Raw genomic sequence first — 71599 nt, forward strand, 5'->3', positions numbered from 1 at the left:
GCACACACCATTCTTGGAATTTTGTAAGCCAAATGCCAAACCTCTGCTAGTGGTGCGTAGCAAAAGTCCCTAGGAAATACCAATTTATGCTGCTAAAGAATGCGGTAAAATCTGGTCAATTTTAGAATCACACTACTTGGAGAAATAAATCACTCAAGACATAAAAGGAGACACTTTTTCTTTCATTTCCTCTGTGACATATTCCCCAACGCACACCATTAAGTCACTACCTTTTACAGGAAATTCTGTGGTGAAAGCAGAAAGATTCCATCAAAACCAGACGAAACAAAACCGGCTGCATGTCCTGTGGCTGCTCACTGCCAACCCTGATTAAGAGAGGTGAACTGCTCTCTGCATTTCATATTGAATGGAAACTGCTGAGTTCTATTACGTTTATTACTTAGCTCAGGATTATCTGCAATATGTGCTCCAGGAATCACATCTTGGGCCAGCCCAGACCAGGGTTGCTCATGTCTTGAGAAGCATTGCATCTTCCCTGCAAGACCAAACCGAGGAAGCTCTCAGGCCACTCCTGGACAGGATTGACATCACCTCTGTAGCTGTTGCCAAGAGAATTTTCAATGGAGTCATGGAGGAAAAGTTTGCTGATGGAAATACTAACTGGGGACGAATTATGACCATATTTACGTTTGGAGGTCTTCTCACCAAGAAGCTTCAAGAGCATGGGGTTCAGCTGACTGCAGAAGAGAAGGAGGAGATCTCTTATTTCATCACAGAGTACATCATAAACAACAAAGCCGAATGGATTGATGCAAACGGTGGCTGGGTGAGTTTCACATTTTTCACCAAAGTCTAGATTAGAAGATTTCATTTTATTATTGGTATAGACACTGTCAAAACAATTTTATTCAGGGTTTCATTTGCTGGTTTAATATTTGGTGCCTGGAATTCTCATTGAGACTTACAGTGAGAGCTTTTCTTCTGCTTTAAACAGAACAGTAAGAAAAGACAACTTTCTTTTTAAAAGGCATTTGCCAATTTTGAATCACAAGATCATATCATAATTCAGGTTGAAAAGGACCTTAGAAAATCATTTGGTCCAGCCTCCTGCTCCACGCAGGTTAAACTAGGCGTACCCTGAAATTTCCATTATTAAATCTAAAATTAAGTGCCATCCTAAGGTCAGTGCAGCAATTCTGCTTTCATAGAGGAGTTGGTCCAAAAATACTTAAGTTCAAGGTAAGGGAAGAATACACAGGTGTGATTCTCACAAATCAGGTCAGCACTTCTGCTGTGGATTTCAACAAAGCCATTATGTAAGCCTCTAAATCAGTTTTACTTACAGCAAATGTACAGGTAAGTACAACTGCTGTTAAATCTTTTGTTTGGACTGAGATTATCCTAGAACTTCCATCTATGAATGGTCAATGCTGAGAAAAAATCTTGTGAATAAGTGGATTATTTTGCCAAGCTGCTGAAATTCCAATTCTGCCAGGAAGGGAAAGTCCCTTTTGCTTTGCAAAGCTTCATCATGCCAATACTTTTTTTTTTTTTTTTTTTTGCAGTTAGGGGAATCTGAGAATCAATGACACCAGTGTCAGTTATTTCCTTGGTACTTTTTCCCTTTACTTATATGTAAATGTTACTTTATCTTTCCACCCCCTCTCATCCCACTTCTCTCATATTTCCTATTACTTTTTTTCCCCCTGATTTATTTTTTCGTGTCTTGCTTTTTGGTTTTTTTTCTTTCTGCTTGTTTAAATCCTTCTCTGTCTGTAGCAGCAAGAAAAGGTGATAGTGACTCACGGCCCCTTGATGCATTGGATTTATTATAAAGGCTTCTCTTTCCATCTCTTTCAAATAGAGTCAATTTTATTTAAGAGAAGTATCAACTCCTGGCAACATTCTGTCATAACAGGTGGCTCATCACACCAGAATAGGGAAGCTTAAAGGAAGATATTTCTGAGTGTATTACTACACCAGAAACATAGTACTTGTACCTTCCTGGAAGATGTAGGCTCAGATGATAGAGTTCATGTTTGTTTTCTATTTACACAGTGAGAGCATAGTCCTGACTTGGAGACAAAACAAACATTCAGCAAGGTGCAGCTATTTCCAGCTACTGTTTTTAAAGCCCTATTCATCTTTTAGAGGTGGAGCCCTGAGAAGCTGTCCCTCAACACACAGGGCTGCAGCACTGTGTTAATCTGACACTAGCAGATGCGGTGCGGTTTCCCTACATGTTGTTTTTAAACTGTCCCTGACTGTGCCTGTTCTTTTCCACAGGAAAATGGCTTCCTAACAAAGTTTGAAAGAAGACCACTACTGTCTTTCTCCAAAATCACAGCCCTACTCATAGTTGTTGTTTCCTTGTTCAAAAAGTACTACTGAAGTAAAAGGATCTGCCATTCACGTGTAACCTAGATACTGCCACAAGCTTCACTTCTCAGCCTTCCTCCAAGCAATATCAACAAGAGAATAATTTCCTTCCCTGATCTGTTTTTAATTTATTTGTATTTATTTTGACTAAATACAATGTTTAACATGCTATCCTAATTACCAAATCTGAAGATGAGATCCTTCCAAAGGGGAATCTGCACAACATCATGCAGAATTCAAGTCCACCTTTCCAGGCAGGATTGCTTTGAGATCATTTTCCACATGCAGACAGCTCTTGGAATCTCTTTAGCATCTCCATGAAAGGACATTGTTTTAGTGAAATACAATCCAATGGGTTAAGAAACAAGTTTTTTATGTCATTTGTTTTGTAAATGAAATACTACTGTAATGCATTTTATTGCAACCTCTGTACAAGAAAAAGGGGGGGGGGGGGTGGTTTGTGAAGAAAAAAAATGGGAACTCCAATATTGAAGTGGGTAGTAGAAGTTACTGACACAGACTAAGCAAATTCTATGGGAAGGACTGTTTGTGGGAGCTAGCAACTTAAAAACGTGCACTCACTTACTGTTAATGCAATGGTATGTGTTTTTGTGCTGTATTTTTTTAATTGCTCACATCTACAATGAATGTTCTTTCATATTTGTGTGATGTAGTCATCTGGCTGACTTTTTTTAAACTAGACATTTTAAAATAGGCAAGTACAGGATATTTTTTAAATGAGAAATTTGTGTAAATACACTAATATTTTAAGAAAATACATTAAAATATGTATTTTAAAGGTCTCATTTTTTCCATAAAAAACTGGAGCATGGGAAAAGATCTGCCTGAGTAAGATAATCTTAGAAAAGTTATCACAATGCTACTGGAAAATCCAAGTAGTTTATGGGTTTGACCTGATGTCCATGGATGTCAAGACATTCATTTTCTGTAGTACTTTTTAGGTACTATCTGGTAGCTTGTATAAGGAACAGGTGTCTTGTGGCAAAATGGATTAACTGGATCAGCTCCGATGACAGTATTAGTGTTTTGGGACATATCATAAAACTCAGCAAATTCAGAGAGTGACATAAGAGACTTCCAGGTTTTTACAGTCTGGGGCAATTAATGTTTTTACTCAAATTCCATTTGCTTTCAAAGGCTAAACAGTAGTTCTTCAAGAATTCATTCTAGAACGGTTTTCTCAGCTGTAGTGACTTTCCATTAGGGAACTAAGGCCGGGTCTAAACACTCTTCTTCTTTTTTTAGACATGTTGGGAGGTGAACCAAACTGAGCCAGCAGCTGCCTGTGGCACACAACAGCATTGTTCTCTGAGACAAATCCTGTAGAAAATCCAGGCTTTATGACACTGAGAGAACAAATCAGCCCCTTCTGGTAATGGGCTCTCCATCTTTCATCTCAATATAAGACTTTGTTTTTGCAGTAAGAACAATTGTTTACTAGAACAACCTGCCCAGGGATGTGGTAGAGTCCCCCTTCCTTGGCACTTGTCAGGATACAACTGAGAGGACACTAGATAGTTTCATCTAGGCTCCCTTTTCCAGGAAAGGTTGGGCCACGTGAGCTTTCAAGGTCCCTTCCAGCCTGAGTTGTTCTGTGATTCCATGGTCTAACGTGCTGGGTTTAACCAGGGAACACAAAAAGATGTTAATGTTTGTTAGAATATGGATTTCTCCCTCCCCCTCCCCAGCGAAAACAAAAAATATTATCTAGCATGGAGGCAGGATTTGTGAAGTAAACTTTGGCAGCATTCAGAGGGCAAGGGACAGCTAAAGGAAAATGCCCACCTCCAGAACACCTATGGAAGCACCTGTCAGAAATGACATGTTATGACATATGTGTCTTTATTAGCAGTCTAAGTCTTCATGGTAAGAACAGCAATTCATACTCAGTTCCTTTATGAGCACTATTGCAAGCACGTTAGCTAACACCAATCTATTAATACCGCATCCACTTCCTTTTACACTGATCTAGTAACCTATTTTATACCCAGAAGTACAATCTTTTAGTTAACTATAAAGGGTAACTGTGTCTTTTCAAAATGTAGGTGACACAATAATTTGAGAACTTGCCTTCATGGTAAGGGCAGGGCTTAAACAAAAGAAGCCTGGATCATTAATGGTCCAGTGGGCTCCAGGTTAACGTCATCAGGACAAAACCTCCTTTTGCTCTACACTGAAGGGCAAGAAAAGCAGTGATGAGATGTACCACCCCAATTCTAAGCACAGTAAAATGTCTGAAAACAGCAGGGCTTTTAGCTAAGTTTTATAAAATAACACAAATATAACTGTCATGTAGTTATCCATACATGACACTGAGTAGTGCCCAGGTCCTGGGGCACTGCAGTTCAAGCGATCCTTGGATCTGCCAGGCTATTCATGGGAGAACAAAGTGCTGCTTCTAGAGCAAAAGGTGAGGTCAAAGAGCTGTACAATGGCACAGCTCATGACTTCATCGATGCACCCAGTAGCTAAATTGAGATGTCATCAAATGCCACATAGAAGAGATTTATGAAAACACCTGTTCTCCTATAGAAATGTCTCTTTCTGTGCTTAAAATCACAGAATCAGGTTGGTAAAAACTTCTGAGGTCATTGAGTCCAACCTCTGACTGGTCACTGCACTGTCAACTGGAGCACGGCACTAAGTGCCACATCCAGGTCATTTCTTGAACACTTCCAGGGATGGTGACTCCAGCACCGCCCTGGGCAGTTAAAGGTGTGTCGGACCCAGGGGCCTCCCTTGGGACACAGCGATGTGGCCAGCACACCTTCCCTGTGGGCACAGCACCTGGGCTGGACACCGATGCCCACTGGAGCCACAGGCACAGCGCTGTCCTTCACAGCCTTCCCCAGAGCCTGTGGCCACCGCCGAATGCCGCAGGGATATGAAACTACTTAGTAGACGGTGCTAAAACATCCCGCCGAAATGTACTTTCCCTTCCTACAGCAAAATTAGAGAAGGGGAAATTCTTTGCTATCTGCGCCAGGCAAAAAAAAAAAAAAAAAAAAAAAAAAAAAAAAAAAAAAGCAAGCTGGTGTTGGCAGGGGCTCTCCAGCACGGTGGGGCCGCTGCCAGCCGGGCTCGCAGCGGTGACCGGGCGGTCCCCGGCCGCCCCCCCGGCCCTGCCCGGCTCCGCCGCGGGCCCGCCCGCCGCACTCGGCGCATGGAGCCGGCCGGGAGCGGCGGCGCGATGGCGGCGGCGCTGAGGGCGGCCAAGCGGCAGCTCCGGGGGGAGCTGCGGCAGCGGCTGCGGGCGCTCGGCGCGGCAGAGAAGCAGCGCCAGTCCCGCCTGCTCGGGCGCAAGGTGGGTGCGGGCACCCGGGCACGGCCCAGAGCCGGGCCCGGCTCGCCGGGAAGCACGGCCGGGACTTTCCAGGCCCCGCCGGTGACCGAAACCGTGACTCAGGGGCCCTTCCGCCGAGCGGGGGGGGAGCTCCGCCTCGGAGCCTGCCCTCGTGCCTCCTCGGCAGTGCCGGGGAGCGGGGCTGGCGGCGGCGGCGTGACAGGAACTGCCGGCGGCACCGGCTACAGCGGGGAGTGCTGGGGCCGCTTCCCTCTGGAGCGGTGCTCACACAGCACCCGTGCAGTGGTGGTCACACTTCACCCCTGGGTTGCTGGGGACACTTCACCCGTGGGGCGGTGGTCACCCTTCAGCCCTGGGTGGTCACACTTCAGCCCTGGGTGGTCACACTTCAGCCGTGAATTTTGGGGACAATGGGGGCAAACTGCCACACACCCCAAGTAGGGCTGCTCCGGTGTGGTGGCTGGTGTTTGTCTCAGACATTTCACACCAGCCTGGCTCTGGCCATACGTACAAAACTCAGCCGCTGCCTGATCCGGCCTCCTGTTTTACACGCTGTCATCTCCCTTCTGTATCTTCCAGCAGTGTTTCTTCCACAGAATTTTATTTGTAATATAATTTTTACACTCTTAAAGATATCAGGCAGGGTTTGCCTAACTGGTATCCTAGCACAGAGTGATATGGGTATGTACTTTTGAAATGTCCTGTTTGTGTTTGGATTACACAGTTTTTATATAGATGTATTTCATCATTTTAATAAACATAATAAAATTTTATTTTGCAGTCACTGCATGTAATAGAGCACAGTCCTCATTTTTTTTGCAGCACCAGCGGGTACTTCTAGATGATCTACATTTATATGGTTATTTTCCTGCCAGAGGATCTCAAATCATTTTATAGACTTCATTTACTACTAATGTGTAGCCACTTCACGGGTGGGATGTGGCAGCACAGAAACTTTAGGTTGTAGGAAATTTAACTGGAACTCACATAACGTTTTTTTTTTCCATTGGGAGTGCTTTTTAAAAACATCTATCTATATGTAGTGTCCTACTGTCATGATAATGCATTTTAGTAATTATACATTCTAGACTTAAGTTTCTCGATTTTTAGTAAATACATGCATGTATCCTCTTCAAAAATTCAGAATCCTCAGCCAACTTTTAAGCACCTAGCCCATGTTGTACTGAAGTTTTAGGAGCCCTCAGCCTTTGTCTAGCTGCTTGCTGATAAACTCAGCAACAGAGCACTCATTTCTTCTAGAGAGAGCACACTAAAAGATATAGCCATTGTTTTGCTTAAGAGAAGGCATCAGGAAATACGACATAAATGGATGTTATCTTGCCGTTTTAATAATCTGACACAAATTGAAAATCCTGAGACAGAGTGGCTCTGTGCAAGTGGCAGAAAGTAGTCGGCTTCCTCATGGGGGCTGGGTAATACAGCAGGCATGGAGAAATTTTTGAAAAGACTGAGAAAATATTTGGAATTACATAAGGCCAAAAATGTAGCTTTGTAACATACATCAGTGCTTGCAGCTAATAAAAGTGAGCAGGTTATTTTATAACACCTGAGTAACATTTTTAGTAGTAAAATCTCATTTCAAAATAATCTTTAAATTCAAAATGAAATAGCTTCACAGGCCAACCTAGCCACCGGTATTTAATTAGCTTCTGGATGATTATTCTTTTTTAATGCTTATGTTTATGATGAAAGTCATGCTATTTGCATGCTCTGATTCTGCAAAAATTGCCATCAGCTGGTGAACAAAGGGCAGATAATACTTGTTAAGTGTGGAAATTTTTTCAGTCTTCTCAGAAATTGGTCCGAGTCATAGCAGGAGCATCTACACAATTCTGAGAACATCTGAAATTGTGTCTTCCTGCTCACATGTGGGTTTACATCTTCAACCTCTTTTTCTTTCCTCTACAGCCTGATTAATGTGTTACTGGATACGTCAGAGCAGATGAGACCTGTGTGGTGCCCACAGCACACAGGCCCTCTCTGAAAGAGTTCAGTATCTCAGTTTCTCTCTTCACCAAAGCCATGAGAAGTTTTGGCTCTGGAGGCCCTCAGCAACATGAGCCACAGCCATTTTCTGGAGTCTGCAGCTTGAGTAAATAGTATGCCTTTGCAGCAAAAGCTACCATGGAAATTCTGTTCTTTTAAGAGCTTAATCCCTTGGAAAAATCCATGTGTAGGGTTAGACAGATAGAAAAGGAAACAAAATACGGGTTTGAATTGTTAGGATGTTTCTGTGGCCAAGCAACACATCCATCATCATTTAGTCTGGAGTGTTTCTTTTTTTTTTCCCCTTTCAAAAATTATATCCATCTTCTGAATATTTCACCTGGGTTTTTAACTGTTGTGATGGAAAGAAAATAAAAAATGTAGTGGAAACCATATCTTGACTCAAATATGGGCATTTGTATTTCCAAACAAGGCCAGGGCAAAGGCTAAAGCTCAGAAGAGCAAGTTACCCTGCAGTTCTACAAACACTGAGCAGGGGTCTGGTGATCTCTGTTCTGTAGACAGTAGAGAGTTTCTCAGTTATCTGATATTTTTGACAGATTTTTGTAAGTGTGTATAATAAGAGTAAATCACATTTAAATGAGTAGGGACACATTTAGATTTGTTTTGTCCAGATATAACAAAATATATAAGGTGCTAGACTATGAGAAGACAAGCTTCTAAAAGCCTCCTTTCAAATGTTAATGTGGAATTCAGCCTGGAATGGGTAGAGACAAGTGAGGTATGAGTCTGCTAACACTTTTTTACCATAGAAGCATTATTTTCCCTCCTATATTCAACCTTTTATAAGCCCAGCACAGAGTCTCATGAAAAGCAAAAAATGGCAAGGTCATCTTTCCTTCAAGCTCTGAAAAATGCGTGGAAATAAGATCACCTGTTAGAAGCAGGTGATGTTTGAAGTCATATATCTCAACTTGCTGGAGGGAAGACATTCAGGTGAACAAAAGAAAGAAGGACCTGGTCTTAGAAGACTTTGTGCTCTGCAGTCATCTGCTCTGGTGCTAATTTTCCTTTGAGTTATTATCATTGAGGTGCTTCTCGTTCTGCCTAGGCCCGGATGAGAGATGCAGCCTGTAAAGAGGATGGAAGGAGAGGAATGCTAAACCCTCATGGCTTGCATGAGCTGGCAGTTCTGGCCTGCTCTATCTTTCTGCAGTGATGTTGGGCATTTGAGGATGCCTGCACTGTATGGCACAGGTATTTAGGGGATTGGAAGATTGTCTGCAAAGTTGTGTTTTGCCAGCCCAAACCTGTCTAGTGTTTTGTTCACTAGATGCAAAAATTTGCCTATTTTGATTTTGCTGATGGTAGAAATGTTGGAGTAGGAAACAAAGTCAGTTTCTTCTGTTTATGATGCATCAAAGTTTGTATCTCTACCCTTTTCAATGAATATTTTGCTCCAGTTTAGTGTTAAAGTTGATCTTTCCAAAACTTTTCATGAACTGATTTTGTCGATTCCCCGTGTAGGTGATTGACCATCCCAAGTACCAAGAATCCAAAAGAATTGCAATCTTTCTGAGCATGCCAGATGAAGTCCAGACAGAAGAAATCATTAAGGACATTTTTAAGCAAGGCAAAGAGTGTTTCATCCCCCGTTACAAGCCTCAGAGCAATCACATGGACATGCTGAAGTTATCATCAGCTGAAGACATTTCTTCACTTGCTTTGACATCCTGGAATATTCTTCAGCCCAGTGATGATGACAGTGCAAGAGAGGAAGCTCTTGCTGGTGGTGAGTATTTTCTTCCTGCATCATGGGATTGTTGAGCAGGAGTAGCCTGGAAGCCAATAGGAAATACTCTGATAGCAAGAACAAGATGAGACGTTACACTTCGGTTTTATGTATTGTAGAGAGATGCTCCTTCCTCTTGCCTGTTTTTCTCTACCCTGTGCCACCCCGGTGACATGCCAGCAGGGCAGGAACAAGACTGCACTGATCCAGCTGAAAGAAAACTCAACCCTCCAGATAAATCATCTTCCTGGTCTGATTCATGAGCATCCTCAGCGCAGTCTCAACCAGCGTAACGTAGAGACTCGTAAAGGGGAAAGAAGGGCTTGCTAACACTTTTAGCTTAGGCTGCCACTGAAAGTCATGGGGATTCTCAGGTTTAGGATGTACTCTCAGAAGTTTAGTTTGTGTTGCCTGAAAGGTTGGGAGCTTCTCGGGTGATGCCTGTAGACTGAGAACTTTTTGAAATCTTTGATCCTGCGAATTGTGTTGGATAGATGAATCGCAATGCTGATGTGGAGCATGCCCTTGTAGAACAGCTCTCTGGACTGAGACCTTAGACTGAAAATAAAAGGACTTTCTTGTAGGCCTGCATTAATATTACAGTCTTTTCCAGCATTATTCTCTCACATTTTTATTTTGATCTTATAATGCTGTCTCAGACACTGGATTCTTCATAGGGTTGAAAAGATACAAGTTCATTAAGATCAAACTTGTGTATGTGTGTTTTGATCCCCAAATAACCTCTCTCTTAACCTAAAATTCCCCAACTCCTACTTGTAAACAAGCTTACTTTTTGTGTCTTTGCATTCATTATTTGCATTCTTTTTGTAAACACTTTAATATCTTCCTGAAACATCTGCAGAAATGTTTAATCTTATTAATGGAAAACTTGTGTTGAACTTGTGCTTGAAACCTCAGTCTGGGAAGATTTTCTCCAGGTTAAGATTCATCATGCAGACAGCTTCCAAACCTCACACACTTGCCAGCTTTTTAGTGCTTGATAAAGGAACATAACATTTCTGTGACTCTGTTTGATTGAACTTGGGCTCGTATTTGCTTTGGGATGCCAATGTACTTTCCCAGAACGCTTCACTGTGTGTGTGTCTCCTATTTTCAGTCATTTCCTCTTTCCTAATTCAGAATCCTTTCTGTGTCTACATTTTAGCTAGCAAGGGATTTCACTGCTTCATACAATCATCTTCTTTACATTTAATATTTAGCACTGTTTGTCGTTCTTCTAATGTTTGTCAAAAAATCAGGTATATTGGTGGGATTTAGGGACTTTTGAAGGTAACCTGAAAATACATCCAGAGTTCTGTTGACTGAGCTTAGTTCAGGCACTCTGGCCAAGCTTTTGTACTACTGATGAGCTGCTGTTAATTGAATTTAACAAGTCTGTTGCAGAGATCGCAGAGTAAACACACAATTTCAGGTATGATGGGAGCAAGGACTTCCAGGTGTAGAGTGCACTGAGGTGTACATGGGTGCCAGACAGGGAAGATGGGGAAGGCAGGAACACACTTTGGTACCTGGCTAGTTCTGGAGCTGCTGCTTCCTTCTCTGCAGCAGGCTATGGGCAGAAAGCAATGCCAGAAGAGCCCCTGTGCTCTACAGAGAGGTGCCAAGAGACCAGTTGTAAGAACTGATGTGTGTGCATGTCAGACTTGTTCTGCTTGAAACTCAGTATTAGTCTGTTTGTACTGTTTGTACAGTAATTTTGGAGTAATGCCTTCTGGATTGGAAGTCAGACCGTGGTCTTTATCCTAGAACAGTTTTTGTAAATTAGGCAATAAGCTTAGTTTTTTTCCATTGTTGCAGCATTAGAGACACATTCCTAATCTGTCCCCACAGAAACACACACTTCATCTCAATATGTCTTTATATTCCTTTTGCTATATTTTTTGTCACCTGCTATGTTTTTTGAACTTTGGTACATTTGCAGGAATGCAAATTGCCTTGCTGCTACATCCATCGTCCATTGTTCGAATTGCGCATGGATGGCACATTTATCTCAGAGATGTTATCAAATACTTTGATCTGAGGCATTTACATTGTTATAAGGAGATAACATGGTGTTACATTAGTAATGTTCCCATGGCTGGCGTAAATTACTATGTAATTTCCAAGAAACAGCCTGCAGGTACATAAATAAGCCATGTCATGTTTGAGTGTATTCATTTTGCATGACAAAAATCTTAAATTCACACTGTCCTTAAAACTTCAGGCAGGGTTACTGTTAAGAATAGCTCAAGTATAAGACTGGGTATAATTTTTGCATAGAGTTCCCCAGTCTTTGGTAGCACTCATGGGCAGTGTTGAATAGACACAAGCTCCTCCTTTTGGAGATGATCCTTTTTTCTGTTGGACCTCTTTTCATCTTGGCAGTGCTCACACCACACCATGTTGGCATAAACAAAGATCACTGCTTTTGTGGTAGGAGAAAGTCTGTCATCTTCTCTACCATGTGGGGGTGACTCATTGGCATATGAAAAGTCGCTTTCTTTAGGCTAAATGGACACAATAACAGAAAGAACAAAGGTGGTAGAAGTTCAGATATTTTGGAGTAGGGGTGTGTGTGGGTGCATGACTTGGTTCGTTTCCAGCTATACCTATTGAAAAGACTTAGACAACTTCTGGGGCAAGCAAGTGGTACATTTACTCAATAGGTACCAATTCCCATTTGTATCCTTGCCCATCAGAAGTATAAATGTGCTCTGATATTGGGTTTTTGCCTAAGGTAATACTGCTGATGAAAGTCCAGGCAGGTTGCAGTATTTGTTTACGGAAGTGTAGATACCTTGCACAACTTTGGAAGGGGTAAATCAGATAAAACTGTACTCCCTGTTTGCTTTTTATCACTACTCCTACAGAAGTTTAAAGAACACTTCGCCAGCAGCTTCATTTTCAGTGTGGTTTAGAGAGGCGTTGTGATTCACCAAGCTGGACATGGGTTTACTCATTTGTAATGTTATTTATTATTACTTAGGCCTGCTCTGAGAACTATGAGGGAAAAGCTAAGTTATCCCTCTGAAAAAGAGATTATTCTTAATGGGACAGAAAAAAAAAAAAAAAGGAAAAAAGACTGAGTTGAATATTTCCATATGGTAAAATTCTTGGAGGCATCTTTGAAGGGAAGCATGTGGCCAGGGATCTCAGCTGGAAGGCTTGGACCTGGAGCAAATATGCTTAACTGTTTATAACTGAACTGCTGACTCGTAGTTGAAGGTGTGCAATAAATTATAAACAGCTTTTCTAACAATTCACCTGCGTGATGGAGAGGGAGTTTGGCATAAATATTTTTCTTGGCCAAAAAATGAAGTTTTGTTAGAAATTATGGCTCTGAATCTGCCTACTCTAATGGATTGGGACGTGCTTTTCTAAGAAATGCAAGAAATGGGATTATGTGTAGAGACTTAATTCAGCCTCTTAATCTCTGTCAATTCTGCCTCGGTGTCAAGGTATGTTATCACACAGTCCTTGTCCCTCAGATGTGGACTCCCTCAAAGATGAACCCAGACAAAATGCTCTGGGCTCTTTCAAAGAGGCAGAAGATGAACACTGCTCGCTGTTAACGATTGCCTTGCCACTAACGAGTATCAGCTCAGTCGTTTGCTTTCTCCCTGCTCAGGTTAGAGCTGCAGGCTTCTTTGGTGTGCATTGTTCAAACCTTGGGATGGAGACGGAGATCTGCATTTCTGGATGGGCTGTTCATCACTACGCCATTCAGTGACTTAAAGATATTAAGTGGTGTTTGCTGATGGAGAAGCAGCAGAGGCTCGGGATCCTGTTGCAGCCTGAGTTGTGCAGAGGAGCTGCCCCCAGTGAATACAGACTCTTTTGCTTGTTTTTCCAACATGAGGTTTTCTTCTCTGTTCCCTCCAAAACAATAATTTCCCAGATTTGTCTCAGTCTTGGGCTAGACCTCCTTTTCCAAGCTTTAATTTCTCTACCACCATAATGTCCCTTTCCATCTTTCTGCTGTGTGCCCAGCCTCTCTGAAACTCCCTCCTCAAGTGTCCTTCTTTGGCCTTTGTCACCATATTCCCCACTTCCTCCTGCTCTCAGTCCCAGCCTGTGATTTCAGGGGCAGCTGGGCCAGCACAAATAGCTTCTCCCTGCCAAAAGGGAGGAGATCATGTGCTTTGTCTTCTTTCACTTTTCTGTTTCCAGACATACAAGATTCCCCATCCCAATTTACTCATTTCCTTCCCCACTGTGCTGGTTTCTTTCTCTTTTTCCTTGGCTTAGAAAAACTTCAGTTTCATAGTACTTTTTGTACTAAACAGTACAAAAGACATAGTTTTGTGGTATTTTCTTTTGGGCAGTGCCTGATTAAATAAGCTGCTGCCCTTTCTCCTCCTCTTGGTCCCCACCCCTCCTCTCCTGTGGCAGCACAGATGGCCCTGCAGCCATGTTGGGACCTACACTGGGAAACCAGTCTTGGTTAGGAGCAACCCAGCATCAGCAGAAGTCTCTTCTCAGACAGAGCCACCACAGAGATCTGGACTGATGCAACTGAAGGGCTGGTAGGAAGCTGATGATGAGGGGTTGTGAAAATGGCTGTCATGCCAAAAATGTCTCAGTGAAACTTCAGTCATCATTTCCTTCCATGTTTCAGTTCCCAATCTTGCCGCAGTCAGCGGAATAGGAGCAGCCAGTGACATGAAAGTCTTTCAGAGTCCTCGCAGCTGAGACGGATCTGGCAAGAGGAGCTGAGCTTGCAGCTCCATGTGCTCTGTCTATGCACCAATAAGGAGTTTTCCCTCCTCATGTTTTCAGCTTATTCCAGCTTCTCTCTGGTGAGCTGAATCAACTTGCTGCTCTGGGTGAAGAGTATTTTCCTCCTTTCCCCTCCCCTGTATTTTGTTGGGATGTTTTGCACCCAGGTGAGTGGATCCAGTATGCCATGTGGCCAGATCAGTGCCATGAGTGTGGGGAGGAGGGAATGAGTAGTCAGGATGGGGGGAACATCTCCTGTGGCACAGGCTCCTAGGGAGAGTCATGGGGCCACCCTTGCAGATGTGACTCCAGTAGTGGTACAGGGAAGGGGCATCGTGAGAGAGCCCCAGAACTGCCCCTGACACGTCTCTCCTAAGCCTGTGCCAATGGCAGCTTTTCAGACATTTGCAGCATTGCATAAACCCAGCTCTGATGGATTTGAACAGGGCTAAAGCCACATCACCAGTGAGGGTACTACAAGCAACATTTCAAGTTCTTGCTGCAAGGCATGGAGCAGCAAAGCTTCTCCCTTTTTTGGTCCTTTTTTTTTTTTTTTTTTTGGCTAGCTTTGTTCTTGGAAACCTGTGAACCATTTTGCAGGAACAAAACAAACATAAACCCCCCACCCCCACCTCAGTTTGGCATAAGTACCTAAGCTGAAAAAATGTCAGCATTTGACAATATAGCATCTTATATGCAATGGGGAATGCTGAATAATCTTCTACTACTCGACTACAGCATAATACATTTTTTTGCTTCAAGAAATGAATGTATTAAGAACTTGAGTTGTATTTTGTAATTTAGTCTGGAGACTTCTGGCATTTTCAGCACTGAAAACTTCAGTGGCCTACTGATCACAGCATTTGTGTTGTAACTTCAAGATAATGAGTGAAATATTAACTAGATAATCCATGCTTTCAATAACGGTAAAAAATTTATTATGAAGAAAAAGGAAAGATCTGAATTTGAAGCAAAGTGAGGAAATACTAACATAAGTCTAGCAGCAACTTCTTGCACCCTTGTTTTCACATAACCTTTTGAATGTTGGCTTTTAAGGTTAAGGTAGTTTTATCTTTCTGCCCTTTTAATTTCCAGAACACTGTGAGACTTGCTGTAGCATAAATTACAACAACCTGCTGGTAGCAGAACCAGACAGAGACAGCTTTCCTGTGGGCTTCTCTTTGGTTTATAAGGGCTGTTTATGCCAGGGAATGTGATCCTTTTGCAAGGAAAATTCTGGCTACCTCTAGGCTGCAGTTCCAAACCTCAGGTAGTTTGAAATTATTCCTGAGTGACCATTAACCCTATTTGAAACTTTGCCATCAGGATTTGCCCTGCAGAAGCATTTTTGCCTGCAGAAACCCTTTTTCACCTGTCTTTAAATTCCTGCTATTTATTCATGCATTCAAAGATTCTGCATTTGCTGCCGGCACTGATGGCCTTGTGAGGCCATCAGTATTCTTAGTTATTCCAAATTTTAGCACAGTTCTTCAGAAGTGTGACTGAATTGATGGCAGCACAGTCTTAAGAGGAATAGGTTTGACTTAAAAATGCAAAATAAAATGGGATTTTAGAAAAGGATCATGGGTTCCTCCCCCACCCCCCCAAAAAAATGCACTAGAAGTGAGAGGGTTTTGAAAGATGAGGTACATTAGAGTTTAGAAATAAGAAACACTGTGAGGAGGAAAGGCTATGGCTTGAAGCATAGGAAAGGTCTAATATCCTACTTCAGCTGCATTAGATGTTGTACAGCTGTCCATGAAGGCATAATGGGACCATACAAAATGATGCTAATCATTCTGAAAAAAGATGTGTAGTAAATAATGCTCAGAGGTAACTGGGAATATTTAAATGAGCTATATGCAGATAGGAATGTATCTGGAATAAATGAAATATGGGTACATGAAAAGCAGAGATGTTAAATGTTTCTGCTCAGGAAAAAAAACAACCAAAAAAACCCACCCCAAACAAGATTGTAAAGTGATTGAAGGTACTATTAGATTTTCTTTTCCTCTGGGAGACTTGATTAAAACTTGTAGTACAAAATATGTCAAGGGATAGATTATAATTTAAAATCTTTTTACATTGGTCATAAAAAGAAAACCTGAAAGCATGGCACAATACAAAATTGAAAATCAAGGCTTAGCTGCTAATGTAATTTATTTTTTAATGAAATGATTTAAGGATTGGAATGAACTTCTGTTTGGAGACAACGATCCATAGTATTTTTGATATGCAAAAGGAGAACAAAACTCAGTGCAAGTGAGGCATTAACATTCTGCTCATGAATCTTCCTGTGGAGAGAAAATCCTTCCCCTCCCAGTGCAGGATCTGGACATGCAATACAGCATCACATGTTTTACAAGAGTCAGGAAATCTCACAACTTGTAGCTGTGTAGCAATAACTGAAGTATCTTCCTACCTCTGCAGCTGCATTCCCCTGCTTATCCCCTCACAAACAGGTTCTGGTTTCTCTTTCCAGCAGGCATTTGGAGCATTCCTCTAAGCATCTAATTTTATTAGTATTAAGCCCTTGGCTCTGCTGCCTTCCGACAGCTGTGAGTTGTGCTGGTTAGTTAGTTGTAATGTGAAATACTATGTTCCTTATTATATTAATATTATATTATGTTCCTGCAATGTGTGAAATATTATGTTCCTTGTATTCATTCTAAATTTGCTGCTTTCAGTTCAAGGGATACTTCATTTTTCCATGATGAGAAGTGACTAAGGATGTTTGATTTACATTCTTTTTATTATTCATTGTTTACACTTTTACTATATCGATTGTATTCTTTTCTATCAAACTTTGACTGTTTTTTTCTTGTAGAGAAGCTTTTCTAGTCCTGTAGGAGATCAGCCATTGCTCTTTCAACCTTTACAATCTCTCTGATGTTATTTTGGAAAAAAAGATGCCTGGGAGAAAATTTTATGCCCAGGTAAAGAAATACTGTGAAATACATGTAGTGCCACTGGAGATGTTAATTCTTTCTGTACATACCGTAGCACTGCTTTTCAAGTCAGCTCACTGGACAGATCTCTTACTGGTTTCCACACAGGTATCCCACAATGACACATCATTACTAAAGGGCTTGTTCCAGTAGTAAAGATCCATAAAGTAGTTTTGTATTATTCCATCTAGCTTGTTCCTTAGCAGGTGGAGCTAGGAAAATACTTGCTTGGAGAGAAAAACATTTCAGGTGATAGCATGTTCCCTCAGGGTTTTTCTGTATCCCAGCCTTCAGCTGAAAGATGTATGTCTCCATCCTGGTGCTGGGGTTACTCTCCCCTGGAGCTGGTCTCAGCCCTTCCCCCTGAGGTCTGCACCAGCTTCCAGAACTCTCTGAAACAGCTTAATAATCAACACTCAATTTGCTAAGTGAAGGCAAACACTTTTAGCCGAGTTTCTCCCAGTGCTTCTGTTCAGAAACAGGTATGACACAATTACAGAGACTTTTTCTTTTGAAAGGCTTTTGAAAAAATGCTCTGAAATGCAAAAGTTCGTGTGTTTATGTGGTGTTGCTTTGTAATGCCCTTTGGTGTCCTTATGTCCTGAATTTCCCTTGTGCAGACTAAACCATGAGCACCATGTGGTTTAATTTTAATACCACCCATGCCCAGGTGTCCTGCAGTGAACCTGAAAGGCTGAGAGCTCTGGAACACTACAGCTTTTTGCTTTCATGAAGTTCATTAAGGCTTTAAAAGAGTGGTTTTCCTTGTAATCATCTTAAGTGTCACATCCACGTTTGCCTCCTTGCAGAAAACTCATCAAAACAACTGAAAAGATTACTTCTACTGTAATCAAATAAAGTTTGAAGAGAAGTGAAAGCAACATGGGCAAGGGCCTTGAAGTCACTGCAAGTGACTCTCGAGGGTTTTGTTTCAAAGAGGGCTAATTTTGCTCCAGTGAGTGTGAACAGTAACATTGTCCTTTATTTTCATACTGTTTCCTAGAGACAGGAGTCCTTGAAAGGCAGATAAGAGGTGAGATTAATTTCTGGAGTGTGGCAGGAGTCTGTACAACAACTCATGCAGAGGAAGTGCCAATGTGCAAGTATTTCTGCCTGTGGTAATTAATCCAAACAGACATCTTTGTCTCCTTTTATTTTCAATTTTTGGAAAGGAAGACCCAGCACCAAGCTCACCTCCGTGCCTTTCTGCACACGGTTTGGGGAACAGGAGTGGAAGCTTTTCCCTGCTGCCCGCCTGTGTAGGGAATGTTGAAGATGTGGCTTGGTGAGACAGCTGAGCCCTCCTTGCAGCTGGCTGGTGCCAGAGGGGACAGTCCTGCTGCCTTTTTCTTGTGCCCAGCTCTGTGCTCCCCTCATCCCCTCGTCCCAGGTACCATCTCTGGTACTTGCTGCTGAGCAGATCCAGCTCATGAATCTGGCAGAAATTTGGGACTTTTTTTTTTTCCTCCTTTTTCCTAGGATTGGTGTTCTGCCAGCTTAGTGGGCTATTAAATCAGGTCAGCACTTTTCCAGCTATGAAGGATTTGTTTTTCTGGCGCAGTTAATCCCTGCTAGTTTTGCTGAGGTTCAAAATATACGGTCATTCCCCTGGATGGTGGGAAACTCCTTGGACTGGCCCAGAGCCACTGGCTTTCAGGAAGCACGAGACTCATGCTGCTGTTTCATGGTGTAAGGATAGCTCTGGATCTTCATGTTTGGTGTCTTCTTTAACTCAGTCCCTGCTTGGGCTGGCTGTTGTGCATATGAGATGGAAATGAGTTTTTGGGGTGTAGATGAGGGCAAATTCCTGTCCATGAATGACATTAAGCCTTTTGCCGGCAGGTGTCAGCGTTCCATACATTTACCATGGAGCATTGGTGTCATTTCGGCTGTTTTCCTATAATTAAAATCTTATCCAGGCATTGTACTCACGCACAGGAGAACAAATGCTCCAGCCTAATTTCCCATAAAAATCAGGGATTGAAGTGGGGGAGGCATAAGATTCCAGGGAAAACCAGATTTTTTAAACTCTGCAAGCTTAAAAAGATAAAAGAAAATCTTGTGATGGAAGAAGCAGGATTTCTCAGCTGCTGTGGTGTTAACACGTTTGACAGCAGCTGTGAAGGTGCCATCACCTCCCAGCCAGCTGACTCTGCATGTTCAATAAACCCTGCCTGTAAGCAGCCTGATACTCTCATCGAGTGGGGTCACTCCTCACAGGAGCCAGGTTTATGCTCTGACTTGGAAGCTGTTGTCCTACCTGTTTACATTTCACAAGCAATTCTGTGTATTTTATGATAGGCCACCTGCTGAGTGAGTCAAAGGGTATTGGAAATATTGATAGTGATGCATACAGTATTGTAAAAACCCCAGATGATTCACCTCTGTCTTATTTTGACTTAAAAATACCCAGACAGAAGTATGCAAAAGAGGACCAAGAGTGAAGAAATGAAGCAGTGCACATGCACGTGTATCCAGTGGGAGTATTTAAATGAGTGCTCAGGCAAACACTATGGAACTGTAGCTGATAAGACCATAAATTCCCATAAAAACACGTGAAGATACACAAAAATCCTTGTATTTTAGGCTGCAGCAGTATCCCCACATAAGCAGTTCAAGTATCAATGCCTTGTGAGTTTCTCTAAAGGAGCAGATTTGCAGTCAGCATTTGCTGATTTAACAAGATATGTTGATGTGCTGTAAAGTGGCTCTAATGCCATTTCTTCTCTGTTTGGAATTGCTCCTTGGTACATCTGGTTTCAGAGCATTTTGGTGGTTTAAAATCACAGGAGAATCCAGGTGCAAGCCTTGGAACCAAACATTTTTGATTGCCCATGTTTTCCCAATCAGACTGTGCTCATATATGAATATCAGAAACAGACTAAGTCATTTTTCACAGACTAATAACTGAGAAGTCCTAAGCTACTTTTTCCTTTGCTCTGAATTTGCAAAACCAGACATTTTGTGGGTGGCATTGAGTGATCATGTTTTATTTACAGGGCTTACGCAGGCTTGATGAATAATAGTGAAATAGAAAAATACTTTTCAAATTTTCTTTTAGGTAGAACTCTGAAAATGAGACTCCAGTCCTCATCTTACTGTAAGTTAAACCTCAGGGGAAATGAGTGTGATGGTTATAGCCTCAGACAGCCTTTCCACATTGTGAAACCAGCTAGAAACACAAGTCTTAGCCTTGTACAGTAGCTTCTCTGGTGACACATGAAAGGATATTTATCTGTGGAGCAGGATAGGCTTGTTTGAGCAGGGCTGACAAACTACAGCTGATGCTGTGCAGTGCACTCAGCTTTTCAGATGCATTGGCACTAAACCTGCAAGATTTTGGTTTAAACCAATTCAAAATCAGAGGTATTTACTTGAACACAGCTCAGTAGCACAGGAGCTGATCAAGCAGCTTTATCATGTGTTTTTGAGGTTTAATAACGGGCGAGTAACTGGCACTCAGTTGTTTTAAACCTTTATGACTGATGGCTATCATGTAGCTTCTCGGGGAGGCGGATAAATATTTTATTATGCTGTAGTTCAGCAGGGCAAGTGTGAGCTGTGAAGACCAATGTTTCATGCTGACACAAAGCACTGACATGGATGAGCAGACAGATAAACGCTGAGTTGCTCAGTGCTTATTTGTAGATTCTGCTGATGGTTCTATTTTCTGCAAAATATTTTATTGAAGTAATAACAGAAGCTGTCTCTGTCATGCCAGCGGCTGGGATGCCAGGATTGCAGGGGAGATAGTCTGCTTGGCATCTCTATGGCTGTAAAAGGTGGGTTATGGGTGTACAAAATGTTCTTTAGAAGACAAAAGGAGACAAAACCTTCCCAGTGCCTGCAATTCCATACACAAGAATGAAAATAAAGCAATTACCCCTGGTGTTAAGAGCATTTCTCCCAGGAGGAGGCGAGGCCTTGAGGACCCCATGGTGTGTCCCGTAGCAGGAGGCCGTGGAAGGAGCCTGTGAGATTTAGGTGTGATACTTTGACTTTTGATTCCTTTGCTGGATAAAAATTAGTATCTCTGGCTCCTTCTGAAGCAACACCCTGAGATGAGCTCAGCTGGTCCAAGCATGGTGCCTATGATGCCAAGGTTGTGGGTTCAATCCCTTTGTGGGCTGCTCACTTAAGAGCTGGACTCAATAATTTTTGTGGGTCCCTTCCAACTCAGAGTATTCTGTGACAACAGATGTGTGTGAATAGGTAGAAAACAGTATGTCCTGCTGAGGTGATGTGGTAGTGCACATTTAAAGGTCTTCTCATAGGGGAGACACCTGGAGGAAGAGCTACTGACTGCAGTTTAAAATGAGCTGGTTTTTTACTCTAATATGAAACACAACTTTTCGTCCTGCTAGGTATCTGTTTGGGATCTTAAGGAGGCTACAGAGTGAGCACTCGAGGAGAGCTTTTTATGAACAACCAACACCACATATCTGCAAGAGAAAAGAATTCATGCTTCTCAAACTCGTGTCAGTAATATGGGGTATTTTTCCGTAGTTCCAAAGGTGGGTGCAGAGAGGAGTCAATGGGGCAATGTCAATTTAGAGCAACTGAGGAGCTGATCTGTCTTGTTGTAACTTGGGTTTCCAAGGAGATGCGAATTCACACTGAGCTTCTGACACTGTGTCATGTAAGCAAATAAGAATTATCAGTCTAAAGTTTCCTTTCTTTTTAAGGGATTGCATTTGCATTTTAGCAGACTGGCTGGGGTCAAGGCAAGCAATGTTGCTGTTTATGTCTACAATCCTCTTTGTTACTGGATGTGCACCTCATTGGGTTTGGATGGGTGCCTTTTTTTCAAATGTTTATGAGTTGCAGCAAAGGGTAGTGTTTTTGTCTCCTTGGGCATATGACAGTATCTGTCTCCTCCAGGGCTCTGTGGGGAAAAGAACTTGTTTCGTCTGGGAGCAGTCCCAGCCCTTTGGGAACCATGCACCTTGGTTGGGTCTGGATCAGGTCTGTAAGTGAACAGATCTGGCATTTGCCTTTTTGATCTTATACCAAGAGACATGTAAGAGCAGAGATGCTGTGCTTGAAACCCAGGGCAGGTTTTTTCCAAAGGGCAGAAACCTTTTTATCTGGAAGGAAACAGTAAGCATTTGTAACCTCAGGAGTGATGTAGGGGCACCCAGAGTGTTCTAGGAGAAGCCATAAAGGGGAAGGGATTTGTTTTGCTGCAGCATAAGTGAATTACTTTTGTGGAGTTGTTTTCCCCGAGATCTGGTGATTAACTCAGACCACAGTGTTAGGTGCTGTGTAAATACAGAGCTAGATGGTGATCTGTGCCCTATGGAGTATGTGTTGAAAGTGAACACCTACCCAAAAGGCCTAACTATGCTAATGCTGACAGTAATTAAAGTTGCAGTAATGACTCTGTCATTAATTAGAAGTTTCTGAGTCATTCCAATTCATTGGCTCATAACCCTGCACGTCACCAAGACTGATATTTAGATATTAGGATCAAGTGATTGAGTTACTTTTTTTCCTCTGTGCCAGGGTAGCAGATACAGAGGCAGCAGATGGTTACTGCACCCCTTTCATTCTGAAAAGTAAGGTTTTCCTGCAACAGGGTTTGCCTTTTAATCCATTGTGGTCTTTGCTAGGTCAGAAAAGGACCAAAGTTAAGTTTTCATTCCTTGTTATCACCGGCTTTCAATTACTTGTCAGCTCAGCAGAGATTTTGCACAGATCTGACGTTGTTGGTATGCACAGCAACGTGAACACTCCTTTCCTCTAAACAGAAAGCTGTTCTTGGCCTGGTTCTTCTGCTCCTTCACCTTATGTAATCATTTACATCTGAGCAAAGCACGAGCGAGGTGTGTGTGGAACAAAACCAACCACTGGAAAGCTCATTCTTGCCTGTGGTATCAGAATATGAGGATCCAGCCATCCTTGTGGTGATGGAGTAAACAATGCACAAACTTCTGTGCTTCAGGGGAAGCTTGAACTGCACAGCTGCTGCTGTGAGGAGCAGCAGCACTGACACAGAGCTGATCACTGTTGACCTCTTGTAGGCTCAGACGACGTTTGTGCTGTGAGCATGGTTTGTGTGAGCACGTTGCCATTCTTTACAGCCACACAGGAGTTGCAGCAGCTCGGCCTCTGCCCCATCCTCTGTCAGTGCTTTTGAGGAGAGGATCAAAAGAGTCCTAGCTCCCACTTTGATGGGTCTCAAGCACTTTGCGGTGCCCACAAAGTAAGTGGCAGCAAGGGATGAGAAGTCGGGATGACAGAGTATTTCAGTTTCCGCTTCCATTAGGACTGTCAGGCTGTGCAGGGGGAGATGAGTGACCCCACACAGCGGGTGACAATGGGCTGGTGGAGCTCATTTGAACCTGGGAGGAGAGAGGCCATGCTGGCTGCTCCTTCTGAGGGCAGAACAAGTCCCTGGCACTCTTTACATGACCTGTATCTGTGCAGTTTGATGGACCCTTCTATAATTAACTATTGTCAAGAACACTTCTGAAAATGCCGGCTGGCATTTCAAATAGGAACATCAGATTAAGGAGAGGAGAGGTAATGAGGTGCAAGGAGAAAATCCTTCCCTGGGGAACAAATCAAACCTGATATCATCATGAAGGGTAAAGAGAAATGCACTGCCAAACTGAGGTTCACTGTGGCTGCCTAGAGGAAATGAAACTGTGTATTCTTATTTAAAACACTGAGAGGGGATGCTAATGTTTTGGTCTGCTGGCTTAAGTCAGGGCATGTGCAGCTTGCACATCTGCCTCTTGCATGTAGTTTTGCCACACGTTTCCTGAGTCCTTAGGCCAGTCATTTCACTTCTCTGTGACATAAGGAATGTCTGCATCGATGTAAGGGAGTCAGCGCAAACAGAGTGTGCCTGTACACCCACAGGACAAGTTCAGAAGCTGTGACTGCATCTACGCTGCCAGACAACACAGGGCTAAGTGACACAGATGAGTCCCGTCCACACTGCACAGAGCTTGACCTCTCTGCTTTTGTCTGGAGGAGCCAGACCTGTGCTCTTCTGTCTTTACTGCACATGGCAGTCTTGTCCCCCGGAGCAGTCATGGGTGTCACCTGGGCTGGCAGTGCCAGACACTGTGCTGACAATTAAGGTATTGACCACCTGTGATCCTGTAAATCAGTTTGTTTTCTGGCTGTGCTGCATTTAGCAGTATAAATGAAGCCTGTGTGGCTGTGTCAGCATGGCTGTATGCCCACACTGATAGATAAGTCAGGGTGTATTATTTCACGCGTGGTGCTACACAGTTGAAGGAGCTGTAGCCACAAGAGCTTATGCCATAGATACGTTATTAGGTGACTGTCATCATAATTAAAAACCTTACTGGTATACCCAGTAGCCTAAAGTGTGCAAGAACCACAGATATTCTCCACATAAAAGCTGGAGCAAAATGTTGTTGCTTGAGACAGTGTTTTCAGCCTTTAGCAATTTGCAGACCACATGCAAGTTTTCCAGGAGAAGCATGCCTTGCCTGTAACAAAACTTTCGACTGTGGATGTGCTTTCCTGGGCTCCTTCGTGTGGTCACAGGACCCTTGGGGATCCAAGAACCACCAGTTAATGTCTGCAGACACATTACAAGGAGAGGGGCAGAAGTAGATGTTGAATGTGAGGCTTCTTAACATCTTTTGTGAGACGCTAAAACCCGACTCATGTTTGATACCCAAGTACCTGCTCCGTCTTCTCAGGGGCAAGGATGCAATTTCACACAGTGGTCTGTAAGAGCAAGGGCAGTAGGATGTGAGGACAGAGCAAGCCACAGTCCTGAGGGGCAGACAATAGTCCTGCAGTGCTGGAAGAGCTGGGGAGCATGAGGACCATGCCATGAGGAACAAGAAATTCTTCTCCTCAGCTGCCATCCTGTTGATGTACCCTCATTGCTGATAGCAATCTTATGTGTCTGCAATCTTGGTCTCATCTGTGTGTCACCTCTCTTCCTGTGACAGCTCTTCCCCCACACTGCCACAGATACCACAAGAGGTTTTGTTGCTCCCGAGGTTACATGTCAGGGAAACATTTACTCCATGCAGCTTTCTGCCATCCATTCTAGATCCTGATATAGGATTTGGGCCTAATGCTGCTTGAGCTGCCCTTGGGCTCCTTGCAGGGTTAGTTGTGTCATTTTTCTACCAAAAGTCTTGAATGACATTTTACTTAAATCTTGTGCAGTGTGAGTTGCATGGATATCAGATACTGCTGTGAGTCAGGGCAAGGCAGTCAGTATTACAGTGCTCCACAGAAGAAAAGTATAAAGGGTAACTGTTACAGTATTTACAGCATAATAATATTGAGATTTGCATAAGCTTGTTTGAGTTCTTCAGCATAAAACCCCCATGATTATAGAGGAGCCAACTTGTTAAAAGAGTCCCTGTTTCTCCAGAGAACCCAGAAGAAAACACAGTGCTTTAATATATCTAAATTCACTTGAGGTGCCTGGTGCTATCAGTTAAGTTCCACAGAAAATGTATTTCTTCTCTTCACTGTTTTTGCCATTTCCCTCTTTCCCTAGTGTTTCCCCTGACTGGTCTTCTTCCTGTCTCTAACACAAATGTAAGGAGAAATGGCACCGTTTTGCTCTGCAGATTTGCCCCCTGTGTGCATTCTTCCTGCCAGCAGCAGACTGCAAATGTTTCCTGCTTTTCGTCTTGAGAGGCACCTGGAGTGAAAACAGCTGAAACAGACTGTGAGGCAGAGTGGGTTTAGTTCTGTGCATCCTTACTGATTGGTACTTATTGGTTTCTGGGCCACCTGAATACCTACACAAGGCTGATGTGAAGCAGGTTGTGGAGAGGATAAGCAGGAGTAACTTGGGGAGGATTTGACCTGCAGAATCTATTCCTGACCTTGCTAATGGGGGCTGGTTTCTAGGTCCTAGTCCATAAGCCTGACAATTGACAAGAGAAAGATGTGACGTGGTATGTCCAGCATGATGTACATGATGGTACCGTGAAAATGGCATCTGTTTTCAGGGAGACCATACTTCTGCCTTCAGGCCTCTTTTTCCCTTTGTTTGCCATTTGCTATTTCACTCATTTCACTGTCCTGTGAGTCAAAAGTTGACTGCAGTGTTGTAAAACGCCCTGACTCTTTTTTGTTTCAACCAGTATTATTCTGTGGTCTGTCCTTTGGCTAATTCTCTCCCCTTACTCCCCTGACCTCCTGATAAAAGCTGTGCTTCTTGACTGTACGATGCTGGATTTGCAAGATTGATGTTCTCTAAGCATTTCACACTGTGTTGCCTTGCATATTTTATATCAGTGTTCTAATTAAGATATCAGATCATGATGGATGAGTGTTCATGTCAGTGACTCTTCTCTAAACATTGAAGAGTAGAAGGAAATCTCCAGGAGCCTGGGAAGTGTGTGCAAATGAGTTGGTCTTATGTGAGCTGTAACATGCCCTTCCAGGCAGAGTTTGGAGTTGACATGTGGTCTCAGATGGGATTCCCTCTAAACTGAAAACCTCTGCTTTGCTCTGGCTTTTCCAGTACATACTCCCACACATCTCCTTCAATGGTGGGCATCATCCCTCAGATAGATGTATTAAAAGCAGCTCAGCCCAAAATGGCAGGAAAGAGTAGGTGTGAACATGGAAAAGGCAGAAAAATACCTGAGCAGGTCCAAGGTGGTGAAGGAGCAGAGGCTGGTCACAGAAAAGCTGCTCAAAGCTAAGCACTGTTCTTGTAAGAAGGCAGAAGCAGTGGACTGAGACTGTGTATTTGCTTTCTTTCCAGACTCGTGTCAGCTGTCTCTTAGTCTGTGCTGCCTTTCCACTCCCTGCCCTTCTCTCCTTAAGTGTCTGTCTGCTACAGCAGCAAGAAATAAAGACTTTATTTGCATTTTGAAAGGAATAAGTGGGATGTTCCTGGGTTCAGCAGTCAGCACCAGGCCAGCCCAGCTCTTTTGTTAAGAGGTTGTCCGTGCAAGACTTCTCACACAGAACATACCAGCCTTGCCTACATGACAGGGATGTGCATCAGCCTCCGTGCCTGGTGGTCACTCCTCATGGCAGACGGTTTCAGTGATGTGAATCAGCTCCTGAAACAAGTGTGCAGCCAAGTGTGAACTGGAGCTGGCTCCCTGGCATGGTGCCGATCCCCATCCCCTCACAGAGCGTGAGCAAAGCAAGAAATCTTGCCTTTTTCTCTGGAGCTGGTTGGTGGGGTCTTCTGTTAGAGTTTCACCAGCCAGTCCAGGTGATTAGCAGCTTATGCAGCTTCTTTCAATTTTTAAACTGATTTTGAGTTCCAATCAAGTGCAATCTCACAAAAATTCTGGAAGGAGGGATATTTAGGGCAGGGATGCAGAATGCCTGTGTGTGCTGCTTGAACAACAGTGAGAATTGCTGGAGGCCAAGGAAGAAAATCCTTTGGGAGAAAAGGAACCTGACATCACGAAGGGACAAGCCTTCAAATCTTCATCTTGATATAACAGGGCAAATAACCCACTTTCAGAATATATTGTATTCAAGGCTTTTTGGTTTTGGAAAGTCAAGAGAAGGTTCATGGCATCTTACAGCGGTGTCAAGATGTCTCCCCTCTCTCTTACACAACTTCTTTCCATTCTTTTTTCCTTTTCTATTTTTGTGTCTGATGTTGAAGTTCATTTAATTTTCTGATTTCCTCCTGCATTTCATTTCCCTGAGTTCAGTCTCTGCCTGGATTTAGAGTCATAATCATTAGTATTTGGAAGTGTGGGGTTAAAATGATAAAATAAATTTGTTAAAATGTAGGGGTTTTTTTTCCATCCAGCTTTTCAAGATCTAATTATTTTTCAGCTGATCTAGTATGCAATTGATAAGATGAAAATGTAAATTTACACGTTTAGTATTCAAAGTATTTTTCATCTGATCAAAGAAAGGGAAGCATTTTACAAAACACAAAGCTTGCATTCTTGCAAATGTCTGAAGTTATGTGGTTGTAGTCAAGCCATCAGGAAATCCACAGGGCATCCACTAATGCTTATTTCATTTTTCTACAGGAGGTCTTGACCTTATCTTCATGCCAGGCCTTGGATTTGACAAAAAAGGCAACAGATTGGGAAGAGGGAAAGGATATTATGATACCTATCTTGAAAGATGTATGAAACATCCCCGTGGAAAGCCTTACACGATTGCTTTGGCTTTTAGAGAACAGATTTGTGAATCAGTGCCTGTGACAGAAAATGATGTTCCAATAGATGAAGTCCTTTATGAAGACTGCTGAAAGTGTTTTGTACCAACCCACCTTCAGAGCAACCAATCAAAGGTGTCAGATCCATCAATCATGTTTTTTTCTAATTGTCATATATGATTTTGGGACCAATAAAATACAATATTTGTGTTTGGGGAAAAAGAACTCAAAACCCACTGTAACTGTGGTAATAGTGGTGAGGATTGCATTGATTTGCTTCTAATTAGCAAATGTCTGGTGTGAATTCTTACTCTAGAATCAATACAAGCAAGAATGAGTGACTGGTTATTACAGTAAGGACCATTTCTTCTCATAACATTTTTGAGGTACAAGCTTCTTGATAGTAACAGTTTTATTATTCTGGTTTAAAAGTGAACTGTGTAGTAATGACAGTTCTTGATTCATTCTGGAATTAGATACTTGCAATGGCAAAAGTTCTTGGTACTTAAATATTGTGTGCATCCATGAGCAAAACAAGAAATTGATGGAGACATCTTAGAGTAACCTGGGGAAAAATGGTGATGGGAAAAAAGCCTTAATTAATTTTAATGACTGCTTACTTGGCTCTTTTCAGTTGTCTTAAAATAAAGGGAGTACCTGTTAATAAAAAAAGGTTGATGTCCCTAACTCCGGTATGTTCTTTCCTTTATCTGAATACGGGATTGTAATGTAGTCTCCATCTGGAGAGAGCTCTTTTTTGGTAAAATAGTATTCAAAATTACTTCAAGTTCTCTAATTTTGTACATAAGCCATTCATAATGTCCCAAAATACTGTGTGAAATATGGGTGCTGTGTTAAGTGATAAAGAGATGCTGAGAATTGCAGAGAGCAGATTTTATGGATTGAATAATTTTTTGGATGGAAGATTGATTGTTCTTTGGTTCTCCAGACAATCCAGAAGAAGATGGTGAGTTTCATCTGCACACTGTCCTCATAGTAATAAGACACAGTATTTCCAATCAGGATCAATCAAACTGTCAGAATTTTGTGTTCCTTCTTCAGTGCAACTTCACCTTTTCTATGCATATTTAACTCTTCCCTCAATCAATAAATCAGTGCGTTTATTTTCACCAAGATACTCTGTGTCATCATTAAAAAATCCATACATTCTCAAGGACCAGCTGCAGAGTGGAATGACCTTAAGGCTTCCTCAACAACAACTGGTTTTGTGAACAAAACCATGTCTGTAGTACATGGGAACCTTTTCATCTCTGAGTGCTTGTACTCGGTGCTATTTCCATTCTGCTAATACAGGAACTAATTAAACCCTCTGGCTCTGGGGTGGACATAAGCTTAGCAACTGAGGCCTCTGTGACCTGTGCTCCCTGGTGCTTCTCTGGCCTGTGTTAACCAAGGTCCATCTGGCCAGGCTGAAGATCCCTTTGGTGCTGGCCTGCTGGGTGTCCCACCCATGTGTGCAGGAAAGCTGCAGCCCTGGCGAGGCAGCTGGTAGCACTTTGCAATATGGGCTTCTTAGTAAAACAGAGGTGATCAGACTTGGCCTTCCATCCCTTCCTTACCACACTGATGCACCCCACCAAACGAAAGGTGTGTCCATGGGTGCACAAAGCGTTGTGCAAGCAGAAATTGAGGCGCTGGTGCAGCCACTGGAGTGTCCTTCCAGGTCCTCTCAGCTGTGAGCACTGCCAGCTGTACTGCCTCACACGAGGGAGACAGAGTCCTACCATTCCAGACTTTTGGGGGATAAAAGTGATGAGAAAATCAGACCTTTTTTTTACCATCTCTGCCATGTCAATATTTTAATCCCTTCTTCATTTCTGGATTTCTGTTGGCACATGGAGAGCAACAAAACAAAACGATGGGGCAGGTTTTGCCTGTGGCAGGCCTGTTTCTGGGTTTGTCTGCAAAGCTGCTTGAGTTCACCTACCACATTAGGCTCAGCACTGGGCCATATGGCACGGCCTGCCACCAACATCAACAAAGCCATGCTGAAGCCAGTGCTTGTCACAGCAGAAACCTGGAACCTGCACCTGATACATCTTTTAAATGCTTATATTAGGTCCAACACGTTGCAGCCCTTTGGATTAGCTTTTGATCTTGCTGTCTGAACTTGGATTTATTCACTAGAATAAGGGCTGCTTGGCTTGTAGGTATTTCACTACGGATGATACCAGGTGAACAACTGTGTACAGAAAGGCCAGCATGGGGAAGAGGCTTCAGAGCCAGCCCTAACAGCTATACAGAAACGAAGGGCTGAGAGACAAGGACTCGGGTTTGTTGTGTGAGAATTCAAAATAGGAGGGGGGGAAATGAAAGACAAGATTTTGGATGCAAAATACAGGCCCTAATCCAGCACAGCCACAGACAGGCACCAAGCTTTGTCCTTGTGGGCTCACTGGAGTTGCTGGAACTAATTGGTGTAGAAAAAGCAAGCTGAGCTTTGAAGGTTTTCAAGACTTGAGGCAATGAATGTCCCCAAACCTCTTATGTCTCAGATCACTTTTCAATACTTCGTGCAGCCATTCTCTCCCACTTTCCCTCCAAACTGCCCTTTTGGCTACAGCTGCAGTGTGAAAGGATGAGAAGACTATTTAATGTACTATATCATTGGGAACAAGAGGAGCTGGTGCTTTGTTCCTTGCCAGCCTCTCCTGAGTCAGGAGTTGATCATTACAGGCTCATCAGCCAGGCTGGGGGAGCTGCAGGACCCTGGCTGATGCAGATAGCTCTTAACATTTAGCTGGTGGGGATAGTAAAACGATATTTATGTATATTGTCTTGAGAATCACGGAGCTAAATAAATGTGACAGTTTTCATTTGACATCCCCAGCCTTGCTGCTGTCGCTCAGGGCTTTTCTTTTTGCTACAGAACATGAAATCACTGTCAGTTTGATGGTATATAGCAGTGTTGCTGAAGCACAAAGGTTAGGGGTGTGGGGGGCGCGTCAGGATTATTTACGTTTGCTATGCATGAAGTGGCACTCGGGGAGCGAGGCAGGCTGCCAAGACAGGGAGCAATCGGGGCTGTCTGGTTGCTCTCTTGTATCTCTCCATGGTGGATTGTCAGGGTAGGATTTATAAAAATTGCTTCAAAACAGTATCATCTTTCCTCAAATGGACGTGCCCCCGTCTGGCGCAGCGATTGCCATTATTGCTGTTCTCATGCCAAAGCGTCTCTCAATCTCCACTTTGTTTATAAACAAATCTGCCTGCCCTGCATAAGAAATAGATGGACTAAGGAAAAATACCATTACCAAAGGAATAAGTTAATTATATTTCAGGATCTCAGCGGGGAATGCTATCTCAAGCTATTCAGTAAGATCTGACCAGTGGAGTTATAATTAAAAAATGTCCCCAGGGAGGAACTTGTAAATTATTTACTGTAAAGGGCTTTTCCAGGCTCTTTTAGTTTAATTACACACTCTGGAAGAGAAAGACCTCAGAACCAAATTAACTAAGATGTTGAAATGGCTTTGTTAAAATCATGTTTACAGCTAAGCAAGTGGGTGACTGTGAGCAAGGTTCAAATATAGGACAAATCTTTGAAAACTGACATTACTCATGGTTTAAAAATCTTACGGAAAGCACCAAAAAGTCTGTGCATAGAAAATGCAATCACTGGTTTTGTCCAGTATGCCCATTGGCCTCAGAAGGCTTAGTCCAGATCTGACAGTGCCTCATGGCCATTTCCTTTGTGGGAAGGGAAGTGACTTCTGTGGGATTTTCCATAGGGTACAGAGGAAACTGGTTGGACTTGATGATCTTACAGGTCTTTTCCAACCTGAACGATTCTATGAGTCCATGATTCTAAGCCCTAACAGAGGGAGATGAAAGATTAGAGGTGATGGAGAGGCAGAATAAGAGCATTCTGGGACGGTGTGAATTTTCCATCACTCTCTCACCATCTAGGACATTTTAACTCAAAACAGCCTGGTTAACCCTTAGTGGAAGGTGGGCTGAGTGTGTCCCTTGGTGCTGAGAGACAGGCAGATGGTGTCACCTTTTCAAACGTATGGGTGAAGGCAGCTGGCATGATCTCTGGTCAGATGTGGAGAATGGAAGTGAAGAAAGGTCCCCCTTCATCTCAACCACTGACTCATTGCTTGGCCAAGAAGGAGGCATTATCTAATATCTGTTTGCTAAGGCATAAGGCAGCCAGGAAAATACTCTATCTGCCTGCCTGTTGATGCCAAATTCTATGTATGTAATGGCCTTTCAGCTGCAGTTGCCCTTGAATTTGTTTCTTTCTTAAAAGCCCCACGTCTGCTGTGGCACCTTCACCAAAGAGCCAAGGGCTGCAGAGAGCAGCCAGGCAGGCACAGCTGCTGGGGCCCATATACATATATGGGCACTTCTCTTTACCCTGGGTCTCCTTTTTCTGTCAAATTTATTGCACTTACATGTCTTGCTTAGATGGAAATTGCCCCAGAGGTACAAATCTCTCTACTCCCTGCTTGTGTACAGTCTTCAGCAGATGCCACATGATTGTAGCCTGAGGGTGCCTTATCACATCCTAAGCAATAAGTTCTCCACCTTCAGGCAAACTATCTGCAAATCTGGAGATGAAAGCAGCTTTAGTCGTTCATCAGGCAGATGAGATCTCTGCTTTTATTTTGTTATACTGTAAATCTGTTACTTAGTTTTCTAGTCTCTCTGAAAACTACTGAATCATAAAAATGCTTGTAGCAAATGCCAGCTTGTCTGTCACCAGTATAATGTGTTTTAAATGGCTTATCAGCTCCAAGATACAATACTTCGGGGATGATTTGGATATATAGTTTGGGAACAAAATACGTTGTCAGCTTTCAAATTGTCTTGATCAGGAGATTTTATGTTGTATTTTACTATAGTGCATCCAGTAGTACTTTGGGAGGAAAGAGAAGATATCCCTAAATTTCTGCAAATGTAGCCTTTTGATGGGGAAAACCACAGAAGATGAGTGGAGTAGGACAGAATGTAAAACAAAGGATTCTTCTTGAAAGGGCAGGGCTATAAGGTTTGGATATTCTCAGCAGAACTGCTGCCATTTAATTATTAGGAGTGGTGAGTCCATATTAACCTTCATGGAAAAGTACTGTAGGCTGTAATAAAGCTGAATACCTTTCTATAGCCTTTTGTTATCACCTTGTCAGATTTAATAAAATATTACCAACAAAAAAAAGTTCTATTAGGATGGCTAAAAAATTACTGGAAAGGATCATTTCCCATTCAATAGTTTAGAATCACCACGTCCCCCCACAGAATATGGGTGTCCAAGTGGTAGAGCAGGTCACTGATCATTTCCCCTTGAATTATGGGGACTTCATTGTGCTCCTTATCCTTGTTCTCCAGATCAGGGGCCTGGGTACCTGCTGAACAACTGGTCTCACTTATTGAGGCAAAGAAGCCATTAAGTACCTCAGCCTTTTCCTCATCCTCTGTCACTAAGTTTCTCCTCACATCTGATAAAGAATGGACACTCTCCTCAGCCCTCCTTTCATTGCTAATGTATTTAGAGAAACATTTTATAGCGCCTTCCACAGCAATAACCAGGTTAAGCTCTAGTTGGGCTTTGGCCCCTCTGAATTTTCTCCCTGTAGAACCTCACAACATCCTGTAGTTCAGCCAGGCCAGTCTTCCCCACTGGCTCATCTTTTGGCACGTGGAGGTGGCCTGTTCTGCACATTTAGGGTTTTTTTCTTGAAGAATATCCAGCCTTCCTGGACTCCTCTGCCCTTCAGGAACTGCCTCCCAAGGGACTCTGTCAACCAGGCTCCTAAAAGCAGGCCCAGGTCCAAGGCAGCCATTCTGCTGACCCCACCATCCTTCTCCAAGAATTAGGAAACTATTGATAATTTTCTGATTGCTGTGCCCAAGGAAGCCTTGAACCATTTCTGTAATTCCATCACCATTTCTGTAATTCCTGGTGTGGGAAAAGCCCGTGGTACCCTGGGAATAACACTTTTGGAACGTACCAGCCCTTTAATACAGTCAAAAGTGAAAAACGTGGCAAGAAAAAACAGATAAATTTAACATGAAGCCAGAGCTGAGGCTGGAATTTGGGGAGGTTTAGATACAATCAAGTCATGCTGAAAAAAAGGAAAAAGAGATTAACCTCTGAGAGCTGGATTGCATGACTTGGTGGGAGATGAAAGGCCTTAGCTCAGACTTCAGCAGTTTTGCAGCCACCCTCCTGGGGACGCCTTGCAGGAGTCAGCGGCCAGATGCAAACTGCCCCTGTACAGCCCTGATAAATGCTCTGCAAAGGCTAAAAAAAAGCAACTTCCACTTTACAAAGGCTGAAAAAGCAACTTTGCAGCTCGTTAGCTGGGAGACACTTGCTTCCCAGAGACTTCTCCTGCCTGGACTGGTAGGACTCTGATAGATTCCTGTGCTCTAACGCTGCCGGCCACCCTGCCGTGTCCCTAACACGGGACGCTCATGTATGAACACTGTTGTTGTAATAAATTAAGAGCACTGGGAAAGGCCCTGGAAGTTGGCCATAAATCTGGTGGCAAGTGCTGGCGAGCAGCAGGGGCTCGTCTGTACATCATTAATAAAGATGTTGAAGAGGCACAGGCGCTGTGTTGCTGGGGATGTTGTTGCTCAGGGCTCCACCGCAGCACAGCTGAGGTTTGGTACGCACAGGGCAATCAGTCAAAGACTCTTTGCTGGCTTAAAAACGACCCAGGTTAGTGTTGGTAGAAGCTGTTCTTGGTGATGAGGTTCTTGTTTTATTTAAAGAAAGAAAAGAAGTGTATTCCCATTTTTCAACACAACACAAATTCCTGGCGAAATTCCCCAGTTTATTGAGCAGGGCTGTGAACACTTAGTTTTGCGTAATTTGCACCAAAATTAAAGTGAGGTTTAAAGCTCTGTGTGACGCTGGTCTTGGCTTTGTAAGCACAATCTCCAGCACAACAGGCCTCTGGCTGGGATTAGTCCCAGCACAATGCAGATTATCCAAGAGCAAGAATAAAGAGGTAAGAGGAGGGGATTACAGTGCAATAGGCTTAAATCTGGGTTTGCATAGGGGCTGTGGAGAAGCAGCAGGACCAGCCAGGCTGTTTTCACTTGAATACTTCAAATCCAGCCTGGATGTATAATTTTCTGGCTTTGGCTCTGTTTTCCCTGACAAGTATATGAAGTTTCGGAATAAGAGTCCTCCTTCAACATTTATAGGACACTCTATGGTGCGTGGACAGAAGCCATGAGGGGCACAGCAGCTGTCTTGCTTGTTGTGGCACCCAGAAATGAAATGTTTTTCTCTGAGGACAGCAGGGGGAGGGCTGCAGCTGTCTGGGCATCATGGAGGAGCAGGAAAGGGGAGCAGAAGGGGTGAATGGCCAAGGAGGAGGGAGGGGACCAGCTCTTCACTGGGGGATGTCACAGACTCACCTCCTGTCGTTCAGGAAATGTTTTATACAGAGCCATGGGAACACAAGCATTTGTGGATTTTTTTTTTTGAAGACAGAATGTAAATTGGATTTAAAGCAAGCATTTGTCTAAAATTAGAAGCCATGGGCCTGATATGCTGTAGAGTGCAACGGGAGAAGGGGCTAATTGCAAGCAAGCTTCTACCCCACTTGATTATTGTTGTGACACACGGATCATTAACATGATGGTCTAAACATGAAACAAGTTGTTTAAATATTAAACTGTCAAGTACTTTTTCTGATCTCTAAGTCACTACCTAAAGTGGGTGGGACGTGTGTGTGTAAAAAAAGAGGTTTGGGCTCTGCCCTCGTGTGATGCTGTGTTGCTCCCGGTCAGCATGGTGGCTGCTGCCAGGAGGCTGTAAAATGGCATTTTCAATCTTCTGCTTTGTTTGTGGTGTGTTTAATAGCTGATCCCACACGTTCTTTTGCAAGTTCTCGTGTGGGCAAGGAGGCTGCTGCCTCCTATGAGCCTCCCTCACCCTCTGGTTTCCAGCACAACCAGCCCTGCCTGGAGATTTAAGGCATTTGAATCAAGGGAGATGGGGAAGGAAAGAGGCCATTTGCCAGAGGAGCCTCTCCATGGGTTTGGGAAGATGCCCAAGTGCCAGGTTATGCACTTTCAAACTGCTGTCTTCAGGCAGAGGAGGAGGAAGAGGAGGTGGCCACCATGGACAGCCTCCTGATGCAGGAGGAGAGTTGGAAAGGTGAGCAAGTTCTACACTATTTTCCCATTTTCTTAGCCCATGGAACAGCACAAACATCCCTTTGGTGCTTAAAACACAGTAAAACACTCCCCAGAGAGTAAGAATTTGCCTGCAGCTGAGCACCCTGCTTCTTTCCAAGGTATCCACAGTGCTGTTGCTCCATGAAGTGACCTCTGTTTGTTGTCACCTGAAAGATGGGTCAAGAGCAGTGTAAGCACATGAAAATCCCATCATTTACCCTTCTGCCATGCTGAATTTTATTTCTCAAATAGCTGCTGTGCCATGCAAAAGGTGGTGTAAATAGAAGACCCAGTACAGGAGCTGTTTTGCAAGGAAATAATGCTGTTGGGAGACAAATACAAGCATAGTAATGATATGCAGCCAGAAAAAAAAAAAAAACCCAAAACTGCTATTCAAAAGCTTCTAACTCATTCCAAGTCTGGTTTTGGGATGATCTCTGTGAGACTCCTCACTCCATTATTCTACATATTACTGTGACAGCAGCTAGTGTTCGAGGCAAAACTGAAAAAAGGCAATGAGCCCAGAGAACTTATTTAGGAAACTATTTCTTCAAGGAGGAGACTCTTAACAGTTTTGGCTTCATGGCTTCCTTCCTGTGTAACACTTTGGAGCACAGGAAGGCAGCTCTTGACTTCAGGGGTTATAGCTCTGTCTGCTGAAGAGCTTGAGAAGGATCAATGTAAAATGAATCCTAGCACAGCCTATCCCCAAGAGCATAGCAAAATTAATCCACCACTAGTTTCTCTCTGTCTGGAGCTGGAAAATACAAACAGAAAGTGAAATTTGTGCTGATAATTACTTTGGCAGCTGTCACATGTGCATGGTGTAAAGGATCAGCACAGGCACAGCTTCCAACATGAGGATAGCCTGTGGTAATGGCTATGATTAAGAGGAAGCTAATTAGAATATTTTACACATTCAGTCCCCACAGTTCGCTGCTCTTTAAGTAAATTTGCATTTGGGAAGAGAGCCTTATTTTTTATGTACATGGATAGTGTTCCCTGCAGACTTCCACTGATTTACACCGTAGTCATTTGTACCAGAGCATTTTCTTTGGTAGCTCACCAAAAATTACAGCTTTCTTCAAGGCAGCAACAAAACTCAGAGAAAGGTTTGTCCTCCTTACAAACAAGCAGCTACAAATACACGAAGAAATACTTAGAAAGAACAGATATTTTTAAGGTTACCTAAGGAATTGAGTCCAGTGCTTCTTTTTCAGTGTTGCCTCAAACACTACTGTCAGAATAATATGTGAGGAATAATGGAGTGAGGATAACTAGATCTGTTTCTCACACACATGTCCCAAAACCAGATCCAGAATGAGTTAGAAGCTTTTGAATAGTACTTTGATTTCTAAGTCATGTAAATATTTGCAGTTTTATCCAGGATGGAGTTGCACGTGCGAACAGACTGGTTTCAAGCAGCATGAGCATACTCAAATGCTTTTGTGTTGGAGGTATTAATCCACATATGGGTATTCAATTACTATCAGAACAAACTGTGCAACTGCACTAGAATCAGATAAAAATATGCAAAGCAGGTAGCTTGAGGCTCATTTGTACTAAAATTCCTCTAGGTGTTTGAAGAGACTTTGTAATGTCAGCATACTCCCACCTGAGCATATTCTTTATTGTGAGCATTGCAAAGTGGCCTTCCTGGATGCAAAAGTGGGACCTGAATACATTTACTTCAAGGATGAAAGCTTTTTTTTTTCCCTCTCAATTAAAAAAATGACCAAAGAGTCAAACTAACCTAGTTTCTTTCTCTCTCTCTCTCTCTCTTTCTCTCTTACTTTCTCTTTTTCTCTCTTTCTCTCTTTCTCTCTCTCTTTCTCTTTCTCTGTTTCTCTCTTGAAATTACAGAATTATAGAGTGAAAATTGGAAAAAATATGTAAAAATCTGGATTATCCCACCCTTATTTCTCCTGCTCATCTTTTATCCTTTCTTGTCCTTGTCACTGCTCCTCTCTCTCCCCCTCATAGTTATCATCCTTGCTATCCTTATCAGCATTATTAGTTTTGTTGGCATCCAATTCAGAAGCCCTCCATCCCATCACAGGTTTATATTTTCAGATGCAGGAGAAGGGCTTTGGATAGTATCCCACCTTTTGGGGGCCCTTGGAGATGCATGGGGGAGAAAAGGTAGGTATGAACAGCAAGTCTATAAATCTCCACATCTATAAATCTTAAAATGGATTACTGATGGCAGTGACTCTTTAATGGAAAGAGTGACAGTCCATGTAGAGGAAAGGCAGTGTAATTCATGGAGGCTATTAAATTTGAGAGGCCTTTTCATTCTCATTTGTCTTTCAGTGTTATGTGTTGATCGCAGGGAGATTATTCTCTGGGGAGAGATGTGCCCTACTCACCAGGACTGAGAAGTGCCTGTGTTTGTCTGTCTGGCATTTGCTGTGGTGGGTAATATATTTGCTCCTCCTGCACCAGGGAAGAAAACCCACAGTGCTGGTTGGGGATGGAGAAGAGAAAACCCAACTGGCTGCCCTGCTTGGGATATTTGAGAGCCTCCTGGTTGCAGACATTGTGTTTTTAGGGTTAGAAGTATCCAGAAACCCAACACAGGGCAGTACAGGGCTCATGGTCAAGTTCTCCCCATCTGTTGATCAGCTGGGGTGTGGCTGTGCCCAAGCAACCCCTTCACAGCATGGCAAGACTGCCACAGGACAGGGGTCACCTTCACTGGAGGGGATGTGATGTGATGGGGTTGTTTCCTGGGAACGAGAATGTCTTGCCTGAGAGGTCAAGCCATGATGGAAAAAGCAAAAGCACCCAGCAAAAGCAGCTTGTGGTTTATAAATACTGATGCATCTGAATAAGAGCTCATAACAGTGAGCAGGCACCAGGGGAATTTACATCTAAAAGCACTCACTTTGCCAAGGTAGCATTCCTTCATTTTGGTCAGGGACTGAAAAATTACCGTGCAGCCCGTGGGAAACTAAAGCCCAGCTGAGTTTCATCGAGAAATGAGTCACTTCTTTGACTTGGGAGAGGTCGGGAGCAGGATGGTTTCACTCCAGGGCGCAGATGGATTTACTGTAACACAGTCATTTCCTGCAGGTGATGGACTGTTACTGCTACCTGCGACAGCCTGGGATGTGTTCCCTTTGCGTCCTTGCTGTCGGTACAATTGTTCATTCCGGGACCGCGGCACTCGCGGCGCATCCAGTCCCTCCCTGTGCGAGCGGATGCGATCCCCATCAGAATCAATTGACTGAAGTCAGGCCCTGCATCTTCAGTTGCTAAGGAAAGAAAAATCAGTGTTGCTCATGAGAGGAGCGCTGGTGCAGAAAGTCACTTAGCACCAGCAGCTGCTTTATGGCAGCAGAGATTCAGAGATGCCGGCGGAGGCTGCAGCAGGATCCTGTGTTACGCTGGAGTCCTGGGGACAGGCATGGGAAGAAACCTTGAGCAGAGGGTTGCTCCTTGTCTGTGTGTGGAAAATTCCCATTCCTTTCTGAAGGAAAGCACGTGTGTGTAGTTTATTTATGTACTTATTTACACAGCTAAAAAGATCAAGGGCATTGCTGTCAAACTACAGAGATCTGGTTCCATACTCTCCCGCTGCAGCCAGGGAGCTGACAGGGGCTTCAGTGCTCTAAAATACTTATTGGCTAATTAACCATTTTCTATGAATTATTAGCTTATTACTATTAGCTAATTAGCCATTGCAGCAGTCCTGTCTCACCCATGCACATGCAGAGATGACAATCCTCTCACTCCCAGGTCCGTGCCCAGTCCAGGTCAGGTGTGGCCTCCTAAAGTTGCTGCCCTTTCCTACAGGGAGTGGGTGGGTTGGTCTCAGCCCAAGCGCTGGTGTGTGGTGCCTTTGTCACAAGACCCCGCTGGCGTTTTGGCAGCCTTGCTGTTGTGCTGGGGATGAGTCAGAGGAACTGCGCTCTCTGGTCGGGGCTAGGAGAGGCTCAGGTTCAGTGCTGAGTCACTGGCAGAGCAGTGCGGGCAGCCTGGGGCTGTGTTTTGTATCCTCCTGCTTTATAAAGGACTTTTGCTTATTTTCACCCATCTAAAAGGTCACGCATCCCTAGGTATCCCTCTGTGGATGTTCCTCCAGCACACCTAGCTAAGGATGGGTTTGCTTGTTCTTGTGGGATTCACCACAGTGCATAACTCTCATTCGCATTGTCTGCCTCCAACCCCGCTCTGACACCAAGACAGATTTCACTTCTTCCAAATATTGTTTTTGTTATGTATTATTTATACCATGGAAAAATATTGAGGAGACAAAGTGGGAAAAATCAGCTCATTCTTTCTAAAATCTGCAAGCAGATGAAAGACAAAGAATATAGAATTGAAAAAAACCCAAACCCTCAGCTAATTTTGGAGCATGTTTCATCTTCACAAGAGCCACTCATTTTCTAGCTAATTCTTTGCAAACCTTTCTTCCTTTCGTTGCAAGTTTGGTATAATTTTACATTACACCAAGTTCAATGGAAGAAAAAAATAAAAGAGTGATGGTTTGAATTATTCCCCATCCTCCCATCCCACAAGAAAAACCCAGGTTTGAACTTCACTTTTTAATATGCAAGGACCCAGCCAAGGACACCCTTGCTAATCTTTCAAAAGGCAGCATTGTGCTCCTTCAAAGTCTTAAAAGCTGCTTGGATTTTGACTGAACAAGTAACTCTGTATTAAACTTCTAATGGCTAATGAGACAGAACTTGGTTTTGAGGACTAAAATACAGAAAATATAAATCAGTAGCCTAGAATGAGTACTCATCCTCTTTTACTTTCATTAAATCCATTTTAAACTAACTTTACCATATATCTTTCATGAGATTTTCATTACTTTCCCATCCGTTGAGGACAAGATGGAACAATCAGTTTTATTGTTCATTTGTCTAATCTTTTCTTCACTGTGGGTTATTCAGGCATTTGAGTGTGATATTTCACTGCCAGCCCAAGCTGGTGTTTTAGTCTGTGCTGTCCCTTCTCCTCCTCCTGTTCTCTGCCTTTCTTCCAGTTGGAAGGACAAAATGTGCAACTTCAAAAAAAAAAAATTACAAATCTCTTGCAGTGGTGTTCTAAGCTGGAACAAATCACAGAAATGCTAAAATTGGCTTTTGTCAGCTCTGTTTTCCTCTAGACATTTGCATTCCCTAGTCCATACAGATTTCTCCTAGCATGGGGTGATCTCCTAGGTCACCTATCCAGCAGAACTGCTGCTCTGGATGTCCCTTGGGTTCCCATTTTTGCACAGTCTGTAAGAAAGCTGAAGCTGTGTCTGTCCAGTGGTGTTTCACTAGCTAAATCCTTCTTACTGTGGGCAAAAAATGTGGCAGGAGTTTCCTGGGCTTTATCTCACATGAATGAAGTAGCAAGGTCTGATTTGGTAATGTCAATGAAGTTTCTGACTTTGGCCTAACTCTGAATCTTTAATTTTGTTAATGCATACCTATGAAATCCCTCACAACAGCAGCTCCTGTTATCTAGAAAACATTTGAAGAACAAGAGCAGGGTTTTATCTAAGCCAAGTGTACAGTTATTTGTGGGGACTGCACTGTAACTCTGCTGGAAATAATGGCAATTCTGCAGTTATTCGTGTCAGCAGAGTTACGATATTCCCTGATTGCTCTCCAATTAACTTGTGCCACTGCAGCAGCCCAGGAATGGAGCAGGCAAGACACATTGTTAAGGTAAACCAGGCATTTTGAAGGGGTTCCCTTATGGCCACCAGCCCCCAAACAGTCATTCTCTTTAAGCAAGGGCTGGCTAAGCATTAGCAGTGAGGATCCATGGCTATTTTTTTGGAGCAAAGCTCTGCTCTCAGCTCATGTTATTGATGGGGTCGTGTGTGAGGGAGGCTTACACGAGGGGAAGAGTAATGGCATAAAGAGAGAATGGCAAATTGGCTGGCTGAGAAATGACCTGTGTTCAGCCCTGCTGCGAGGAGTGGAGTGCTGGCAGCCCTTCCAGGGCAAAGGCACAGCAACGCAGCCGTTCAGTGAAAATACGGGAAAAGTCATTTTCAGTGAAAATAGAAATACTGATAGGAGTTAAAAAGGACAGGTCAAGGGATGTAGGCTGTTCCCTCTGAGGTGGGGTTGGATGGAGGGTAGTGATTTGTTATTTGCATCTTTAAGGGGTTTTATTAATTACTGGGGAACAGATGCCTGTGATTGAAGCATTAAGGGGAAAAACCAACCAGGCACATGGGCCTTGGGAGCCACTCTTCATCTGGGGGAATTTACAAGTGATTGATCCCTTCACAGGGCACAGGTTTGGTTAAGGCAGAGCATGGCAGGAAGGCCAGATTTGCTGTGGATGTTATTACCAGCAATAATTCCCTCACCTCCACTCCTGTCACCTCCCTCGGCAACAACCAGCTGCTGGAGCAGAGCGGAGGAGATGCCGAGCAGTGACATGTGGCAGGGACAGCAGGCTGAGTCTCAGGCCTGGGGGACAGAAATAAGGACAGACAGCTCTCAGCAGGAGTCTTGGTGGCTTTCTAAAGCCATTTCTGGGCTCTGGGGTAGACAGAAATAGGGTCAGACGCTGCAAGGAAAGCAGATGATGCTGTTTCTTAGAAAACAGATGTGCATTCCCAATGTGTGCTCTTGTCTGTCTCAACAGCTGGATCTCATCCTCATTCCTATTGCTCACTATTGCTGCTCTGAGCTATTGCACACTTAATATGGGGATTTTGATTCATTTTATGGCAAGCCTCACCCATCTGCATACGTTGGTGTTGGGCTGGCTTCTGTACAGAGCTCTGGTGCTAAATGGGGGTGGAGAAACCCAGGATGAAAGGCTCAGTCCCCTCAGGGACACCTCAGGGATAACGGGGTGGGGGCTCTTCAGTCCAATGAACAAGGAATAATTCATTGCATCTGCAAGCCTGGCAGCTTATTTCTTATAATTCCTTGAGAGGTGGTAATTAAATGTCATTGCATTAGAACCAATATGTCCCAAGTAGAGAACAAACTCATACTCATAATTATGTAGCCATCACATTAAACAAACAAGCTGCTCATTAAAAATAGATGCAAAAGATTCAATTAGATCTAATGCTGTATTAAGGATTTGATGACATGCTGGCTTTATCTCCATTGGTTCTAGGCAATAATGAAGCAGCTTTTCAGAGTGACCCAAGAGGAATATGTTTCTTTTTTAAATACCCATTTTCTTTCTTAATCTTAAAACTACTATTAAGCACCTTTTCCTCTAAGAGGGAAGAAGAAAAAAAAAAAGGGAAAAGGAGCTTTATTGTTTTCTAGCATTCCATCTGGGTTTAGGGGCATAAAAGAATGAGGGAGCCCAATCTTTATTCTGTGTGCAACCTCTAATACGATTCAGAATAATGTAATAGGAAATCAAATCTCTGTAAGGGAGATTATTAAGTGTGCAGAAAAGGATGATTATTGAGTATACAAAGTCTCCTCTAAGCATTATCTGCCTCTTCTATATGTGCACCGCTCCTGTATGTCTTAGCACCAGAAGAGCTGTGTGATGGTCACTTTGATCCATTCCTCCCGATGAATCCATTGCCTTTGGTCCATCCTCCCCAGGCAGTGGCTGCAGCTTCCACTGAGCCACTGATCTTCCTCTCTCAAGCTGGTTTTATTTAAACCCCTGTCTGTGGCCCTGTCCCTTGTGTTTTGGAAGCACGTTACATTTTGCCAAGTGATCCAGATTGTGCTGTTCCGTCGCTGCTTTCTTTTCTCTGAAAAGTCTGCCCAGGGGACAGAGCTGTAAATTGTATCCGAGCTCCATCTTAATCCATCACTTGCACCAAGCAGCAGAATCCCTGCAAAGACTGAAAGAAAATCAACTTTGCTTTTTGCTTGAATCTCTCACCTAGCTTGCAATGCAGACACTGTCAACTTTTACTTATGTGTGGGCAGATTATCCAGTTGCAGATGAACCCTGTTACACCAAAAATAAAACACTTTTATTCCCCTCGTTGACCTTTTCTACGTCGTTGCTCCAGTTTTTGCTAAGATTAATACAGAAAATAAAACATTCCTTTCCACTATCTGATTTACATCAGTTTTGTTCAACTGTGCTTCACTTTATTTGGGTTAGTTCAGCCCCCTCCCCGAGTCCGGATGATCACAAGTTGACTGACTGTAGTGAGGAAAAACATATTAAAATTTATAGTTATCAAATAGCCTGATGCAGTGTCTGCTGTAGATGGCAAAATAGATTGGATTGATTGGGCATTTGTCTCTGAAACAGAGGGTGGTTTTGATGTATGTGCATAATTTGTAAGAGAATTTGCTTCTCCACAGCAGTGCTGTGGTTGATGCAGCATAATTAAGAATTTCATCACCAATGTGAAAAGTGCCCCTTGGTTTTGAATGTGGTTTGATTTCACAGTGAAATCACCTTCTGGGTATGCTGTATTTGGAGCCCCAAGAACCCCAGTACCTCTAGGATAATTGCTATGATGGGAATTTAAGAGATATGTGCTTGTGAGGGACATTGTTATAACAACCAATTTCTTGACTCCACCTTGTAAGTCAGTATATTCCAGCAAAGGGCACAAGCCTGAAAAGTTGTAGGTTGACATGTCCATGTTAATCTACCTGAGATGAGAATAAGGGAATTTATTAGTTAGGTTTTCAGTTCAACTTCATCTCTTGCTACTGTGTCCAGTCTAAAGATAGTTGTGAAATCTCGCTTGCATTCCAAGGTGAGGCATAATGTGGGAATTAACTCTGCAGGGCTGCCAGTGCAGAACAGGAGAAGGTGGGGAGGTGGGATGGCTTTGCCAGCCTGGTGCTTGCTATGTTTTCACATTCTCAGGGAGACACAGGCTCCTTCAGAGTGTAACATTTGCTGATTTGGTCTGTAAAACATATAAACTTGTGTTTTCGGGTAGAAAACTGCAAACTGGAAAAAACCAGACTGTCGGTCTCTGCTGAAACATGAAGAACATGGGTTTTTCCACTTTTGCTCACATATTTTTCCCAAGTCAGCTTCTTTTCCTTTTAAAATCTTTTCCTCTCCTTTTTTTCTTTTTTCTTTTTTTGCCTTTTTCTTTCCAAATGAGTATCATACCTTGAGTGCCATTTCACTGTCCTCTCCAAGAAGGAGTTGCCATGAAAGGAGTAGAAGTCTATGGGAGCATTTCTCCTGAAAAGGGAAAAATTGCGACCATCCTTAGCTGGGCCACTGTTGGCATTTCCCTTCACACCACTCTCCTAAAGCTCTTGACCAGAGGAAAAGGATGAGCAAAAGGTGAGGTTTTCTTTACACTTAGAGAGCCTTTCATCCCCCAACGACTGAATTCATTCCATCCATAAAACAAGAGCCTCGAAGGATCCCACCCTCTTGTGCACGGGGTGGGTTGATTTGTATTCCGCTGCTGGTTCTGTAAGATAACAAATACAGGAATAGAACATCAATCCTGATTTCTTTTCTTTCTTTATCTCCCCTCCTGCTCTCTGTTGTGCCACGACTGCTAATAATATGCTGGTTTAGTGGTGGCTGTAATAAGATATGGATGCTGGATATTGTTTTGTTATACCTGTTGCACATATACATGTGGATGTATACAATGTGGATGGCAGACTTCCCTCCTCCTCTCCTGCTTCTCTCTGAATTGAATTCATTTACCTCAAAATTACAGAGCTGTAGTCACAAATCCATCAGGTCAGAGAGATACTTAGAGGAAAGATGTAGTCCACTCACTCCTCCTAATGTGCCCTTACATTGTTATCAATCCCTCAACACTCTCTTCTCCTTTTTTGTGAAAAAGAGGGACAAATACTCCATTTTTTCACTTAAATTTCAGATCATTTGCTAAAGTCGTTTTGTGTAACCAACTTTAATAATTGATAAAGGTGAGACTTTCTGTACTTGTAATAAATTTCTATATTCATAAGAAGCCAGGGATTCAAACCACACACATCTAAATTATTTATCAGTCAGAAGGACGGCTGGATCCACAGTACAGGACATTTCTAAGGACCTCAGCTGACCAGAGGGGTCACCTGCTTCGGGTAGGACCTCGCTCTTTCTGCTCCCTAGAGATTTCCTAACAAAGGAAAGTGCTGGGCGTTATTCAAGCATGGATAAGGCTTTGAAATTTATACATTTACTGGGAAAAATGCCTGGAGACATGATGTAAAAGTTGGGAACTGGATGTCTGTCCCTCATCCATCAAATGCAAAGAGTGAAGGTGATCATCACAGCCCCTCAGGGCAGGTGGTGAAGGGCAGCACCTTCTGCTGCTGCTCACACTTTGCCCAAACCCCCAGACTTTGCTGGCTCTGAGCCACCTGAGCTCAGATGATGTCACCTATCTGTGCTCCTGGCATGGTGTGGCTGGGTGGGGGTCGAAAGACCACCCAGGTGTGCTGGATTTGGGCTTCAAAATGTGGGTTTGGAGAGGCAGTGGGTGCAGATTCACCCCTACAGGAACCAAACTGGTGTCTCCAGTGGGCCAGTCTCCACCCCCAGTCTCACACAGACAGATCCCTGATAACACTTCACTACCCCACATGTTTTTCACCCATCTTGTGCACTGCCCCAGAGCTCATTTGCCTTCACAGCAGTGACATAACCTGGAGCCTTTGCCCATGCAGAACCTGTTTTTTTCATTCTATTGATGAAATTTCAAAAAAAAACAAACAAAAAAAAAAAGAAAAAAAAAAAAGAACCCAAAAGATTTTCCACCTGTGCCCAGGAAAGCAGAACTGCAAAAAAAAATAGAAAGATAAAAAGGAGACAGAAGAAGAAAAAATTCCACTTACCAAAGCTGTTAGAGGAACCTCATCACACATTCATAACTCTGCCTTCCACCACCTTCAGGAAAAACATCTCTGCAGTAGACAGCAGCACAGGTGATCTAGTGCAGAGAATGAGGGGCAGGAAATTTCCCTAAGATTTTTCTTTTTATAAGTAACTGAGATTTTCCAGTTTATTTTTACAATGAAGGAAGTGAGTAGAAAAAGAAATCCCAGCTCCTTCCATCATGAAATACATATTGTGGCAGAATGTTGCATGCCTTGTGTCAAAGGATCCATAGTATTGATTTCTTGAAATGAAAAATAAGTTTAAGGTGGAGTGCTTGGGAAAAAAAAAATCAATAAAATTTCAAGTGACTGAATAGAACCATCAATTGTAATGACAGCAATCAAAAAGCCTTATCCAGTTCCATAACATTTTGGTGTCTGGACCTTTACTTTCATTAAATTTGTCATTGACAGAATGCTGACCTTACCTTACCAACCTGTCTGAAATTAGATTAAAATCAGTGTGGCTGAAAATGCCTGATTTCATTCCATACAATGTGTGCAAGCAGGAACTGGAAAACATGGAGCAGAAGTGTAAATGCCTGCAATGCAAATTGGGATGCAACAACCCAGTCAACTCGGAAAAATATTTGAAAATATCTCCTGAGATTTAAGAAAGAGCCTCAGCCTCCAGCAGCTCTCACTGAAACCCTCTCCCTGGCTGTTGTTAGCAGGAGGGCCTGTGTCTCTTCCAAAACCCCTCATTTTTTTGGTGACTTTTCCCTTTTATTCCCACGACACTCAGTGAATAATCAGCCCATGTGGGACCAAGGGCTGCAACTCTCTGGGGAGGTTTCTCCCTGTTGTCCGACTCAGGATGTGGAACTTGCAGCTGAGCCGTGCCCATCACCATCATCACCATCACCACCATCATCACCACCATCATCACCATCACCATCATCATGGGGCTCCCAGGCAGCTGTCCAGGACTCAACGCTGTGCCATCCCTGGGCTCTCTGCTCTAAGGGCTGTCATGTTTGTGCCCCAGTTAACATGTGTAGGAATTCATTATTCATTATTATTAATCACCTTATCTCACTATAAATCATGTGAACAGCAGCACCATCCTTTTCCACAGGGGATATTCCCCACACAATGCATCTCTGTAACCCTTGTCTGACTGAGGCAGTGGCTTTTCTGGTGCCTGGAGAAGAGACAAGGCCAGACAGGGACCAGTGGATCTTCTCCCTGCTTGTGGCTTCAGAGCCTTGCTCCCTCCATCGTGCTTCCCCATACTTGGCTGCTTTCCCTGCTTCTCCCCCTTTGTTCAGTGAAACCCTCGAGGCTGCAGCTCAGCAGCTCCCAGGGGACACGTGTGGCAGGTCCCCAACACCACAACAGTGACCACAGCTCACTCTTCACCATGCTTGGCTGCCATATGCTCATCCCCTGTCCTCTTCTCGCTGCCCCACCAGAGAGAAGGGCAGGGACAGAGGCAGCCTGTGCTGCTTTATTCTCATAATCTTCACCCTTTCTATTTTCTCTCTTCTTTCTTCAGATTTCCTACTCTCTTTTTTCTCCCTGTGATTTTGGAGCTTTTGCTGTTAAAGCTTCCCAAAGCATTCCTGGAGCCACCTAATCCTCTACAGCCTCAGAGTATCAGGCTCGCAGATGCTGCTGACCCTCGTGCTGGCAATGACTCTCCCAGTGGACGTAAGATGCTCAGACCTCCCAGGATGGCTTCCTCTCCAACTTAGGGCTAGAAAAAGCATCCTCAGGATGAGACAAGAGAACCTGTCCTTGCATTTCTTGGCCTAGAGCTGTTCTTTGTGTCTCTCTGAAGTCCAGGGTGTGCATCTTGCAGCTGCTGGGCAACAGAAGGTGCTTCTGTACAAACCCTTCAGGATAAAGCATCTTGGCCACCCTGAGCCACTGCCTGGTACCACAGGATCCATGTCTATGGCTTAGGACCATGTCAGGGATAGAAAATGGAAAAAAGGGGGGAAAACCTACATTTTTCAAGCCTTTTTTTTTTTTATTTGTGGCACCAGGCTGGATTCTGGTTTGACTGCACAAATGGTTTCAATGCAAAGTACTTGCTTTCTCATTGTATTATTTCAAGGGCATTCTAAAAAGGCACAACCACAAGGAGCTGCCTCTCAATGTGTGTGGCAGTGCCTCTGATATGGAACACATCAGATGCTCTTCTCTTGGTTGTCATCAAAGGACTATCATGTCCCCTGGCACCTAGAGGTTAAATTTTCCTGTCCGATGGAGAATTTTGGCCTCCTTTTTGTCCAAATGATGACACTGAATTTGTATCATCTTCCTGGAAGTATTTCTTTGTACTTAAAGAAAAATAAAATCAAGACTACAGAAGAAGCTGGTTGGCAAGTGATTCTATCTTTCCTAAAGCCTTTTGAACTTTTCAAACCTCAAAGTGTTTGAATTACTTTGCAGTTTGGGTGTAATCTCAGGCTGATTATTTTTGAGACTTGTTGTCTTGTGCCAGGTCATTGAGTTTTGCACTTGATCTTCAAGAGCGCCTTGGCTTCACCTATTCCCTTGGGAATATACAGGCTTGCACTCACCTGCAGGGAGAGCAACCTGCACTAAAGTACTGGAGTTGATTTACAGGAAAAGGGCCCATTTTTTCCTTTATCACTTCTAGTGTTGCAGAGAGATGAATTCTCCATGGCATAATAGCAGAACAAAAATAGATTGCTTCTGTAATAATCTATACAACAGCCTGGAATATATCAACCTTTTTCCTCAACAGTTCTTTGACAAATGAAACTTTATCTAACCATGCTCACCATGTCATTCTCCTTCTCTTTTTTGCTTCATTTCTCCGGACTCCTGCAAGTGCCAAAACGGTGATTGTGCAGTGACATGACTGCTGTGATGCTGCTGCCAGAGATAGGCAGAGGGACTCAGTGACATTGTGAGCACTGAATTCCATGCTGCATGGACAGAGGTTTCCATTTATGATAGTGCCAATGAAGACTGGCAATGCTTGGGCTCTGGGTCAGGTACTGGCCAGGTTTCCCTTTATTTTGGGCTGTGTTTGTTGTCTCGGATAGCCCTCAGCAATTTTTGCAGCAAGTTTCCCGTTCTGTTCAGTCTTGATGCAGGAAAAGTATCAGGGAAATGTCCTTGTCTCTAGAAAAGCTTCTAATTAAAACAACTGCTTGGCTCTGCGCTATTGAAAGCAAACAACTCTGAGGGGAGCATTTGTTTTATCTGTACGTGGAGAAAAGGCAATAAATGCTCACAGTCTGGCTAAAAATAGATGTCAAAGTGAATTCCCTATTTTCAGGTTTAAAAAACCTAAAGACCTTTTTATAAAATTATGCTATTTGTCAAACACATTCAGGCTCTGGGGAAAAGCCATTCCTTTTAATTTGGGTGAAATATTCCATTCAAATTGAGGACTTTACGGTTTCATCCTCCCCCAGCACCTCAGCCCAGTGTTTTTGCAGAACAGGATATTAAAATGAGATTAGCAGGAAGCCAGTTCCTCCATATATTAGGATTTTGTATCAAATATGTGTGCTTTGGCCACTTTTCCTTTAATTTGACTTATTCCAATGCCCATTACTTTCTCAAGTCTGTATGGATGTTTTCAGGGCTGCGTGCTGAAGGCTGCAAACCCAGCCAGCCCTAGCAGAAAGTGCGTCTGCTCCTGTCCCACCTCCTTTCTGCTACTGCCCAGAGACTTTTGCTATCATATTCAAAGGAATCACCCATAATTGCACCATTATGTAAGTGTATTTGGAGAGCCTGGGTTTAGGGACTGTGACAGGCACTGCACTCCCAGCACTCCTGGTGCTGCCTGGGGCCAGCACAGACCCAAGCAATGCAGACAAAATGTTCTAGCAAGAAAATGGGTATTTTCTGGTGGGTGAGGCTGACAGTTGGGTGGTACCTCGAATCTCAGCAGATTTCAAGATATTTCCCATGGAAAGAACAGGCAAAACTTCTTCAGAGCCATTTCAGGCAAACTTTCTTCTTGGGGTAACAGCTAAGAGGTACTGCAGGGCTGCGTGCCCTCAGCAGTGTTAGGGAATTCCCTGCACCCCTTCTTTGTCACCCCTGGGAGTGCTGAAAACACGTCCTCAGGTATTTCATGAACAAACCAAAACAGCCCATCTGCATTCCCAGAGAGCACTGACAGCCCAGTGCCGTGCCAAGGTCCCCAGGACCATCCTCATGGTGGCATAATGGGGTTTGTCCCAGCTGGGGACAGGTGTGCAAAGGTGCTTTGCTGCTTACATCCAAGACTGACAAGCTCAAGGTAAAGCAAATGGTGGTGTTTGGCATCATTGTAGTGATGCCATGAAGATTTTTGCCTTTTCTTTTATACCCCTGTTATACCTTTTTACAACTTCTGTATTCTTAGTGCTTTTTTTGCCTCCATTCTTGGACTTGTTTGTTCAGCTAGGAAGCTAAACATTTTAGAAGCTTCGTAGCTGGGGATCAGTGTGCCCCAGACCCCAAGGTCCTCTCCAGAACACATTCTGTAAACCAAGATAGAACCATCCAGGGGAAGGTTCCTTGGGGAGGGGGGCTCACTTGAGCCTCTCACTGGGGAATCTTTGATAGATCTGCTAATTAGTAACACCTATAATGTTACACCAGATCTTTTGGGGTGTGCACTGCAGTGTGCATCTCGATGCATATGACCTGGACATGTGCACCTGAGGATCCTTAAAATAAATACCAAGGTAAAATCCCTTTTTCCCTTCTAACCGTGTATGCCTCTTGATTTTAAGACCAGGAAAAGGCATCAGTAGGGTACCCCTGCTCCAAGTGGTCCTGCCCATCACCCCGTGCCTCGAGCAGTGGCCTCGCTGGGCGCTTTGGGTGAGGTCTGCCAGATTTCGGGCGAGGGCTGCAGATGGCAGGTGCAGTTTGTGAGCTCACTTTGCTACCCCAGGGCCTGCTGGGCAGGATTGATTGCAGGGCTCAGGAAGCAGCATTAGCAGATGTTATTGATGTGGGACTGGCATTATCCACAGCACATGCTGTCGATGGAGAGAAATACCACAGATGGCAGAATTTTTTAAAACCCCTCTGCCAAAATCTTTTAAAACAAAACTTGCCGTTTCTGTTTGTATTGATCCTCCTTTCCTGCTATTGATTTTTGCTCTTTGCCATCACTGTTGTGAGGAACGGGGATGAACGGTGAGCGGCTGCTGTCGCGCCAGCATGTGGATAAAGAAAATCATTTTCAGCAGCCCTGTGTTTGGTGGGGGTTTCTTGTTTTGTTTGGGGTTTGGTTTTTGTTTTTGCTCTTCTCTTACTGCTCTATTTAACATCAAAATAACAGGGCTGTTAGACTGGCTAGCAAGTCCCCAGATGCCCATAAGGAGAACTTGGTGCTGTATTTATGTGATGGCTGTACCATAAAAATGGATCAGGAAATGCTTCAAGCCGAGAGCTTGGCTTGAGCAGAGTGACCTGACATGAGCTGGAGCTGAGGAAGGATTTCAGAAGCTGCTAAAATAATTACAGCTGTACCTGTACCAGAAGTACACAGTTTGCACGAGAGCTTCCATATTTCAGTCCTCAGCTACCTGGACACTGACTTCTGGAATGGGGATCAAAAGGCCAAATCTCTCCCCCTTTTTTTCCTTAATGAGCAAACCTTCAGGATTGAAAAAGAGGACAATCCAGGAAATGCAGATGCTGGGAGCCCCAGCATTTAATGCAGACCATAAAGATGATGTCTGTTTTCAGCACTATAACATTTGCAAGAACAGACTTTTTCTTGCATTGTATTCAGACAAAGGTTTGTGTCAAGCAGTAGATAATGGAAATCGTCCAGGTTCCGATTACTTTGGTGGCAGCCTGCCCTGAATACAGTATTCAGTTCTGGGCCACCTCATTACTAGGAAAGAAACAAAATTGCAGACAATTCAAAGAGCAGCTAAAATGATTTTGGGGTTGGAAAGACTGATTTATGAGAAAAGATGATGAACTAAATATATATACCTTCACTGAGTGATGACTAGCATTATGGTTACTGTGTTCAGGCAGACAGAAAAGAATGATTTTGTGTGTACAAAAATGTGATGCTAAGGACAGCATGATAAAAATGACAGAAGGGAAATTCTGAGCTAAGAAACAGTACAAAATCTCTGTGAAATAATCTCCTAAAAGGCATGGGAAAAGCTCCCATCTCCTTATTGACATTTAAAAAAGACAGGGAAAAATAGAGATGATACAGTTATTCATCCAATTTATCCAATAGCTCTTTTACAAATCTCTAACCCCAAAATAAATAAAAAATAAAAAAGGTATTACTTTCTCCTATTCTCAGTATTCCTTAAAAATACAAGCTGATACTTTCTTGTTGAAAGTATGGTGGAGAAGAAATTTGTTCACACTGTGTAACTCCCTGTGGGAGATCTGGATTTTTTAACCTTGGCAGTTCTCAGCACCCAACAAATACTCCCTCACACAGGGGACAACATTTCTAACCTAATTAGTCTGTGGGGTTTGGGGGTTTCCTTTGTTTACTGCACTCTGCAGGACCCAGCCTGTCTGTTCCTGGGATCACAGCCGTGCCAGGAGCGGAGTTGGTGCCGGAGCTGCCACCCACCAGCCTCTTCCCAGTAGGTCTCACAGGACCCTCCCAAGGGAAGAGCCGCAATGAAAAACAAGTTCTGCCTCCAACCTGCTCTTCTGACATTGTCAAGCACCTTCTGTGTTTGCCAGCAGTGCAGGATTGCTCGCCTGGCCCCGGAGTACTGGGGACATTCCGGCAGAATGGAGACTGATAACTGCGTGATGTTGACAACAGGGACAGAATCCTTTTATCTGCTGTCTACAGAGAGTGTTCGAAGCTGAGGAGAAAACACATGGAGGGTGGGGTGAAGTATTTTAATCAGGCCCGTTTTCCATGCAGAAGTGCTATAGTTTGAGAAAAACTACTTTGGTCTGGCCCATCTGAATTCATTATTATCACTCAGCCTGGAGGAGCTGCACAAAAGACTGCTGTTGATGCCGTTTCCAGCTGAGAGTTTCATGAAGAAAATCTGCACTTTTAAAATCAGCTAATCATCAGAATAGCTAAGGAAGTAGTTCTTTCCTTTGGATCACAACGGTGCCAGCACTTTGCACAGCAAAGGCTGTAAAAGAAGGAGCATGCAACATTAAGTGACATAAGTGAATGTGTCATTAAAGAACCAAAGGGCTAATTTTTTTCTAAATATGTCATTTAAAAAAAAAAAGACGCCTCATTTAAACTCATCCAAAAGCTGTTAAACCAATTTAACACTTTGCTGTTTACTCCTGAAAGATATTGAGAGCTTATCTTATCTCCTCCTTCCACTGTTCAAGGCTAATCAGAATATATTAATGCATGCACAGTGTGAACATCTCTTTTCCATTGCAATAAACCAGTAAAATGAATGTAGAGATTTCTGTGAACTCTGTTTACCAAAGACCTATTCCTTTTCTTGTCCAAAGTGAATATAGTGGCTAAGAGTCTGGAAGGGAGGAAGGGACAGAGAAGCACTGGATGACACAGGCTCACGTTCATGGAAATGAACCACATAAAATCTTAATGGGAAAACAATGGTAGCTGAAAACAAGCTTTAAAATGACTCAGGCTAGGGAAAAATTCCCCGTCCCAGCCCCCCCAAAATTAGCAGCTCAATAATAAAACCATCAGTTATCTGCTAGCAGTGCAGGTTGCCTCCTCCTGCAGAGCTCTGGATCAAGGGCAGTGGTGAAAAGCTTTGATGTGTGGCACACATCAGGACTTGGCTTCATTTTGTTTGCTCTCCCTGCTTAGAGGGGGACAAGTAAACCCAGCACATTTCCATCCCTGGCTTTCCCTATGCAAGAGGCTAGGAGAGAGAAAATTTCAGGAAGAACAGGAGAGACTCTTGAAAATTCTGGGAGATAAAAACAAATGAGGAGCAGGAAAAAGAGTGGACAGCATCGTGGAAAGCATCTGGAGGTTTGCTTGAGGCATGTGGTTGGAAAATTGCTTTCTTTTTCTCAGCAGCAAACAGATATAAAAAGAAGAAAGAAAAAAGAAAAAGCACAGGCATGGTTTACCAAGGGTCAACAGATTTATGGTTAGCTTTAAATCAGTGCAGCTTCACTGGGAGGTTTAGGTTTGGGTGTATTCAGGATGGGGAATAAGCATATGAATTATTCTGGTAGAGTGGTAGTAAATAGTCTGGCGGTCTCAGACCAATTTCTGTGGTGCCATATCTCATAAAGCCTGATAAATCCAGCATGTGCAGCTGCTGAGGACTTTTGGCAGGAGAAAAAAGCCTCTATAGCAGTAAGTATCTATATACCAGAGAATCACTGACCATGTACCAGCCCTGGCAAGTTGCTTCTGGGATGCTGAGATTTTGTTACAGCCTCAATCTCCTGTGTTTAGGACGAGAAATGAGAATAGTACTGGGGAGTGCAGAGCAACTATGGATGAGCTTGCTGGACTGTGTCTGACTGAATTCCCCAGGCTGATAGCAAAGTGCTTCATGTCTGGATCTCTCGTTTATGAGTTCATCACATTTATAGCCAGTCCAGCAGGTCCAGAGATTTTCAGGGTTTTTTGTTCACTGGCCTCTCAAAGTCCCCTTTCCTATCCAGTTGCAGGGATTTGAATACCCTGGAAGAAAAAGGGAGGAAAATGATCTCCTATGTACTAGTTTTGGGAAATTTTAGATATTCCGTGCATCTTTCTTTCCAGCCAAAAAATCCTCTCCATCACTCCCTTAACTTAAACATCTTAACTAACTCCGTCTTTTTATTCCTTACTACTTGTACATGAGATTCAGCTTTACATGCAAAACACCCCACAACGTTTTACTCTGAAGCACAAATAGGATCCTTTTCATTACAAAGTTGGTATTTATTGTTGACAAAATAGTATTGGAAAGAAAACCTGTTACCACGTTAGGTAGCAACTAAAGCTATCTATTCAGCTGAAAAGGTGACTCTTGTGCCCACTACTAGAAATTAAAAACAGAATTAGAAAAACATTGCTGTGGGTAATTTCAGCCCAGAAATACTGAGCAGTTTTTGTGAATGTTCATGTTTTCACTAATGCTTTCTGGCAGAACTGCATCCTTCTTCACCAGGAAGAGGGGGATTTAACATGTTTAGGAGGCTTGGACAGCTGTCTGAAAGCAATCAGTATGCACTGTGATAGTCTGGGTCTCACTGTATTTTGTTTAAAAAGCAGAGATAACTATCACCTGAGGAAATAAAAAGAATTGAGACAAAACTCTGCCTATGGAAGGCCAGCTGTCAGTTATCCAAAACATATTAAATCATGGCAAACGAGTCTCCAAATTCACCTCCAATCAATTTCCTCCTTATTTCCTTTTCCTCCTGCCACACACAGTTTTACTCCATCGGGGCACCCACAGAGAGCAGAAGGTCTCTGTTCCCTGAGCACCACCACCATGAGGTTGGATAGACCAGCCCCAAAGTCAAACAAGAGGCCAGCAGGAGCACACCTTGTGTGGGAAGTACCACTGGTGAAAGCTGGGTGTCTCGGGCAGCACTGAACTCTGCATCACTCTGCAGCAGAGCAAACCCACGGTGCATTCAGAATCCAGCCCTGCAGAGCTCCCTCTCAGTTATCCTGAACCATCCTGGCCCCTGAGGAGCTGTGATCCCTGCACCAGTGTGTTGCCATTTGCCTTTGAATCGACAAGGTGGGAACCCGTGGAAAGCTGCCTTCCAAACCCAAACCTACCTTTCCTCAGATGGGTAAAACAGCAGGATTATCCTGTCTGCAGCACAACATACAGCTGAGGCTTTATTTGCTGAGTGCATTTGAGATGTGCTGTCCTCTTGAGAGCTGTGTATATGTGTGTGGTGGTGGCTTTTGCCAGGGCACTTTGGTTTCAGCAGCAGAGGTTGTCAGTTCAGCACTTGCTGGATATTGCTCTTTGCTTGGGAGAACTCCTCTGTTTCCTCGTGTCCCTTGCAGCTATAGCTGTGCCTCTCCACAGTGCTCTTAGCACCAGTTAAGCTGTGCCAGCACATCCTATTTTTACACACTGGGAAATGGCAACCCTGTAATGAAATATGGGCTGGAAGGAGAGCAGTGCCGTGGGTGGTGTGCAGTGCTCTCCGTGCAGGTGGGTACATAAACCAGCACTGCGTGTAACATCCCTGGGCCCTGCTAGATTTTGGCAGCCTATTTCCTTCTGGTTACGATTCAAGCATTAGAGCAGTCTACAGAGGCTTGTACAGATTTGATTTGGGCTGCTTGTCTGAAATATCTGCCTCTGCATCCTGAGTTTTGCAGAGCAGTCAGCATCAGATGGGGTTTTTTGGGCATCTGCACTGGGAAAGAGCTCTCTAAGGCTGATGCCACTGACTCCACATGATACAGATATGCTTATTTCCCTGACACTGGGTCCTAGCAGTTGTCTGGTGTGCAGAAAGTTGTTCTTTAAAGCTGCAGACCTGAAGAAGGCAACAACCAAAGGACAAGGGGACTTGCAGCCCCAGCCAGAGAAAATTACCATCCTGCATGGAGAATTGTGCTGGAAGGGAAATATGAGATGTCTGATTGCCTGCTGATGGACATCATCTGCAGCTCCCTCCCATTACTGTACATCAGCCATTAGAGGCAATGAGAAACCATCGCAAATTGGTGGGCAACCAGAATTCTGACTGAGGATATTCTGACACTTGTGAGGGCTTTGCTGCCTTTCACCAGGCAGGCAAAGGACACCTGAGGGAGTATTAGGGTCAGCCAGACTATTTAGATGCTTCCATAATGTCATTGCTACATGAAAGGTGGCAAAGTTGAGATACAGAAATCCCCCCGGCTTTTGGTGGTGGGTTTTGGTTTTTCCCTCTTGCCATGTCCTTTTTTCCCCTCAGCAGAGGGGAAAAAACACACACTGTAGAACATCATTCTCCAAGAAAATCCAAATCGCCTGAAGCCACAGGTTAGCTGCTTGTGAAGGTCTGAAAACCTGAGACAAGTCCTCCAGGGAAGCAAGAAATGCCCATCCCATGGGTTTGTCTGAAAGCTGGGCTCCGCCAGCTGCAACTGGGGCAATGCTGGGAGCCAGGGGTACGTGTTATGTGGGCAGCAAGAGAGAAAGAGAGGGGAGGAGAAGGGTGGCAATATTTCTGGCCTGAGACAGTGAGACATTTGCAGCTTCAATGGCCGGGTAAATCAGCCCCAGGGGGTGTCCAACACGAATAACAAAGGCAATTTTTCTTAAGTTTATCCACTTAACACTTGTGCTTTCCCCTCTGACGATGGGAACAGGCAGCAGGGAAAGCACCTGCAGTTTTCTACTGGAAATGTTTGCAAAACCCTCTCTGACCTGGGCAGAGCAGCTGAGGTGAGAGCGTACAGTGTGGTTCAGGTTTCTGCTTTTACAACCCAGATTTGCCCACTCTGAAGGCTGGACCTTGTGCTGGGTTGGGGCTGTTGTGCGCCTTCACCTTCCCTCATCAGTGCTCAACAGCCTGTGAAGAGGAAAAGGCTTTGTTTTAGTGGGAGCAGGTGTTTGATTACCTCGCCTCTCTCTTTTTATATTAAACTTATCCCCAGTTCACCTCTCTAGGAGGGATAAACTCATGTTTGTGAAAGTGGCAAGGGAAATCATTTGAAAGGTGCCATCAGAGGTCGGCTGCCTGCACTGATGGCTTGATGAAACAAAAGAGCAAATGAGCAAAAGAAAAGCATTCAGAGTATTTTCTGCCTGCAGAGCATGGCTCAGAGCAGTGCTGCAGGGCTGTCTGCCTCTGCCCCAGAGGGCTGCCTGAGCCTGCACACATGTAGATTTACAAAGAAAAGGGGACAAAGTCATCCCTCTTCCCCATCCACCCCCAGTGCTGCCTCCCTGCTCGGAGGCTGGGCTGGTGGCAGGTGCTCTCCTACCCTTGGACAAAGGAGCTGTGGCATCCCCTGGCAGGACAGCATCCACAACAGCAAAGGCATCCCTGGAGGGGACATAAGCACTGTCACTGCCCAGGCCAGGCTGCAACCAGGCAGCGGTGCCATGTCCAGGCACAGCAGCTGTGTCCTTGGCACCTGAGCTGTCCTTGGCCTGAGCACCGGGCTCATGGTGCCAACAGCAAAAGGGATGGTGGGCTGGAAACAGCAACTCGCTCAGGATGGACACATGGGCTGGCATTTTTGGAAGTAGAGACAGAAGCAGGAGGACCCTGCCTGGCTTCAGTGCACCTCATGTGAACCTCCATCCACTGGACTCGGGCCCCATCAAGTGAAGGAGCAGAGAAGTGATAACTGCGTTACATCTTTGTGTCCAGATGAAGCTGGGAGCAGCCATGGCTGGGTGAGTAGAAGCCCACTGCTCTGCTGTAACCATCTGTCAGGCTCCCTGCCACAGTGTCTGTGTGTTTGCTCAGGCGTGGGTAGGGAATTACCCACCTCATATCACGGCAGATTGCCTTTCGCCTTCTCACTACTCCATTCCCCTCGTGAGTATTTTGGATCTTTGCCTCCAGTGGCTCAAATGCAGGTGTTGGATTATAGCCATGGAGAGCCGGGGACAGAGAATAAAGAAATTCTTGGATGTCTTTGGATGAAGATGAGGTTGGAAGGAATCTGAGCCAGCTATTCCAGAGTTTGCAGATACCAGGACAGCACTGGGATCAAAAAAGCCATTATTCCCCGTGGCATGATGCTGGAGGATGTTATCTAGAGACTGGTCCAGAGTACAGACTCATGGCCAAACTGGAAATGTTTGCCTGTTGGAAACATCTGCTATTCTCCTCTGCGTCTCGTACAATTTGCCAAAATATATTTCTTGTACTTTTGCAGCTCAGAACAGCTTGTTATGAGGTTGAATTCATGATGTGTAATCCTGTGACACATTGCTGCCTGATGAGGTAGGACATGCAGATGAAGAAGGAGTGTAAATGCACCAGAAAGAGTGCAGTGCCCAGCTTGGATGCTGTACAAAGTATTTTCAAAAGCATTATCTGGCTTTGCTGTTATTAGTCCTAAGAGCCAGAGAGAAAGTTACTGCAGTCAAAGATGAAAGATCTTTCAACAAATGTGCCTCACAATTGAATGTCCTGCTGAAATTTCCAAGGTTCCTCCGATCTCTTGATGCGAAGAAGAGTGTACTACACTGGTATCTAAGCTCCTGGCTCCATGTGTGGACATCTAAATACCCTCAGGCTGTCCACGCACTTAGATGCCCTTCAAACCACACTGCTCCCTTCACAATTCTCCCCTCACAGAGTTGTGTGTTTTCCCTGTCCTGGCTAAATGCTACAGCTCCATCCAACTCTTCACTTTAAGCATATCCTCAAGTGTTTTGGTGGATCAGAGCAGCCTTCAGTTCCAGGAAGGGTGGGGATGCTCTCACTTCACCCCAGCTCTCTGGAGATCTCCATGTTGCCCATCCAGGAGGCAGAGAGTGATTCGACTCATCCTGATTCTGGATCTGAAATTGAGGGGTTCAGTCTGTTTTGCTCTGACAGTGCCATGGTGTCTCCTCCATCAGGAAAGGGAACACAGGAGAACAACTTAGCAGGACACAGTGTTTAGACACAGAAAGTCTCCCCCATCCAAATGAATCTGGGACTAGGTGCAGATCTTCAGGTCTTTCAGCCAAAGTGGTGTGAATGCTCCAAAAACTCGTTTCTTACTGATTTTTGTGATCGATTGTACTTAAAGGTCAAATACATTATCATTACAGTCATGCTTTATATGAAATATGAGTATATAAATACTTTATAAAGGGCTAATGAACAATTAATAATTATTTCAAGAAATGGATAATCAAATGTTATGGATTGCTATACAGTCTGGCAGGTCAATATGTTACTTATGACCATAGCTGATTGCTGCCAATAGCACCTTGAGTGATGTGATTTTGCCCAGCTTTAACACAAGATATTTGTGTTAAAGCTGTGTGTGCAGCAGCCATTAACCCCCTCTCTGCCGTTCCAGAAATGGAACCCCCTAGAGCATGTCCAGGATTAATGGGTTATGATACGAACATAAGGCTGTGGGTTGTCGAGTAACACATTTGTAGCTCCAGAACTTGATTATAGATGAGCAGAATGGAGTAGAGACAGATGAATGCAGACTGCAAACAACAAAAAACATCTGCTGACTGCACAGGGAAAGCTCCGAGTGCCAGAATTTTACATCCAGAAATCCACAAGCAATGGGGTTTTTTAATGTGTGCTAGGGGGCTTTGGGAGGATCCTAGAAATTCTTTTAAGGTTTAGTGGCATGTTTAGATGTCTATCCCACTGTTTTTAAATTACAGCTCACGGAGCAGGTCATCTAACTACCCCAGATGGGTCTGTGCAAGAGAAATTGCTCCTTCATGATCTCAGCCTCACTACTATACAATCAATTCTGCTTTTAAGTAGTAAAGAAGCTCACTGGAATTGCCAGTTCTGGTTACAGTGTGAAACATCTAACCTTGGTTTACAGCAACCAAAGTTGCGTCTCTCTCAGAATGAGATTTACTTGGGCTGAGCTGGTGTTGGGTGAGGGGGAAAAACAACTGTGCTGAAACCTTCCCGGAGGCACAGAGACAAAAACACAGCTGATGTGGGAGCAGCAGGGGCTCACTCCACAACTTTCCTCCTGAAATGCAGCCCCTCATGCTGAGTGCTGCAAAGAACATTAACACAGGTGCTGCTTGTTTGTCCTTGGAGCTGCGAGGAACCGCTGGAGTGGCGGCCGAGGCATTTCACACCTCAGTGAGCACATCCTCCCCTGGTATTTCCGATCGCCGCACATTGTGTTCACTGACAGGTTTGTGGCGACGTGCTCACTCCAGTTCAGAATTACACTCTGGCTAACAGAAAAACAGACCTCATTTTCCTCGCTTTTACATTGGTTTTGCAATCAGTGTAGTTTCAACGACCCCCTGCTTTTGTACCAGAAATAGCACCGAGGAAATCAGATTTAAGGGGAGAGAGGCGTCCGGTGCAGCTGTAGGAGGAAGACAAAGACAGACAGAGACATTTCCCACTCCTTCTGATTCTGGCATGGGCCAAAGGCCAAATGTGCCACCAGTACAAAGTGAAACGACCATCAGGCTGCTTTAAATGGCCTTGGTTTGTAAAAGCTGCTAGAGACTTATGGTACCCATGGTTTTCTCATCACCATGTGCATCCTCCTCCAAAACAGGAGTAGAGCTGCTGTCTGAGTGATGTACAAGCTGGCCATACAAGCTCTGCAGCTGGCTTAAAGTTTCTTCCATTTCACTGGTTTAAAGCTCATCCATATCAGTCCAGCCTCAGAGAGACACTAATACGAGCCACACTCTGAAAGAATGTCAAAGGAAAGATTCACTGTTTTCAGATCTCTGAGTCAATTTTTTCTGTCTGCTCCCATTTATTCTTCCACCTGCTGAGTGTTTGATTCTTGATCAGTCTGGTAGACCACGCAAATATTAACATTATTCTCCCAAAGTGCTGACAAATATATATGTCTTTTGTCAATAGGTGCAGGAAGCAGGAGATGCTGACTGTCCCAGGGAGCCGGCATGAACCTCCTCGTGTCTGTGACCTTCAGAGGCAGCAGGAGCAGCTTCCCCTCCCTTTGTGTTTATTTGCTGGAAGGACAGCCCACAGGGAAAGGACAGGGCAGGGGGGAGCTGGAGGTGGGAATTGGCTGCATTCCCGACAGCATTTCAAGGGATCTTGAGCATTCAGGAGAAAATGCTTTGCAGCAAATGAATACTCCTCAGGTGTTTGTGGAGAGAAAACCTCATTCCAACCCACACTTGTCCCCAACAGCAGTGGCCAGGTCATTACTGGGGGGTTTTTCTTCATCTTTTTAAACAGTGATCTCATCCTTGACCATTTCGCTGCGGCTTTTTGGGGTTAGTCCTCTTCTTTCACATGAGTATAGGTAGGAGCAGCATAGGAAATGGAAACCTTTTCTCTTCTGCTGGTGCTACAAAAGTTTCCACATCTCTGCTGTGCCAGCGTGTCCATGGGAAGCTTTTGCCTTCTTTATCCCTGCAGCTGTGTCTCCAGTCGAGGGCACGCGGTTCCTGTGGGCTCCCACCCTCATTCCATTCCCAGGACATCCTTCCGGCTGGCTGAAGCTTATCTAATAAAGGAAGGTGGTAAACAAACCCTGTTAGCTTGTCAGTGCCTCCTGGATGGGTTGTGCAGCCTAGAAAGAGCAAGGTGTCTGCCGCGCTTGTTCTGGACAATGAAAGGAATAAATCAATTCATATCTGAAAGCGGGAACTTCTGGGTTGATGGATGGCACTCGGTGAATATTAAACTCCCTTTCTTGTGGATGGATTTTCTGCAGCCAGACAGATTTTGTCCTTTCACACTTCATGTGAGGGAGCTGCAGCAAGCTAAGGCAGTTGCTGAGGACTGGAAGAGAGAGCATCTGCCTGAGGCAAGTTTCTGTAGCACTTGCAGAAGCGGAAATCTCTGCTTTAAGAGAAGCTTCAATACAACTTAAGACTGAAATCAGTAACTCTTAAAGATCTGAAAACAGCTGCCCTTCAGCAGGGATCTCATTAGGGGGTTTATTTAGCTATCCCTTGAAATTCATGATAAAGGAAATAAACTTAGTCTGTTGGATCCACCTAACAGCTCACATGATGCAGGTTCTCGCTTTGTGTTTCCCAGGAGATCAGGTTCCAGTCCTCCTCCTCTTTTCCCATGACAGGTGATAATATCAGCTTTTATCTGTTAATTAAATAGCATGGGAATTCCTGTACAGTTTTTAAATAGAGGAGAAGCACACGATTTGTTTCACCCCCTCAGCTCACACTGTTCCCTCTCAGTCATGAAGAGGACAGGTTTTCCTCCTGTACCTGCCTGGTCCGAAGGGCTGCAGGACCATGTGTGAAGCAAGGGGATGTCCCAAAGACACTGAGGCATTAGCTACTATTTCCTAAAAACCATCATGGAAGCCAAAAACGCTAAACCACCATGACCAAGGCAAGAAAGTAAAGGTAAATGATGGAAAGGAGGTTGGACCTCCTCAGAGCTTCCTTAGTCCAGCAGCTGTTCGCAGCAGAGGCAACTCCAGAAAAACTTCTCCAACAAAAATTTCTCAAGCTATTTCCTAAAAAATCTCCCCGGGCAATCAGTGCCAGTACTCCAGAACCCAAACATCCAGAAAGCTTTTCAGAAAGCATCTCACCTCAGGGCTCATTGCATGGTCTGTCCTCCAGAAGCGTCAGGCATTAGCTGATTAGAGCTGAGGTCTCAGCCTTTCAAGTATAAAATTGGAAAAAAAAAGCATGAAATATCAGCATATTATACCCTCCATGCAGCAGGCATGGAAAGCCTCTGGGAAGGATGGAGCGTTTATATTTTTCACCAAAAGAACTTAAAGGAGATGAAGACAAGCATTAACTTCTAAAATAAGCACTGTTATTTCAAATAACTTTCATTATCTGTCGCTGCTGACCTGAGTTGTGTCAGTCAAGGGGATTTGTGGGCTTCTAATCTGAGCTGTTCTGCTTGTTATTATCCAGCCATTACCAAAAGGACTCTTCTGTCACTTGTGAAATGGGAAAGCCTCATTCCTGTTGTTATTTCCTTTCCAAGCCTCCAAGAGCCTTTGGGACTCCAAAAGGTCTGACCCAAAGACAGGTGGAGTCCAAGGGAAGTTTTCCTGCAAAGAGAAAAACCCTGTGGAGAAGACACCACAGCTTCACTTCCTTAAGAGCAGCTGGCTTTTGTGGCCAGCGGTGACACAACTGGAGAGCACCAGGACAGGACTGGACTTTCTATACTCAGAAAATGTGCTTTTCAATTTACTTTCACTTCCGTATATTTTCAGTGTAGGAGAAGAATCAGAAAGGAAAAGATGCAGTCCCAAGCCCTTGGTTCTTTCATTTGGCTGCTTGTGTCACTCTGGGAAGAAAGGGACTTTTTTTGCCTGTGGGGAGCAGTGAGGACACTTTCACAAGACGGTGCTAATTATGCCCCAGAATTTGGGTTTAAGTTTTGTTACTTAGTATGGTCAAATGCCCTTTGTTGTAGTCACATCAGGACCTCAGCTTGCCTCACCAGAGAGACAGGGACAATGATTTTTGCGTTCATTACCTCCTTCCCAGGCAGTTCCCAGCACACCACTGACTGCAGCTCTTGTCAGACTTTGGAATTCATAATGCATTGAATTGTAATGCATTTTCCAGAAGCTCATTTTTTTAGCACTTACTCAACTGAGAGATTCTTATTCTACAATACATTGGTAGGAACATAAGACAAAAGAAATAGAGTTTCAAGAGCACACAATCAACTGCCTTGCTTTTGTTTCAGCCCTAAAAATGTGCAATAACATAACTGGTGCAACAGCTTGCATATTTTAAAGTATTTGCCATGCAACAGATCTTCCCTGAGTATTTGCTGAGTTGTTTCTAAGTGGCCTTGTTGTTGTTCTGAGTATCAAAGGTTGTTTTGCTACCATGTAGAATTTGGGCAGTCATCAATATTTAATCTGCATCTTGATACTACACATCTGTTTTCACTGACACCTGATTCTTTCTGTGGAATAGATTTGTCTTGTTTAAACTTTCTGTAAACTAAATATGGAGTTTCATAACTTATCAGGTGGTAGTTGTAAGGATCTTAAGCAGAAAAGTCTATGACTTTAGTACCCAACAGGAAGCTTCTACCAAACACCAGAGCAGAACAATTTAAAATTTTTTTTCCAAAACAAAAAATTTGGATTATTCCACTTTGCCCTCAGCCTATCTGGGTTACTTTATTTCTCTCTAGGATATCATCACTGACTGGTGTTTTTCATGTGATTTTGAAAGATCTCTTCATGTTCTCATAAGTGCTGGCTTTATACTGCCAGTTGAGCATTACAACAATCTAATCCTAACCCACAGAGCCTCCACTGATTCCTGGAAAGGACTGAATATTTGGAGGTGATGGTGTTTGGATTCTTAGATCCTTACTGTCTGTTTAAAGAAGTCCTTTAGTTCCACTGACTTACTCCATCATCATGGTGCTGGAAGCCCTCAAAAAATATTAATGCTCTTTTTGAGGTTGTGAGCTCAGGAATTTAGGGCTAGAAGGATTTTGCAGGTGACAAAGACAAGTCCCTTTACTGCAATGGTCTCATATAACCCTTTCCACGAGCTCTGTCAGGGCACTGCTATTTCCTCAGCTGTAAAATGCAAATTATTACGTAAGGATTGCTCACACAATTGACCTGATTGAGCACACACAATCTGGACCTGAGCTGCAGAGTTCACCCCAGATGTACAGACACATCACCAGAAACCAAACTTCCTTCTACATATTTGGATATGGAGAACTGGCTTAGGCAAATACCTGGAACAAGATGAAAGCAGTTCCAAGAAGAAAATTTTCTAATTTATCATTCTCTTGTTAAAGGAAAACAGGAACCACTTCATTGTAAAAGACTGTATTGTTCCACTTTCCCTCCACTGCCTTCCTTCTCAGCCTTAGTGCAGAGGAGTATCTGAGAAGCATATGCTTTTTTATTAGCAGAAGAGACAGCCTAAATTGGGATATGATTCATGCTTCCAATTTATGCTTTCTCTTCCTGCATTGTCAATGCCTAATGAGAGGTAATTGCAAAAGCTTGCAGAGGGAGGCACTTTTGGAAGGAGAGAGAAGAATTAGAGAAGGTGTGAGAAAGTTTGGATTTACTGTTAAGAGGTTTTTTGTTCCACTGCTGGTCTGTTCATGACTTTCCAAAGTTGCTTCAAGTCAGAACTTGATATAATCTCCAAAAGTTAGACATTGCTGGAGTCTGTCAATACCTGTGACACCCTGCCCATTGCTCAGGACCAGTCAGGAATGGCAGCTCTCCTGTGCACTGAGCTCCACTGAGTCCTCACACCAGCCTGATTTTCAAATGAGCTCTCTGGTTTGAGGCAGAAGCAGAACATTTTGGTGCTCCCTAAGATGGTCTCAGCCAAATTACCTGGGTGCAGTTCACCATAGGCACAAAATTACATCTACAGATGAAAGCCCTGCACCTCTTGTTTTCAGAGAAGAGTACTGGGTACCTGAAAAATCTTGGAAGCCAGCAGCTATTTCCCAGCATTAGGCTCTGAATTTCATTGTGTTACACTTTTCCTGGTTTAATCACATTTATTGTCACAAGGCTTTTGTTGAGAATGGAGGCTGGGTTCAGTACATATCTATGAGGCAGACTGAAATCACTTGCCCAGAGTCATTAGAGGAGAGTGCTGACTGAGATAATTTTTCATCCTTTATTACTCATTTTACCCAGGGATCTCCCTAAGCAGGAGCTGGGGACCCCATGCAAGAGTAGCCCCAGTGCAGAACTTTTCCAAGCAACACAGTTTAAGACTTCAGGCAGCTCACGGGAGCACTGGTCCGTGGAATCTCAGAATTCATCATCTCCCTATGCCAGTATCACTCCTCTCTCCTTGGCTGAGAAAGGAGGCAGTAAGTGCCAGGGATAGGCTCAGATTCCCCAAATCCCTCACTGCAGTGCAATGTTGCATTCAGTTATGTAAAAGAACTGAGCTAAAGGATACTGCCACGTGTCCTGGTTGTTTCTGGCAATTTAAATGGTGACACATCATCACTGCAGAAGCAAAAATTTACACAGAAAGGCATAGTCAGCTTGCAGCTTTGGACAGTTCATATGTCCATGTTGTGGTACCTCATCCTGGGAAAAGCTGCAGCTCCACTTTGTGTTATAGCTGCATGAAGGGTTGATGTCTCCTTTGACATGGGATAAGCCAAGCTTTAACCTGAAAAATCATGGCTAAACCGACAGCTGTAAAGAACAATTATTGATCAGTGATAAAAATAACTAACTGATTAAAATTATCTTTCTCAGAATCAAAGGTAATATTTTGGGATGGTCTATCACATGCATCTCACAGGACTCCCCTTTAGCTCTCCTCAGCCAAAATCCTTTGCCACCATGGCAGTGCACAAAGACCATGGGCAGTTGCATTGATGGATTCAGTCTAATTATCTCCTTGTACTTGTCTCTCTGGCTCCATCTGTCGTCTCCTGCCTCAGAGTTAAACTCCCAGCTCTGGGACATGGACATCGGGGCTGTGCCTTATGCTTCACGGCAGGAACCTCAGGCACTGGAGAGATGGGAATAATAATTAATAAATGGAAGGTGAAATACAACTTTCATCCAGTATAGTCCAGCACAGCAGGATTGGGTTCCCAGGGAATGGCAGTATATTTGTTTTCCAGATCGTTAGCTAATGCAAAGGAAAGTGAGAACATTTATTAGCCTCCCTCAGAATCACCTTTAGGAAGAATGAATATTCACAGCTATAAATAAGACTGTTTCAATTAAGTCTGCATATAAAAATGCTCCATGGTGTCACAGAAGGCTGTGCTATTCAAAAAGAAGAGCCTAGATGAAAGTATTTAAGGCTGTATTTGAGGACCAGTTCACTTGTGAACACTCATTTCCAATGTTTCACAGTTAATCACTGGAAGTTATGATGTTTTCATCTTATCTGAATGTCAGCCCACAAGCTGAGATGCAGAAGAAACCTTGGGCTTGTTTTTTTTCTACCTGCTAATGGCAATCTGGTGCCATAATTGCTTTCTTGTTCAACTTCAGATAATATATTGTGTTGGTGATAAGTTTTGCGTTTCCCTGAGTATCACTTACAAAGAGCAGCCACAGTGCCAAGCTGCTCATTATAACCCCTGGAGAATAAAACCCAAGAAGTGGCACAGTTACCTCCCATCCTGCAGCACAGACTGTCCCAACACGCCCCTCCTTTGCAAAAACACTCCCATTTTCAATACTGCCTTCAAAAATCTTTAGGAATCAACACTTTGCATGGTCAAATGTCTTGCAACAACCCCTCTGGAAAAGTTCAGGGAGGAAAATGTATTTTAGGCTGTTGAAGACCGGTACCATGTGCCTCCAACTCAGAAAGTCACTGGTCTTGACTACAAAGAGCTGGGAGAATATATTAGGAATGTACCAGTATTTGTTAAGATGTCTTTGCCCTGTGCCTTGGGAGCCTGTTCCTGGTTGACCCCAGAGACAGTCAGGTAATGGGAACCATCATCAGAACCAGTACAGCTGTCCTCACGTTCCTCTGTAAATGGCATCTTTACTGAAAATGAAATCAAGAGAAAACAATGCCTCTAAAGCAAAATGTTTGCCACGGGAAAACGAAGGACAGGCAAAAACATCATAAATGGGAATGAGTTGGTGACAAATCTGTCCCATCCAACCTTTCCTTTCCTGTTCATTGAGAGAGCTGTGATGTGCAACCACTGTTCTTTAATGGACATTCACCCCTTGAAGCACAGATGCAGAGGTCCCACTCTCTTCTTCACACATGTGAATTTATTCTTTGTAATAATACTTATAGTATTAAGAATTTCAGAGGAGTTTATTAAATACCACTGAAAAACTTGACACCAGCAATTATAGGGAATCAATGAAAATATTTGCAGGAATCAATAACCTAAATTACTAACAAAAAAAGTAGCCAGTATAAGCAGTTCATCTATACTTTCCTGGGATAAAAATCAGGCCCTGCATCTAAATATGGTATCAGTGGCAACAGTCAGTGTTCCAAAAAGGCTGTAGCCAGTTGCAAAACTGCCATAATACAGAAAAAAATGGCAATCTACTCTGAAATTGCAAATTCAGTTCAGTTCATTCAATTCAGCTAATTTAAGGGAAAGCTATATCAAAACTGGAAACCATGACAGCTGTGTCACCCCAAGTAACAAACACAATGAGGCTTTGAGATGAACACCTACCATTAAGCCAAAGAGAGCAATCTATGGGCAGTCACGGTTCAGACATCCTGATTAGCCTTAATTAAAATTCTGATGATCAGGTGGCTGTGAAAGGAACAAAACTTTTTAAGAATTTAGGCAAGTGCAACAGGCTGGAGATAGGGTAATAATTAGGAATAATATCTCTTGTTAAATTTAATTCCTTTAGCCTTGAAATTACCATGACAGATTTCAAATTTAGTGGCAGTTTTCCAGTCCCTAAAAAGATCTTAATTAAATAGTTTAAGAGTTTGGGAGAACTGGTTCAGATAAAGCTACATGGGGCCCATAACAACTCAGTGGCATGCTTGAGTGGACTCAGATAAAGAAGGGATAGATATCCACTTGTTCAAGAAGCTTGAGACATCACATATCTGAAAGAGGGGTTTTTGAGACACCAAAAAAAGTTTGAATAACCCTTTAACTTTCTCTTTTAATTAATAACAATCACTCTCATTCAATTTGCCTTTCTACTTCTTGATTTCAGCTGGGACTGAAAGCACGACAGAGATAAAGCAGCTGAAAATCTGAATAGTGCTGATACGAACAGAACTTCTTAATCACTGGAATTGGCCTATCTCTAGAGCCCAGGAAAGACATCTAGAAAGATGAGCAAAGTTCAGATCTGAGAAGTATTCCTCTGAGTTACAGAACACCTTGTAGAAATCATCACTGTATTCTATTAACTGCTGTTAGTTTAGGAGAAAATATAAGATCCTAAAGAAAATGTCAGCTCCAGAAGTTGTGTCAAATGGAAGAAATATTTCTTCTAATATGCAGTTCATGACAAAGCTCTTATGGGTTTTCAGGGCCAGGGAACATCCAGAACAATGGATGGATCAGGAAGATGATGAATAGCCTGAAATACTGATAAAGAGCTTTCTTTTCTCATAGAATCAAACTCAAGAAGATAGATGTTAACATTATTTTAAAGCCACCTCCTTTGGATTCTGCCTTCTCTATGCAATCCACTTATATGATCTCATTGTCAGGTTATCTGAACACTGTACAGATTTAAAGACATTTATTCTCCCAAGAGCCACATGAAGTGGGAAAGTACAGTTGTCCCATTCTATGGCTTTGGAGCCGTGGCACAGAGGTGCAACGTCACACATGGCCAGGCAGGGAATTGAACACAGCTTTCCTAAATCCCAGGTTGTCACCCTAATTATTGCTCCTACACATTTTACATCAAAATGAGTGGTAAAGCTTGAGCCCCTGCTCTGGGTTTCCTCCTGTCTACATTAATCACCCAGCACCTTAGCAAACCTGCAAGAGTGCTACATCAAGAGGATAGAGAGGGTCAGTGGAAGAAGTGCCCCATTTATTACAGCTTCTTGATCATGACTGAATGGATCACATGCCTTAGGATCCACTGGAAAAGGGTAAATAGTTCCCAGAACTAATCTTTCAGCTGCTAAGAATGGGATACAATAGCTTACAAGAGTACAAATGAGCTGTCAGAGATGATAAAAGCAGGTACAGCCTGGACTCAATGCGCTGAAAAGGGTCATATTTCAGAAGCTCAAAAAGGGTTCAAATTAAAAACAAGCAAACAAAAAGAAAACCAACAAAAAGGACAACAACAAATAACCCAATACGAGTCCTGTGCAGCAAGAACAGCAAGAAACCCCAAAGCAGTTGTTCTAACACTGCTCAGAGGAGCCCTGAGAAGCCCACAGCTGCCAACCACTGCAAAAAACTCCCTTAACTCGGTGGATCATTTTCCAGAAAAGATAATTATTCAAGAGAATCCATTCTGACTCCCACCACCCCCTCAAGCTTTGAACCTTGTGAGCT

General features: G+C 43.5%; 2 protein-coding genes across 2 annotated transcripts; both read left to right on the top strand.

Annotated features, from left to right (window-relative positions):
- Window positions 1-240: 240 nt before the first annotated feature.
- Window positions 241-5335, top strand: BCL2A1 (BCL2 related protein A1). Its single transcript, XM_048318333.1, has 2 exons — window positions 241-787; window positions 2248-5335. Exons 1-2 carry the CDS (start codon window positions 368-370, stop codon window positions 2350-2352), a joined length of 525 nt encoding a protein of 174 aa, XP_048174290.1. The 5' UTR covers window positions 241-367; the 3' UTR covers window positions 2353-5335.
- A 174-nt stretch (window positions 5336-5509) lies between these two features.
- On the top strand, window positions 5510-29329 carry MTHFS (methenyltetrahydrofolate synthetase). Its single transcript, XM_048318028.1, has 3 exons — window positions 5510-5665; window positions 9161-9425; window positions 28069-29329. The coding sequence occupies exons 1-3, from the start codon at window positions 5525-5527 to the stop codon at window positions 28290-28292; spliced, it is 630 nt and encodes a 209-aa protein (XP_048173985.1). The 5' UTR covers window positions 5510-5524; the 3' UTR covers window positions 28293-29329.
- Window positions 29330-71599: the final 42270 nt, after the last annotated feature.

The sequence above is a fragment of the Corvus hawaiiensis genome, chromosome 13, assembly GCF_020740725.1.
Source record: "Corvus hawaiiensis isolate bCorHaw1 chromosome 13, bCorHaw1.pri.cur, whole genome shotgun sequence".
In the NCBI taxonomy this organism is placed as follows: Eukaryota; Metazoa; Chordata; class Aves; order Passeriformes; family Corvidae; genus Corvus; species Corvus hawaiiensis.

Coding starts and splice junctions, on each gene's coding strand:
- BCL2A1 (XM_048318333.1), top strand. CDS start 368: ATGGAAACTGCTGAGTTCTATTACGTTTATTACTTAGCTCAGGATTAT. Junction 788..2,247: donor TTGATGCAAACGGTGGCTGG/GTGAGTTTCACA, acceptor TCTTTTCCACAG/GAAAATGGCTTCCTAACAAA.
- MTHFS (XM_048318028.1), top strand. CDS start 5,525: ATGGAGCCGGCCGGGAGCGGCGGCGCGATGGCGGCGGCGCTGAGGGCG. Junction 5,666..9,160: donor CCCGCCTGCTCGGGCGCAAG/GTGGGTGCGGGC, acceptor TTCCCCGTGTAG/GTGATTGACCATCCCAAGTA. Junction 9,426..28,068: donor AGAGGAAGCTCTTGCTGGTG/GTGAGTATTTTC, acceptor ATTTTTCTACAG/GAGGTCTTGACCTTATCTTC.